This window comes from Rutidosis leptorrhynchoides, chromosome 8, assembly GCF_046630445.1.
Source record: "Rutidosis leptorrhynchoides isolate AG116_Rl617_1_P2 chromosome 8, CSIRO_AGI_Rlap_v1, whole genome shotgun sequence".
NCBI lineage: Eukaryota > Viridiplantae > Streptophyta > Magnoliopsida > Asterales > Asteraceae > Rutidosis > Rutidosis leptorrhynchoides.
The window spans coordinates 282,114,936-282,187,024 of record NC_092340.1 but is presented as its reverse complement, the minus strand read 5'-3'; the positions used below and the strand labels follow the sequence as shown (position 1 = coordinate 282,187,024).

At 33.9% G+C, this 72,089-nt stretch overlaps 2 long non-coding RNA genes across 2 annotated transcripts; both read right to left on the bottom strand.

The window, feature by feature from the left end:
• Window positions 1-27,172: 27,172 nt before the first annotated feature.
• Window positions 27,173-29,453, bottom strand: LOC139861075 (uncharacterized). The gene is made up of 3 exons (XR_011763648.1): window positions 29,207-29,453; window positions 27,851-27,908; window positions 27,173-27,364 (listed from the first exon to the last, which is right to left on the bottom strand). It is a non-coding gene; the product is annotated as an uncharacterized lncRNA (long non-coding RNA).
• Window positions 29,454-32,999: 3,546 nt separating this feature from the next.
• Window positions 33,000-35,240, bottom strand: LOC139862290 (uncharacterized). Its single transcript, XR_011764123.1, has 3 exons — window positions 35,146-35,240; window positions 33,610-33,667; window positions 33,000-33,117 (listed from the first exon to the last, which is right to left on the bottom strand). It is a non-coding gene; the product is annotated as an uncharacterized lncRNA (long non-coding RNA).
• Between the last annotated feature and the right edge of the window lie 36,849 nt (window positions 35,241-72,089).

Here is a 72,089-nt window from a genome sequence, read left to right as displayed (position 1 = left end):
ATATATAATTATATATAGTATTATTATTATAAAAGGGGGTTTTTACCGTTTAATGACCGGGTTGTCAATTTTAAATAAAGCGTAAAGATAAATGACGATAATATAAATGACCGAATTTAAATTGCGATAAAGTTAATTGCAGTAATTAAAATGACAGTAAATAAAGGTACGATGAAATATAAAATAAAAGTATTATGCTTATTTAAACTTCCATAATCATGATGTTTGACGTTTTGATTAATTGTTACCCTGGGTTAATTGTCCTTTGCCCTGGTTTATTTGATACCTATTTGGTTTTTGTCCATAATAGTCCAATGGTCATAATTATAAAATGCTCGTCAAATTAACCTTATTCCCGAAGTCAAATATTCCAACTAATTAGGGATTCGAACTGTAACAAGGTTTTAATACTTTGTTTAATGATTACACCAGGTTATCGACTGCGTGTAATTCAAGGTTTTAATACTTTGTTAACAATTACACCAATTATCCTTGTATGTAATCCACCCCTGTTTTAATGAGATATGAATATTAATTTACCCACTTGATCAGAATGAATAATCAATTACCCTACCCAAATAATTAATTAAATAATCATAAAAGATGTCGTATAAATGTCACTAAATATGACATACATAATCATTTTAATAATTATTAGATTAACTAATTTGAAGATAGGTTCGACAGGTTCCAATGAGTTGTCATTCAATTAGACAATACCCCCTATCTATTAATAGTCAATAGTCCAATGTCCACAAGTGTTAGTATTTTGTCCAAACCTTAATTATGGTACAAAATCTAATAACCTCATCTTAATATTTAGTCTAACATCACGGTTACTTCGGCTCAAATAAGCATAATAATAACTTAGTTACAAGACATTAATTTAAAAAGGAAGAACATAACTTACAGTGATTATTTATAGCGTAGCGTTACCCGGTCAGAGTTTTGACTTACAAACTTACAACATTCGCTACCATAACCTTATTATTATTAATTTAAATTATAATTATAATTAAAATATAAATATAAATATAAATTGAGAGATAAGAGAAAGAAAATAGAAAAAGATGTATAAGAACTCGCAGAAAACTGGCGAATTTATAGGATGTGGCCTGCTACAGTAACTCATGCGGTCGCATGAGATTTGTGCCTTCTGGCCATGCGATCGCATGGCCGTCATTTCCTGGTCACATAATTTTTGGCTCCTAGCTTGTCGACATATTTATTTAATATATATAATATATATATAATTTTATATAATTATATATATATTATATTATATTATATTCATGTGCATTGTTGATTTGTAATTTTAGCTCCGTTGCGTCGTGCGTTGATAGTTGGCTCAGGTCCCGGTTCCGGATTTTCGAACGTCCTTTCGTACGATTTAATATCTTGTACTTTGCGTTTTGCGTCTTGTACTCTTGTAACTTTTGAGACGTTTCTTATCAATAATTTGAACCACTTAGATTGTACTTTGTACTTTTGAGCTTTTTGGTCATTTGCGTCTTCAAATCGTCGTTTTCTTCTTTTGTCTTCGCACTTATTTATTTAAACGATTATTACATAAAAATAGAACAATAGTAACTAAAAGCTTTACATATTAGAAGGATATTGTGCCTAAATATATGTTCATTTGGAGCACTATCAAATATCCCCACACTTGAACGTTGCTTGTCCTCAAGCGTTACAGAACTTGAAATAAAATCACACTTCACTCGAGTCACTTTTTTTTATTCTCACACTTTATACATCAGTGATTTTGATAGGGCGGTATAAATAATGATAGTAACGATGTAGTTTACAGTCCCACATGACTATTAAGAATTTAGATCCTTTAAGGAAATTGGATCTTTATGAAAACATTTGTTCTTTTGAAAATTCAATCTATCTTTTACCCTAGATAAGTTTTCCGGAATAACCCTTCACCGGTGTTTGCAAAATATTTTTGTGGGTTTTGTGGGTTTCAGATTTCAAAATTTTAGCTCAAAACTTATGGTTTTGTGTCACCCACTTGCTAACCTTCTATTAGGAAAGCACACATCCAGTATACTTGCTCTGTATATTACCTTACGGTAAACTACCGTCCGGTTGTAAAGGAAAGCGTTGAACAAGCAACTGTTAAGGCAATGTCCCGTGACATTCTTTTGATTATGGTCTATATCGTGTCGGATGCAGTTACTATCCTTTGTAGGAGCAATAGTAAAGATCACCCTATGATTTTTCAGTCTGGCACAAGGTCCTGTCTCCGACCATGCTATGCAACCACCGTTCTTACGGTTGACACCCGATTTGATACAAGTGACCTAATGAATTCCAGGTGAGTTCCTAGGATTTTACGTTCAATGGTAATGAACGCATTGAAAATAGATTTTCAGAAAACAAATCGGTTTTAATTTGATCAAAATATTTTCTCGTTCAAGCTCGAGTTTAGATATCATCGAATTCCATGAGTTTGAATTCTCAATCTTTAAGGTCAATCTCAAGGATTGATTAATATCAGTTGTGATGCCCCGTACAAAACCATCGTGTACGAATCATCAACAACAGGATCATTACAAGGTTAAGTACTATATGCGTTTTCGAAAAGAGTTTGCATTCATTAATAAAGTGATGTCTAAACCAACATCGAATGTTTTACAATCCAAAAGCATGCTTCACTAAGTAGAAGCAAATAATAAGTGTATGTGACCACAACGGTCGTTACAAGTCATAGTTCAAAAGTACAATGTTTGAATGCAAAATAAAGTAGTTCATGCGATAACAACTCTAAGTAGCGGGTGTCTACAGCACGACTAGTACACAGCGGAAGCTAACCTCCAGCACCTGAGAAAAACATGCTTTAAAATATCAACACAAAGGTTGGTGAGCTATAGTTTAAGTATAACAGTAAGTAAGGTAGGCCACGAGATTTCAGTGCTACAAAGAGCGTTTCAAAACAGTATGATAAAGTATATGTTAACCGTGGGCACTTGGTAACTAACTTAACGTTTATACCCCCTGAAAGTACACTTGGCAAGTGCGTATGTTTACGAAGTATTAAACACTCGTTAAATGCTAGCGCTACTAGCCGGAGTGGGGATGTCAAAACCTATGGATCCATATCTAAGATTCGCGTTCACGGTTCAAAAACCAATGATTAAACGTTACTGAGCTAAAGGGAATGTTTATGCCGTTGTATAACCCACACATATATAAGTTTAAGTACTCATGCCTAATATGTAAAACGTATAAAATCAGCATGTATTCTCAGTTCCCAAAATAAGTTAAAGTAAAAAGGGAATGCTATAACTCACAATGATAAAGTAGTCGTAAAGTCGAGTCGGGAAAAGTGTGCAAGTAATCGGTCCGAAAGTCCTCAACCTAAGTCAAATAGTACTAAGTCAGTAAATATTCCGAAAAGGTTTAAAAGTACGTAAATAAGGTCTTAAAGGTCATCATCAAACAAAAGGCGCAAAGTAAGTTTCGTTCATGAAAGTAGTTTAAAACAAAGACTGACTTCAGTCAGTCACCACGGCCTCTACCCTTACTGAAATAAGGTGAGACCAGTGGCCATGGCTCCGTATATGAGTCCTTTAAGTGTGTTAAAATTTATAGAAGCAAACTCCTCTTCGTTTGACCGTGGCGATGGTCTAAGTGCGAGTAGGTCAGAAATTTCTGCATAACGTTAAAGGACATAGTGACGATCGGAGGGCCATAAATCCTAAACCGTAACTCGGATTAAGACGAGTCCTATATGAAAAGTTATATAATCGAAAAGATCTATTTGAAAATCAAGGTCACAGCAGCCCAGGTTTATTGGTATGTTACAGAAACAGCAGAACAGTAGGTAGAAGACAGAAAGCAGTAAAATAATGAGTTCCGGTGAGTTTGGTGCTTGATGTTCATCATGGTTCTCATCCTTGATGCCTATAGCTTCAAGTGTATAACTCATTGATGTGTTTACATCATCTTTACCATGGTGTGACCATCATAACCCAAGTTTAAGTCTAAGACATGAAGCACAACTCACTTAAGAGTTGTATGAAGTTTGATGAACCAAAGTTACATCAAAGTCTTAGATCTAACACATACATGAACTTTAAAACTAATAATAAGTTACAAACTTGAAAATGAACTTATGAAATCAAGATCTTAAGTTGTAGAACATCGTTCTTAGTTTGATCTTAAAGATCCAAGACTCAAAAGTCTAGATCTAACATAAGTGTACAAAGTTATAATTAAAAAGTTTCATTTACATGTTCTTGAACTTTTAAAGTTACTTTTAGTTCAAGATTAATGAGATCAAAGTTAACTAGTAACATTTGACCAATCACAGCCAACAAACAAGAAATTAAAGTGTATACTATGAAGAAATAAACTAAGTAAACAAGTAACTTGTTCATGGTTGTTCATACTTTAAAGATTCAAACCTAAGTTTGATCTTTAAGAAAGTAAACTTGAAGTTTAGTTCATGAATCACAAGTATGATTCCAACACATGAACTTACAATCTTTGAAACAATAAAAGTAGAATCATAAACTAGTAAGTTTATGTTCTTGTGTTCTTGATAAATACAAGATATTATGAAGAATCAAACTAGTAAGTTTGATTCTTGAAATTTATAAGTAAATAATAAATAACAACAAGTAACAAAGTAACAACAACAACTAACAAATCTCAAGTAATTAAACAACATCAAAGATCAAAAGATGATGATGATACATGTGTGTATGTATTCGGTTTTGTAAGAAGAAAAGAAGAAAGAGTTGTCTCAAGTTACTTACAATCTTGAGAGAAAAAGAAAGGAAAGTTTGAGAGAAAATGGAAGCTAGTAAGAGTGTGTGTGAATGAATGAAGAATACTAGTTGATATGGTAACAAAATTTGAAACAAAAAGCACACTCCCAAGGCCTCTAGGCCGTCGGTCTTGGAGGGGATCAAGAGGGAGGACAAGATCCACTAGTTACTAGTATGTAAGGCTTCAAAAGTGTGGTTAATGGGTGTGTTTACATGGGAAAGGCAAGTAACTAGATTCCAATCTTCCTTAAACAAACTAGTTCATTCTTAAAATGATACTTTCATGTATGTAACAATGGGCTAGTTAATCCATTAAGGTGTAGGGTGGGTTTATAAGCCCATATTCAAGAGTCCATTACACTAATCAAAGCCCAAGTTCAATAATTCACAAGTTAAACCAATTAAAAGCCCAAGTAACTAATTAGCAACTTTAGTTAATAAAAATGATTAATAAACTTAATCATGAATGCAAATAATATCTAAAAATATTATTCGTGAAAGTTTCAAGTGTCCCAAAGACGTTTCGGGCAATTAAAGTCAAGTTCGGGCAATCATAGCAACATGTAAATGTAATAACATACATTCGTTTAATCGTACGTTTTAATAATAATAATTATTAATAAATAAACGTTGGAAAATCCAGGGTCGTTACATTACCCACCTGTTAAAGAAAATTTCATCCCGAAATTTAAGCTGAGGTAGATGGAGGAGTCGGGAAAAGGTGAGGATACTTCCGCATCATTTGATCCTCTCGCTCCCAAGTAAACTCAGGTCCTCGTTTGGCATTCCATCGTACTCGGACGATCGGAATCTTGTTGTGTTTCAAAGTTTTGATCTCACGATCCATAATTTCAACAGGTTCCTCCACAAAGTGGAGTTTGTCGTCAATAGTAAGTTCTTCCAGTGGTATGATGAGTTCGGGTGCAGCAAGACACTTCTTCAAGTTTGACACATGGAAGATAGGATGAACTGAGCTCAATTGTGCTGGTAGATTCAAACGGTAAGCAACGGTTCCAACAAGTTTCAAGATTTCAAAAGGACCAATGTATCGTGGGTTCGACTTTCCACGTTTTCCAAAGCGAATCACACCTTTCCAAGGTGCAACCTTCAACATTACACGATCACCAATGTTGAATTCAAAGTCTTTACGTTTAAGATCAACATAACTCTTTTGACGATCGCGGGCAGTCTTAAGTCTAGCTTGAATCTGAGCAATCTTCTCCGTCGTTTCGTAGACTACCTCGGGTCCGGTGATTTGCTTTTCGCCTACTTCGGCCCAACAAATAGGGGATCGGCACTTACGGCCATACAATGCTTCAAAAGGTGCAGCGTTAATGCTCGAGTGATAACTGTTGTTGTACGAGAATTCGGCTAATGGCAAATTCCTTTCCCAGGCCTTTCCGAAATCAATGACACATGCACGAAACATATCCTCCAAGGTCTGAATCGTTCGTTCACTTTGCCCGTCAGTCTGAGGGTGATACGCAGTACTCATGTCGAGACGGGTTCCCATATCTTCTTGCAAAGAACGCCAAAATCTAGAAGCAAAACGGGGATCGCGATCTGAGATGATCGATAAAGGTACACCATGACGATATACAACCTCTTTGATGTATAATTGGGCAAGTCTCTCCATTGTATCCATCTCCTTCATCGCTAAGAAGTGTGCAGATTTGGTAAGACGGTCAACAATAACCCAAATAGTATCGTATCCGCCCACCGTCTTTGGTAGCTTGGTGATGAAATCCATTGTTATCCGTTCCAACTTCCATTGTGGGATTTCTGGTTGTTGAAGCAAACCAGAAGGTCTCTGATGCTCGGCTTTAACCTTCGAGCAAGTCAAACACTTACCAACATAAGTCGCAACGTCCTTCTTAGGATTCGGCCACCAATACTGTTCTTTAAGGTCGTGGTACATTTTGTCCGCTCCAGGGTGAATCGAATATCTCGATTTGTGTGCTTCATCAAGTATCAGGTTTCGTAGATCTCCATAAAGAGGTACCCAAATTCTTACGGCATAACATCGGAGTCCAGACTCCCTAACCTCGAATCAAGAGACAAGTATGTTCAAATGTTCGTGAGATATGTTCTCCTCCTTGAGAGCCTCATCTTGGGCTACTCGGATCTGGCTGTTGAGGTTCGAATGGATGGTGATGTTCAGAGCCCTAACACGAAGAGGTGTCGTCCTCTCCTTTCGGCTTAAAGCGTCAGCTACAACATTGGCCTTGCCAGGGTGATAACGGAGTTCACAATCGTAGTCGTTGAGCGTCTAGATCCATCGACGCTGTCTCATATTCAGTTGCTTCTGATCAAAGATGTGCTGGAGACTCTTGTGATCGGTGAAGATAGTGCTCTTAGCTCCATACAAATAGTGTCTCCACAATTTGAGCGCAAAGACAACAGCTCCAAGTTCAAGATCGTGAGTAGTGTAGTTCCGCTCGTGAATCTTCAATTGGCGGGAGGCATAGGCAATAACCTTTGATCGCTGCATCAGTACACAACCAAAACCACTTTTCGACGCATCGCAATAAACAACAAAGTCGTCACTGCCCTCAGGAAGTGATAGGATAGGTGCGGTGGTTAACTTCTTCTTCAAAGTTTGGAATGCTGATTCGTGTGCGGGTTCCCAAATGAACTTCTTGCCCTTGTGAGTCAGTGCGGTCAAAGGACGCGCAATCAGAGAAAATCCTTCAATGAACCTTCGGTAGTAACCGGCGAGACCTAGGAATTGGCGAATATGCGTCGGAGTAGTGGGGGTTTCCCACTTGCTGATAGCTTCAATCTTGGTGGGATCAACTTTGATACCCTGGTCGCTCACAACATGACCCAGAAATTGAACTTTCCTCAACCAAAATTCACACTTGGAGAATTTGGCGTAAAGTTGCTCTTGTCTCAGGAGTTCAAGCACTAGTCGGAGGTGTTGCTCATGCTCTTCTTCGCTCTTAGAGTAGATGAGGATATCATCTATGAAGACGATAACAAACTTATCTAAGTACGGCTTGCAGACATGATTCATAAGGTCCATGAACACGGAAGGTGCATTTGTTAAACCGAATGGCATCACGAGAAACTTATAATGACCATAACGGGTCCTGAATGCAGTTTTCATCACGTCACTTTCCTTCACTCTCAGCTGGTGATATCCAGATCGCAAATCGAGCTTTGAGTAAACGCTCGATCCTTGTAGTTGGTCAAAAAGATCGTCAATTCGTGGAAGAGGATACCGATTCTTGATAGTCAATTTGTTGAGTTCACGGTAGTCGATACACATACGGAAGGATCCATCCTTCTTCTTCACAAACAGAACAGGTGCGCCCCAAGGCGAGAAGCTTGGTTGGATAAATCCTCGATCAAGCAGTTCTTGTAGTTGGCTTTGTAATTCTTGCATCTCGGAAGGTGCGAGTCTATAAGGTGCGCGAGCTACAGGTGCAGCTCCTGGCACTAAATTAATCTGAAACTCTACTGCTCTCTGCGGCGGCAATCCAGGCAATTCCTCTGGGAAGACATCAGAAAATTCGTTCGCAATTCGAACGTCGTTCACGCTCTTCACCTCAGTTTCTACCGCTTTCACATGTGCTAGGACACCAAAACGTCCCTTCTTCATAATCTTTTGCGCCTTCACGCAACTAATGAGGTTCAACTTCGAGGTACATCTCTCTCCGTAGATGATCAGTGGCTCACCATTTCCTTGTGGTATGCGAAGTGCTTTATCTCCACAGATAATATCGGCCCTTATCTTACTCAACCAATCCATACCAACGATCACGTCAAAACTTCCCAGTTTGATAGGTATCAAATCAATTTCGAAATCTGCACCAGCTATGTTGATAATAGTTCCACGACTAATATGGTCAACCTTTTCAAGTTTTCCATTGGAGACCTCAACAAGCAAACTCTCTTTTAACGGGACTAATGACCAATTAATCTTATCGCAAAAATGTCCGCATACATAACTTCTATCCACACCAGTATCAAACAAGACAGAAGCTAAAAAATTGTTGATTGTGAATATACCTGTCACCAAGTCGGGGTTTTCGCGTGCTTTCCTTGTATTAACATTGAAAGCTCTAACGCGGGGTGGTCCGCCGTTTTTTCGCTTGTTTGGGCACGCATTTCTGAAATGGCCCATCTGCCCGCATTCGTAACACTTCTTCGGCCCTGTGGGGTTCGGCTTCCCATTCAAAGTGGTGACCTTGCAGTCTTTTCCAACATGCCCAGACCGTTGGCACTTCTCGCAGACAACATTGCAATACCCAGTGTGGTGTTTGTAACACCTCTTGCATTGAGGTAGGGTTCCCTTGTAGTTCGGGTTAGAGTTGGTGTTGTTGTTGGGATTGGGGTTTCCACCGTTGTTGTTTCCTCTGAAACCCTCATGTCGTTTCGCCGGGTTCTGTTCATAGTTTCTTCCCCTGTTTTTGTTGTTGTTGTGGTTATCCCATTTGCGCTTCTCACTAGTACCTGCTTCAGATATATTTCTCCGGTTCATCAATGGTTATCTGATTCATCAAAGTATGCGCCATGCGCATTGCTTCGGGAACATTTGGGGGTTTGGATGAGGTGACGTTTCCCTTAATGCTCTTAGGGAGTCCCCAGAAGTACCTTTCCATTCGTTTGAATTCTGGAGTGACCATTGTCGGACACATCAGGGCTAGTTCCAAAAATCTCCTGTTGTAACCATCAAGGTCGTTCCCAACGGCCTTTAACTGCATGAATTCCATTTCCATCTTTTGGATTTCGGTTCTTGGAAAATACTCCTCAATCATAGCACATTTAAATGCTTCCCATGGCGTAGCATACGCCTCATCAATGCCTTGTGCCTGTGCCATTGTGTTCCACCACGTGAGTGCGCCGTCAGATAGCGTACAAGAAGCAAATTTGGTTTTGCTGTCCTCCGAACAGTTGCTAACTCGGAATACTGATTCAAGTTTCTCGAACCATCTGGTGAGACCAACCGGTCCCTCGGTTCCACTGAAGTTATATGGTTTGCAGCTCTGGAATTCCTTGTAAGTACACCCATTTCGAACAGGTGGGATAACCGGTGGTGGTGGCGGTGGAGCTTGGAGGTTTCTTTCTGCTAGGGCTGCGGCTACACGTTCTTGGATCATCTCTTCAATTTGAGCAGCAGTAGGTGTGGATCGACCGTTAGCCATGGTGTTCTATACAAACATTTTGACTCAAGTCAAAATCCAGCATTCAATATATAATAATATAGTATATAACAACCAACATGTAAACAGCACAACACATGTTAATTAAGTAACGCAAGTTGATACAAGTACCGCAAAACACCATACAGTAACGTAAGTAGAACACTTGTGCAAAAAGTAACATCACAAAGTTTCCATTCATTAATAATAATAAGTTTAATACATCTGAATAAGTTCGTACAATACATAAGTGAAATATGAAACTACAACTAGATTACATCATGAAATCTAATACAAAAGGTCCTACGGTGAAGGTGGGTGTAGGATGTCTAAAACCTGAGCCAACTGCTCCTCGAGCTCAGTAACCCGAGCTCGGAGGATTCCCACCTTCCTTGTCAATGCCTCGACAGTGGGAGCTGGTGGGGCGGGCAGTGATGGTGGTGCAGGTGGGGCCAGTAGGGCGGATGGTGCTGGTGGAGCGGGTGGTGCAGACCGCACGAAACGGGGTGCAGATGTCCCGGCTCCAGAAATAGTCAGCACGTAACGAGGTGCCTTACGTATGAGTGGGTCGGCAGGGTACGGCACAAGCCGCTTACGGGCAGTAACCCTCCGACGCCGACCAAAAGCGTCAGTGAAAGCACGACCTCCATTCACCCCTGGAATGATGGTGCCATCAGGACGGTACCGCTTCTTCGGTGGGGTGGAGGGTGCCTGTATAGGTACGTCACCAAGGTTCTCTTAGTCGGAGTCACTGGAGTCATCTGTAGAGGAGTCATCGGATGAAGGATCATCAGAATCATGTGGTGGTGACACGGGTGGCTGAACTGGTCGTCCATAAGCGGCCATCATCTGTCTGTATCTGAATGGCGGAATCGACACTAAACGTCCATCTGGAGCGCGTCGGCACGGCATGCGCATATGGTTACGGAATGGCCCTTCCCCGAACTCCGCGGGGATCACAACACCACCGATGCGGGGCTGTGACTCCGAGGATCCGGGAGCAGACGGATCTGGAATCTCCGTAGGGTCCGCGTGTCCGTCAATAGTAGCCAATGGTGCAGGCGGCTGGCTGCTAGTCCCGGAAGATGAAGCGCCGGGGTCACTCGTGCGTATCAGGATCGGTGGATCGGCAACGGTGGTAGGTGGAGTAGATGAAGAGTCTAAACTACCCAAAACGATAGCAGGTGGTACATCCGATATCTGAACAAGGAAAATAAATTTTCCATGTCAGTAAGTCATAAAGCAAGCACGTATTAGGCCAACAGTTTAAATCATGTATAACAATAAGTAGCATGGCAATAACAGCAAATCGTACGAAGGTAGCATGCAATCGAAAGCAAGTAATAGCATGCAGTAGTGAAATCATGTAGTAGCATACGGCATATAGCAATAACAGTAAGCAGCAGCATACAGTAAGTTCAGCGGAAACAAGTAAACTAGCAAGTTGTAGATTAGTCCTATTAGTGAATCCTACTCGGGTCGGTCTTAGACTCATAATGCAACCTAATTCCCTACAACCAATGCTCTGATACCAAATGTGATGCCCCGTACAAAACCATCGTGTACGAATCATCAACAACAGGATCATTACAAGGTTAAGTACTATATGCGTTTTCGAAAAGAGTTTGCATTCATTAATAAAGTGATGTCTAAACCAACATCGAATGTTTTACAATCCAAAAGCATGCTTCACTAAGTAGAAGCAAATAATAAGTGTATGTGACCACAATGGTCGTTACAAGTCATAGTTCAAAAGTAGTAAAGTATGAATGCAAGATAAAGTAGTTCATGCGACAACAACTCTAAGCAGCGGGTGTCTACAGCACGACTAGTACACAGCGGAAGCTAACCTCAAGCACCTGAGAAAAACATGCTTAAAAACGTCAACACAAAGGTTGGTGAGCTATAGTTTAAGTATAACAGTAATGTAAGGTAGGCCACGAGATTTCAGTGCTACAAAGAGCGTTTCAAAATAGTATGATAAAGTATATGTTAACCGTGGGCACTTGGTAACTAACTTAACGTTTATACCCCCTGAAAGTACACTTGGCAAGTGCGTATGTTTACGAAGTATTAAACACTCGTTAAATGCTAGCGCTACTAGCCTGAGTGGGGATGTCAAACCTTATGGATCCATATCTAAGATTCGCGTTCACGGTTCAAAAACCAATGATTAAACGTTACCGAGCTAAAGGGAATGTTTATGCCGTTGTATAACCCACACATATATAAGTTTAAGTACTCGTGCCTAGTATGTAAAACGTATAAAATCCGCATGTATTCTCAGTTCCCAAAATAAGTTAAAGTAAAAAGGGAATGCTATAACTCACAATGATAAAGTAGTCGTAAAGTCGAGTAGGGAAAAGTGTGCAAGTAATCGGTCCGAAAGTCCTCAACCTAAGTCAAATAGTACTAAGTCAGTAAATATTCCGAAAAGGTTTAAAAGTACGTAAATAGGGTCTTAAAGGTCATCATCAATCATCATCAAACAAAAGGCGCAAAGTAAGTTTCGTTCATGAAAGTAGTTTAAAACAAAGACTGACTTCAGTCAATCACCACGGCCTCTACCCTTACTGAAATAAGGTGAGACCAGTGGCCATGGCTCCATATATGAGTCCTTTAAGTGTGGTAAAATTTACAGAAGCAAACTCGTCTTCGTTTGACCGTGGAGACGGTCTAAGTGCGAGTAGGTCAGAAATTTCTGCATAACGTTAAAGGACATAGTGACGATCGGAGGGCCATAAATCCTAAACCGTAACTCGGATTAAGACGAGTCCTATATGAAAAGTTATCTACTCGAAAAGATCTATTTGAAAATCAAGGTCACAGAAGCCCAGGTTTACTGGTATATTACAGAAACAGCAGAACAGTAGGTAGAAGACAGAAAGCAGTAAAATAATGAGTTCCGGTGAGTTTGGTGCTTGATGTTCATCATGGTTCTCATCCTTGATACCTATAGCTTCAAGTGTACAACTCATTGATGTGTTTACATCATCTTTACCATGGTGTGACCATCATAACCCAAGTGTAAGTCTAAGACATGAAGCACAACTCACTTAAGAGTTGTATGAAGTTTGATGAACCAAAGTTACATCAAAGTCTTAGATCTAACACATACATGAACTTTAAAACTAATAATAAGTTACAAACTTGAAAATGAACTTATGAAATCAAGATCTTAAGTTGTAGAACATCGTTCTTAGTTTGATCTTGAAGATCCAAGACTCAAAAGTCTAGATCTAACATAAGTGTACAAAGTTATAATTAAAAAGTTTCATTTACATGTTCTTGAACTTTTAAAGTTACTTTTAGTTCAAGATTAATGAGATCAAAGTTAACTAGTAACATTTGACCAATCACAGCCAACAAACAAGAAATTAAAGTGTATACTATGAAGAAATAAACTAAGTAAACAAGTAACTTGTTCATGGTTGTTCATACTTTAAAGATTCAAACCTAAGTTTGATCTTTAAGAAAGTAAACTTGAAGTTTAGTTCATGAATCACAAGTATGATTCCAACACATGAACTTACAATCTTTGAAACAATAAAAGTAGAATCATAAACTAGTAAGTTTATGTTCTTATGTTCTTGATAAATACAAGATATTATGAAGAATCAAACTAGTAAGTTTGATTCTTGAAATTTATAAGTAAATAATAAATAACAACAAGTAACAAAGTAACAACAACAACTAACAAATCTCAAGTAATTAAACAACATCAAAGATCAAAAGATGATGATGATACATGTGTGTATGTATTCGGTTTTGTAAGAAGAAAAGAAGAAAGAGTTGTCTCAAGTTACTTACAATCTTGAGAGAAAAAGAAAGGAAAGTTTGAGAGAAAATGGAAGCTAGTAAGAGTGTGTGTGAATGAATGAAGAATACTAGTTGATATGGTAACAAAATTTGAAACAAAAAGCACACTCCCAAGGCCTCTAGGCCGTCGGTCTTGGAGGGGATCAAGAGGGAGGACAAGATCCACTAGTTACTAGTATGTAAGGCTTCAAAAGTGTGGTTAATGGGTGTGTTTACATGGGAAAGGCAAGTAACTAGATTCCAATCTTCCTTAAACAAACTAGTTCATTCTTAAAATGATACTTTCATGTATGTAACAATGGGCTAGTTAATCCATTAAGGTGTAGGGTGGGTTTATAAGCCCATATTCAAGAGTCCATTACACTAATCAAAGCCCAAGTTCAATAATTCACAAGTTAAACCAATTAAAAGCCCAAGTAACTAATTAGCAACTTTAGTTAATAAAAATGATTAATAAACTTAATCATGAATGCAAATAATATCTAAAAATATTATTCGTGAAAGTTTCGGGTGTCCCAAAGACGTTTCGGGCAATTAAAGTCAAGTTCGGGCAATCATAGCAACATGTAAATGTAATAACATACATTCGTTTAATCGTACGTTTTAATAATAATTATTATTAATAAATAAACGTTGGAAAATCCAGGGTCATTACAGAAGATCATAATTCTAAGAGGTAAATATTATATGGATACATATAACTGTTGATGTGAAAACATTGCGAGGCTCACAATACAGATTATTGATTCCCGATAATTGGTATGACAATTCTTGTTACAAGATGCGGATGAGTACATGATGAGACTTCAATAGATAATTATAGTGATTTGTCGGAGAGATTTAAACCATGGAGCAACGAGGTTACTGGTATGTCTGCTGGTAATATGGTAGAATATAAAAGGTTCCCCGGTAATAATAAAAGAGCACGCATATATATCAAGGTTATAATAAGGTTGTTTTGATTGAAAAGTCGAAGTTGATTTGTTGGAGCTGTGACAAAATTAGCTATCTCGAACTGGAGTTGCAAGGTTATTTTCGGTAATAATAACACTAAAGGAATTAGCACAACTACGTGTTAAACGTTTACTCAGTTTTCGAGAGTTTTTCAGATGCATAACTAAATGCATCAATCTTTTCTCCCGTAGATGAAGTCGGTTCATCTTCTCGATTGAGGTGTTTTCAAGGATCATGAAAGGTTTGAACACGGATTATAATTGTCAAGATACAATGAGATTTGAGATGAAATCAAGTGGCAAACTTGAAGAATTGTTTAGTTTTATATGTTATAATCAATATTTTAATTCATTTTAATTGTCCAATCATATTAGTCCACAGTCGATAGTTCACAGTTGACAGTCCAATAATTCATATACAGTTTAATATATATAATATACGAATTAATTAATTCGTATCGTGACCCGTGTACCTATCTCAGACTCGATCACAACTCAAATTATATATATTATTATAGAATCAACCTCAACCCTGTATAGAGAACTCGATCATTACTGCATATAGAGTGTCTATGGTTATTCCAAATAATATATATAGATGCGTCGATATGATATGTCAAAACCTTGTATACGTGTCCTGATATTTAAAGCGCGTAAAATAAATAACAGAAATTAAATGACGATACATAAAATTGCGAGAATTAAAATTACGATTATTAAATTGCGATAAATAAATTGCGATAATTAAAATGTAATATGGAATTAACAGTTAGCTAGGATTTTGTTAGCGTGAATTCTTAACAATAATCCTTATAGTTAGTTTTTCTGTTTCTAACAAATTTTATTTTGTCAAATGTTTTCTTCATTATGCCACTTGTTGGATTCTGATAGATAAAAATCCACATATTAAATTTGAATGAAAATGGTTATTCTGGGGTGAACGAATACGTATGTCTGTGGATGTAAGTAGGATAGTAAATGATCGTCGAATCAGATTCAAAGAATGTACAGTGTAACTTATTAATGTGGAATCTAAATATTCCTCGGGTATTACCTACCCGTTAAAATATTTTCATCATTAACAGTTTGTACGAAAGAATTTTTAATTACAATCTTTATGAAATTATATATACATATATATTTTCTTCAGATGTAATCATGGATTTAATGAGTCAATATGATATTAAACTCATTTGATTTACCGTTAGAACAAGAATATATAATCTCTAAAATATTAGAGATTACATAATCGCCATGTCAAACGGAGATAAATGATGTATAACGATTCATAGAACGATGATTATACTCGAGGTACAGAATGAGATGTTGAGGCATGGATTTTTGAAACTTGGGTTGTTGGTGGTACTGGTGCCATTGGTGCTGAGGTTGGTGATGTTACCGGTGTTGGTGATACTGCTGGTGCTTGCAAATTGTATACCGTGCTCTCTAAAGTTAATACTCGAGCTCGAAGTTCTCTAACTTCTTCTACTAACCCTGGTTGATTATCAGTGTGAGGTAGAGGTCGGATATCTTCTCTAGTTCCGTTAATGGTAGCTTCAAGATGAAAAATTCTTGCAAATAGGGTATAAACGGTGTTGCGAACGGGTTCGCCGGTGAGCGGGTCAAGTACTCCGAGGTTAGGTGGTAGATTCGATTCATGATATGGAGTACCTTCTTCCTTTCTCCATAGGGTGAGTATGTCACGAACCCACCCCCATTTTCTCCAGTAATCACGGTAGTTGATTGGTTGGTGTGCTCCTGTCATGCTGTCTTCGGAGTCAGAGGAACTTGGTCGATTCGTAGAGGCCATCTTACACGATCTCAGGAAAGATTTTTTTTTTTTTTTTTTTTTTTTGGTATGAAGAGTTTAGTGACAGCAATTGATAGTTGGATGATATTCTCAATGCATAATTTGCATAGATATATATAGTACCAGGATCCCTTAAATTAAGGAGAAATTTACGAGAGATATCAGGAAAGGTCTACAGTGACAGATACGCTAAGATATGAATTGTCAGATACGCTAAGATATGAATTTTGTCTATACACTATTCATGCAGTCAATGCAGTAAAACGTGTCTAGACTATGAATAATGAGTAGGTAATTTCCTAAGGATGATAAGCAGATGATTTCCAACAAAAATGATAAGCAAAACTTTTGACATGCAAACACGGTCGAAGTCCAGACTCACTAATGCATCCTAATGACTATCAGTTAGATACACTAATGCAAGACCTGGCTCGCTAAGACCACCGCTCTGATACCAACTAAAGCAACCCGTCCTAATTCATCCGGACGAAGTCCATATCGATTATAAACGATTCACAATAGTTGATTACATCGCGAGGTACTTGACCTCTATATGATACATTTTACAAACATTGCATTCGTTTTTAAAAGACAAACTTTCATTTCATCTAAAGTTGACAGGCATGCATCCCATTTCATAATACATCTAACTATAATTGACTTAATAATAATCTTGATGAACTCAACGACTCGAATGCAACGTCTTTTGAAATATGCCATGAATGACTCCAAGTAATGTCTCTAATATGAGCTAATCCACAGTGGAAGATTTCTTTCATACCTGAGAATAAACATGCTTTAAAGTGTCAATAAAAAGGTTGGTGAGTTCATTAGTTTAACATAAATAATCATTTCCATCATTTTAATAGACCACAAGATTTTCATATTTCAATTCTCATAAATATACGTCCCATGCATAGAGACAAAAATCATTCATATGGTGAACACCTGGTAACCGACCTTAACAAGATGCATATAGAATATCCCCATCATTCCGGGATTCTCCTTCGGACATGATATAAATTTCGAAGTACTAAAGTATCCGGTACTTTGGATGGGGCTTGTTGGGCCCGATAGATCTATCTTTAGGATTAGCGTCAATTAGGGTGTCTGTTCCCTAATTCTTAGATTACCAGACTAAAAAGGGGCATATTCGGTTTAATAATCCAGCCATAGAATGTAGTTTCATTTACTTGTGTCTATTTCGTAAAACAGTTATAAAAATTGCACATGTATTCTCAGCCCAAAAATATAAAGGGTAAAAAGGCAAATGAAACTCACCTAATGTATTTTGTAGTAAAAATACATATGACAATATTGAACAATGCAGGGTTGGTCTCGGATTCACGAACCTATATCATTTGTTTATTCATTAATACATGTAATCGTAATCAAACAATTTCATATATTATAACTTTATATATTATTTATTTATTTTGTATATATATTTGAAAATGATTATTATTTATATAGTTATACAAATCTATATTTATGAAGAATACTTAATTTGTTTTATATGAATATTTATATAAAAATTGTTAATATAATTAATATATACTTATGATATTAATAATATCCTTAACTTTTATTTTCAGTAAAATCTTAATATTAGTTATAATAAATGATGATTTTATTAATCATTTTGATGCTAATAATAATAATAATGGTAATACTAATAATAATAATAGTGATAGTAATAATAATAATAATAATAATAATGATAATATTTATAATAACACTTAGGTTACTAATGATAATAATAATGCTTATACTAGTAGTAAAATGATACTTTGATAATTTTTAAATATAATGATACTTTATTTTAATTATGTAAGGATAATAATAATAACAGTGTTAGTAATAATAAATTTTAGCATAAACTTCGTGATAAATTTGTAACCTATATCTATAGTTCCTATCACTTAAAATTATAACTATTTTTATAATTATAATAACAATAATAGTAACATTAATAATAATACTTTATACTTGATAATATTAATTATAACAATTTTATTATTAATGGTAATCTTAATAATAATACTTTTATTAATAATAATTCCTAATTGTTTCTAATACTACTATTAATGATAATAATAGTAATTCTAAGAGTAACACCTTTATTACTAAAGCGAATAATGATAATAATTATAATACTAGTAAAAATGATGATAATAATAATACTAAAAATAATAATATTAGTAATGATAATACTAATAAGTTTTGAATTCTAATTATAATACTTTTAGTAATTTTGATAATAACATTCACATTATTGATATTAGTGATAACAAATTAATATGATAATAATAACATAACTCATAATAATAATAATAATAATAATAATAATAATAATAATAATAATAATAATAATAATAATAATAATAATAATAATAATAATAATAATAATGATAATGATAATAATAATAATATATAAACATAATACTAACAATAATAATAATTATAGAGATAAAATAAAGTGTATACCCCTTCATAAGTCTTTTGTAAAAAAAAATTGCCCACCACGTGTGACGACCCGGGAATTTTCGACCAAATTTAAACTTAATCTTTATATGATTGCGACACGATAAGCAAAGTTTATTAAACCGAGTCTCAAAATGTTTGAACTATTATTCATGAATGCATTTAACCTTTGACCGATTCCGACGATTCACGAACAATTGTTACAAATAAATATATATATATATATATATATATAAATATAATGTAAGTAGTGGAAATAATAAAATATAATTGAATCATTAAGAAGCTAATATGTAAAATAATAGTTAGAATAAACAAGTTACTAATAAAATCACTATATATATATAATTACATATATATTATTATGAATCTATATATATAATTCCTATTGATAGTTATTAACATATTGTGATATAAATATTAAATATTCGATAAGTGTTATTATATAATATAGTTTAAAATTAATATATTACATGTAACTATAAGTTAAAATAAATATTATATCTTTATCATTATTTTCATTATTATTATTAATATTAATATTAATATATGTATTATTAATATTGTTATATTCTAAAAGATACATATATGAAATTTGATATAATTTGTATTGTCTTAACTACTAAGTGTATTATCATTAAATATTATTATCACCTCTATAATTAATATTATAATTAATGACATTATTATTATTATTAGTATAATTATAATTATAACTATTGACATTATCATTATATTTGATATTAACCTTATTATTATTATTATTTTCAGTATTATTAATAAAATTATTATTATTATATAACTGTAAATAATGGAATTATGTTTAATCACGATCGAATATTTTCCTGTCTGTGATCTTACTTAAAGATAATCATATACAACCAAAATCTGTTGTACGTCCCATTCACAATCTACTTTTTACATTTTATTTTGTTTTTCTCTTTTGATTTTGATTCCATATGTCTGACACTATGTTACAAGTGGATTTCAAATTGCCAATACAAACAATTGTGATCCAATATAGTACTATATCACTCCTTAATTCACATAGCGTAAACCTTCGACTGCAATTCAATAAGGAAAAAAAAACCAAACCCATTTAAAATAACACCATCCATCACTCTTCTTGTTCTTCCTTCCTCGCGAACTCATCACTCTAACACCACAACAAACCCTCTCGTCTGCATACTAAAGTTTCTACTTCAGATTGTTCGATAACCATTAAACCACCTTCTTCCTGTTTCATTCTTCGTTTACCAATCCAACTCAAAACACTTTTGATTACTACTACAACTAGTCGACAACCTCACACCCACTTCAAAAAGTCACCACTATAACCCACCATAAACCGTCATACACCTCAAAACACCATGAAACTCATCACCAAATCAAACCCATTTGAAACTACTGTTGTTGCTCTTCCTTTCCTGTTTGAACGACCCCAAACCCATCTCCTTGTTTCTTTTTCGTAACAAGCAAACCCCCACCATGAAAACCTACTGCTACCACTGCAAATTGAAACAGTTGCAGCTGCAACTATGATATTCGAACCATCATCATCCTTGTTAATTACTCCTGTTCTTTTGCTGCAAGCTATCATCGAACCAAACACCTCCAACAGCCACCTCGTCACTTCCTTCTTCTCCTTCATGAACGACCAAAACCACCACATAAAATCATAATCAATTACAACTATCACCGTTGCTATTTAGTTATTTTTTTTTCTCTTCTTCTTTTGGATTGGTATCCTAGAACAATTGTGGTATTTATGTGTGACTTTTGCGTTTTCTTTCTGTGAGACCGACAAGAACCAAATAACCCTACAAACCACTTGATGATTAAAGAAACCGAACCCCACTTGGAATAATTAAAGAGATAGTGGAGCAAGTTGAATGGATGGCCGACACTTACCAAAACGCAGACAACCCCACTTCAAATCATCGCAACTTGTACAACTTGGGATTTAATATTCGATGACTAAAGTTAAGTTTCAATCAAATCTTCTAATGTTGCTGCTGGACTCCTAATTCGGTTCGTGATCAAGATAACAGGCCACATTTTATTACTTGGGCTTTGTTAACTACTTTGGGCTTCATGATCCTAATTAAGATATTGGGTTACAACATAAAATATAAAAAAAACTGAAACAATAATTCGATTAACATGAACGCTACACGTTCTATTTGTTCTGTGTCATTCGGGTTCTGTCTTGATAATCATAATAATATAAGATTTATGATTTATGATGATTCAACTGATGATTAATGAGGTAATGATACATGATAATAGAAAAATAAAGCTCGGTGATGATTAGGGTTACGGTTGTGATGATGACTGTGATGATAATTACAATGATGAGTTAAGATTACGTGATGATAGTCACTGTGATTCAAATGGTGATGATAAAGATCGAAGTAGGAAGATGAAGTTGTAACTAGGTTTTAGAAGAAGAAAGAAGCGTAATATATACGGGTTATATTTATTTGTGGGTATTATAAATCAGAAAATGCACAATAGCCCAACGGTTTAGGAGTGTTGATGGGTATCAATAGGCCTAGGGTTCGAGTCTTGCTACAGCCTTTTTTTTTTAAGAAAAGACTTTATGAGGTAGTTACTCTCATTTATTATTATTATTATTATTATTATTATTATTATTATTATTATTATTATTATTATTATTATTATTATTATTATTATTATTATTATTATTATTATTATTATTATTATTATTATTATTATTGTTATTATTATTGTATTGCATGTATTAATGAGTATTGTTATAATGGTTATCATTACTAATATTATTAACATTACTTAGTATTATTAATATTATTATCACTATTATTAATATATGTATTATTATTATTAATATTTTAATTGTAATCATTATTATCATTATTATTCTTATTAATAATATTATTTTTTTATTATCATATTTATTTATAGTATCATTTTTATTAAAATTCTAATAATTATTAAAATTACCATCTTTATTAAAATTATCATTTTCATTATTATTATATTATAACAAATAAAGATTTTATACATAAAATATATTTATATTACCTATAACTATATATTAAACATATTAACATATTTTTATATACAAAATAAACATATATATAATATATAATTTAAGGTATTATATATAGACAAAAATGTGATACAAATTCTATATAAACTACAACACTAAATACATAAATATTATATAATTAATAGATGTAATAATTTGATTACCAATATATGTGTTAATATGTATAAATGATATAGGTTTGTGAATCCGAGGCCAACCTTGCATTGTTCAATATAGTCATATGTATTTTTACTACAAAATACATTAGGTGAGTTTCATTTGCTCCCTTTTTAAATGCTTTTGCAATATATATTTTTGGGACTGAGAATACATGCGCTGCTTTTATAAATGCTTTACGAAATAGACACAAGTGATCGAAACTACATTCTATGGTTGGATTATTAAACTGAATATGCCCCTTTTTTAGTCTGGTAATCTAAGAATTAGGGAACATACACCCTAATTGACGCGAACTCTAAAGATAGATCTATCGGGCCCAACAAGCCCCATCCAAAGTACCGGATGCTTTAGTACTTCGAAATTTATATCATGTCCGAAGGAGGATCCCGGAATGATGGGGATATTCTTATATGTATATTGTGAATGTCGATTACCAGGTGTTCAATCCATATGAATGATATTTTTGTCTCTATGCATGGGACGTATGTTTATGAGAAATGGAAGTATGAAATCTTGTGGTCTATTAAAAATTATGAAATGATTATTTATGTTAAACTAATGAACTCACCAACCTTTTGGTTGACACTTGAAAGCATGTTTATTCTCAGGTAAGAAAGAAATCTTCCGCTGTGCATTTGCTCATTTTAAAGATATTACTTGGAGTCATTCATGACATATTTCAAAAGATATTGCATTCGAGTCGTTGAGTTCATCAAGATTATTATTAAGTCAATTATAGTTAGATATATTATGAAATGGTATGCATGTCGTCAACTTTCGATGTAATGAAAGATTTTCTTTTCAAAAACGAATGCAATGTTTGTAAAATGTATCATATAGAGGTCAAGTACCTCGCGATGAAATCAACTGTTGTGAATCGTTTATAATCGATATGGACTTTGTCCGGATGGATTAGGATCGGTCCTTTCACCACGGGACTCGAACCCGAGACCTCTCGCTACCCCGTCACCTCCCTTAACTATTTGGCTATGTCAGTCTTTCTGAATTAAACCCAAAACCTTTTCTTATAAACCGATTATATTTCTGTTATATTCTCCTTCTTCATCATCAAGCATAACTCAACCCAGGAACATAACCAATTAACAACAATTAATCCTTTTGATTCTAGAAATCTCAACTAAACAGAAATACTTATATATGATTAATTGATTTAAAAAAAAAACAGTAAGGAGCTGCTGCTACTGCTCGTCGCTTGTTTAAAGGAGAAGAAAAATTGATTTTGCTATTTAGGTTGTTATAGGCAAAGGTTATAAGACAAAACGTGTTTCAAATCATCCTTAGAAGCTATAAAAATTATCAATTTAACTTAACTCATAGAAGAAATTCCGAATTCGTTCATGAACACCAGTTTGACTTTTAAATCCAAAAACTTTAACTCCAAAATTAATCCTTGATTCTGAAAATTAATACTTGAAACTTTGCAGATAGTTTACATAGATGAATCCTAACAAAACCGCATTAATGGATTTTTGAAAATCATTATTAAATCGGGCTTTTAAATAAAATGTGAAGAACATGGTAGTTTCTTCTTCTCTTCCCCTTTTCTGATTGAATTCGATAATTGGGAGGCTGTAATGAACAATTGGAGTTTGTAATTGGTAATGTATGTCTATTGGTAACAATTAACAACGAAATTGGCCAAGTTTTATATCAACTAGGATTTGACAGAAAGTTTGAGCAGGTACCGAAAAGAAATAAAAAAAATTAAAAGATGATTAAGACTCCAAACAGATTTTGGTTGCTTCTGTTGGAGTTGGAATCGATTGTAATAATCTTAGAGACAGAAACAAGAATCAGCTACAGCATGAAAGTGATATGCAACTGAATTTGATTCCAAATTTGTATATATATATATATATATATATATATATATATATATATATATATATATATATATATATATATATATATATATATATATATATATATATATGATTTTATATAAATAATATTCATAATTTAATAATTATAATTGTATTAATATTAATCAAATACTAATAATAATAACAATAAAATTTATAATAATAATAATAGTAATAATTATAATATTAATACTAATCATAAAAATGATATTAATAATATTCTTAATTAAATTGTGTTATTTTCTATTAACTATAATATGAGTAATATTTTATAATAATAATCATAATACTTCTTAAAGATAATGGTAACAATAATATCTAATTAATAATACAAACAAGATAAAAGATATAACAAGTTACATGTATCAAATTTCATAAAAGTAATAATATTATAATACCAATAATAATATTAATTTTAATATAAATAATAAAATGAGAGAAATAATAATAATGATATTGATATATCACTATATCTAAACTGTAATTATATTCAATATATTAATATTACATATGTCATTTACTATTTATGTATATAATCATATATTCTGAGCATTTAATATTTATAAAGTTTATATATGTTATAACATACATACATCATTAATTATGTACAGATTCATATACATATAGATTTGTAATAATAGTAACATATTTACTCTATTTATAAATTTACATTTTTTAATTCCAAATGATTAAGTAAATTTCAAAATATTATTTACAATTATATTTATACTTATATTTATATTTATATATGTGTTTAAATATTCATTTACTCATAATTGTTCGTGAATCGTCGGGAATGGTTAAAGGTTTAAATGTATCCATGTAAACAGTTCAAAGATTTTGAGACTCAACCTTACAGACTTTTGCTTATCGTGTCGGAAACATATAAAGATTAAAGCTTAAATTTAGTCGAAAATTCCCGGGTCGTCACATCACCCACAAACGCCCTTACAAAAGCACCCCATTACAACTCCCTCATTTCCTTGTCATGTATGTCAGCGTTGCCCCAAAAAGTACACCATATCCACTCCACCTCACAATCACCATTATCCGTGGTCTTATTGGCCGGAGGTCCACTCGAAAGCAATCTCTCTATCTGTCACATAGAGAGAGAGATGTATGACTTTCTCTACTTTTGAGAGTGTTTTCACTCTGGGTGAAAAAATGACTTGTTTTATTCTCGGATAGGGGAATGATTGTCTACATCTCACATCCCTCATACACTACTTATGTGGTAATTGGTTTTGTTGTTGTTTGTTGTTTTTGTTTTGAACTAAAAAACTCATACATGTGGGCCTAATTTTTTATTTTTTTGCCACATTATTTTAAAATAGGTTTTAATTAACAAATATTTAAATTTATAAGTTCATTAGAGCACTGGGAGTGGTGACTGAGGTCACTCGACATGTCAGGCGTGACTTGATGAGTCAGAAAAAATGGGGAGTGGTGACCTATGTCAGTTAGTGTGTTAGTTAGTGTGCTAAAATAATATTTTATTATATTAATAAATTATCCCTTTGGAAAAAAAAAAGCAAAAAAAAAAAAAAAAAAAATGGGAAGAGTCCGTCGCCTACGCGACTGACTGAGGGGGGACGCATGAAGGTGACGGGGTGGGGTGACTGGCGACGGGAGCTACGACGTGGGGAGACTGACCTCCCACTCCTGGTGCTTTTATCTAACTTTTATTTAATTAACGTTTTAATTTTATTATTTCTAATTAATATATTAACATTTAATACAAACCATGTGGGCCATATAAACATATGACACTGAAATCTAACTTTTGGAGTTAAAAAAGATCATGTAGAGACATTGTCACGTCACCAACGGAGTTAAAAATGATCTTAGACATTCCGAGTTGAATCAGTAAAGACAATAAATATACGTACGTCTCTAATATGTGCATTTGGTTTATTAAAAACTTTAGCGAAACTTTTTAACTTATATAGGGTGAGAAGTAATAGCTAGCCATACCATATTTAATTTTATATATGTTCGAACTTAAAAGATAAAAGTTTTTTTTTTTTTTTTTTTTTTGTAAATAGTAAAACAATGATTAAATGTAAAATATATACTTAAAACGTAAACGTTAACGTAAAGATGTGATGTAAAACATAAATCGTTAATGTAAAATGTAAAATTAAAGCGTAAAGGTTAAACATTAAACGTTATCATACATGTAAACGTAACATAAATAGAAAATATATTATATAAACACATGCGTATGCATTTTACGTAGATGTAAAGCGTAAAATGTAGAATGCAAAAGTAGACGTAAAACCTTGACGTATAATGTTAAACTTGTATAGTAAGTATATAAACATAAGAACTTAAACCGTAAACATAAAATATATTTATCATTTTGTTTTCTAAAATTATTTTTCTTTCTGTTATTAAGTTTAAAAAGGTGTATGTTTGGTAGGGACACCGACTCTATGTTTTTTTTGAAAATTCGCTAGATACACTCCGAAAGAACCAAATGTTTAAAAATTACCTCTACCAGATCCCCACACACGTGACAGGAGCAACTATCATCTCACTGCCACAAGAGTTGTAAATTCTTGCCGCGAATGAGGTTCAAACTTGAACCGTTCAAATTTGCACCTATTTTAAGTTCGAGCTTCCATATGAAGGGCTCCAGTTTCAATGCTACTGAGTATTATTGAACTATTGCTACATTAGTGGCTTTTCTGTTATTGGCTTATGTGTTCTATGGTAGGCTATACCCAATTCAGCGTCAATCATCCCACTTGGCAACTTTTTTGACGCCCTTGACACCCCTAATGCGGCGTCAAAATTTGACGCTCCGGGCGTTAGTCGAAAATTCGACGGAGGAGTAAAGGTGTGTCAAATTTATTTCAGCAAATCAGATTTCACGACATATTTCTATATATTATAAACTGATATATTTTATACCCAACTACTAATAATATTTTACCACATCACCACCACAATATTTAACACTCCCCTTTAAAAAACTTCATCTTTTGCCTTTGCCACATCACCAAAAAATACTGTAACACCATATTTTTTTTTCTTCAATCACAGCGGAAACTTAATTATTATATTTACAGACAAATTTAAGTACTAAAGTTACAACATAGTTATTACAGTTATCCAGGTGTTACGTGATTACAAAACCAAATGTATTAAAATACGAACATCAGAGTAAGCGTATCAAATATATCCAACATATCTATTCTTCTCCCAAAACCCAACCAAACAAAGCATAACCTGCAAGGGAGGAAATTGTGGGGGATTAGCACAAAGCTAAGTGAATGGAAACATCCTAACGGATATATGTATCTAGCATCAAGCTAAGTACAATTGTATAACACCAAATAACCAAATCTAAACGGTAACACTAGGCTCGGCGGCTTGTACGGGCCATTAACTACTAGCTGACCGGGCTAGAGTTTACCGAAAGTTCCTGTTACTGTCTCCCTCGCATAGTAATCCGGACGCAGGGGATGCGTCATTCAAACTATACTACACGAATACTAACTCTTGAACCCAACCTGACAACAAGGTTGACCTTATGCTCAACTTTATACCCAAAGCTGATTACCGACTAGACATCATAGCCGATAATACCCAAGTGCACATAATCATCACATAAGCATAAACATCATATGCTAACTCATCATGTATAACATGGCAGGACAACAGTAGCATAACCCGCTACTACATGCATATAACAGTTAAGATAGTCCCACTCACCGATACCCGCAAAACTCGGTAGTCTAATGTCACTGAGTCTTCTCCTCATCTGTATCACCTGAGAACAAATACTTAACGAGTCAGTAAATCTTATCCCATTTACTAACAATACAATATTATCAAACCACTTATCATTATACAGAACGATATACATGTTTCATAATCATATACATATATATACACATACCTATTAACATAATCATAACGATACAATATCACCCAAATGGGTCACGGTCCAAACGGGCAGTCATGTATATAAATATGTACACATATGTGTATCCATCCGTGTATATATATATATATATATATATATATACACACACACACACACATACATACATATATATTCAATACGCATATATAAAACACTACCATCTTAAAACGATATGCATATATATATATATATATATATATATATATATATATATATATATATATATATATATACAACGACCGCTATACATACATATATACATACAACACATATATACCTACATACATACTCGAAATGCCCCAAAAGTCTTTCAAACGGGTCGCAAGCAAAACGGGCAAATAACACATAAATCGTAAAATACAAGTACGGGTAACGAGTTTCGGTTCACGAGAAAACCGAGCATTCCGCACAAAAGTCTACTTTTACCTATTAAAACTCAAGTCAAAACCAACAAATGGGTCACGAGCTAAATGGGTAAAAATACATTTTATGCACACTTAAACATATACATACACTTATATAATCATATAAGTTAATCAAACGGGTCAAAGGTAAAATGGGCGAAACCCCATTACTACTTAATTAGCACGAACGTGTCTGGGTCCGAACGAGCAAACCAAACCCTCGTGTGTACTAAAAACAACAAACACCACAACCGGCCGCCAACCGCCATCGCTGGCCGCCAGCTGCAGTAGCGGCGGCAACCGCCCGAAATAGCAACAGCAACAGCCGTAGCTGCTTCCCTCAACAGAAACGGAAACATAATAGCAGCAGCGGCAGCAAAAAGATAGCCACCACCGCCAACCGTCAGCCACCGGCCACCGGCTGCCGCCGGCAGCCATGGTGGCAGCAGTCAGCTGCCTAAAAACAGCAGCGGCAGCAGGAAAAGCAGTAGCAGCAACCGTGGGCTGCTCACCAATGGTTCATCCCCAATTTTTTTTGTTATCGTTATTGTTTGTTTCTTGCAATAATTAATCATTACATGTTAACAATCATACATAACCCGATTATCAAATAATAATCCAACACAAACAAGTCACAATTAGCACAAGAAAGCAAGATTTAGACCCAAAATTACATTTATATCATTTTCTAGCATAAACCCTAATTTAACATGAATAACATAAAATAGGAAGACAAACCTTGATAGATGCTAGATATGAACACAATTAGATTTTAGGAGCTTGCAATTCTTCCAATTTCACCATTAATCAAAAGCTAGGGTTCATGGTTGTGGTGTTGGTTCGTGATATACCCAACGAGAGAGAGGGAGAGGAGAAAACCACCATTTCAAGCTTGCAATGGTGTTTACTTCATTATCTTTATCAATTTAGGAATTAGGGTTCTTGTATATGTGTGTGTATATGTCAATTCGACCAAGAAGGGAGAAAGAGAACTGAGTACAGTAACAAATAAATTAAGGGGGCGGTTTTTGTCTATTAAATGGGTACTAAACCCACACCCAATAATACACGGGTATTTAACTGATAGCTGAAATCTTACGTACCTCGAAAAACGGTCGTCACGAAGTTCAAATTTAACAAACAAACATGTTCTGTGACTCTTGCCACGAACTGGTCTTAACCAAATAATAAAATAATTATATTCCTATAATTAAAATAAAAACATATAAAACGCACATAATAATTCCCAAGGGCAAAAAGGTAAATTTCACCTAGGCCCGACACTAGTATGTTACAAATCTACCCCCCTTAAAGAGATTCCTTCCTCGAAATCTGGTCAGTCAGTGTCAACAAGGTCGTGGTTACCACAAACCACTATAACGAATCAACGACACCTATGTTACAAAATGTCTTATGGTCACAAACGTTCCAAAGTTCTGTCCAACTCCCAACAGAAAGGTTAACACACCATCTGACATTGTCAATTACAAACCATTAATCCAAGATCACAAAATAACTCACGTCACCCATCTTGTTCTATCATCAATTTTATGGATTTCCACGAAAATGTTTTATATCAAGTCAAGGTTCACTTACTGAGGTCACGAATTATCGTCAACAATTCATCACATCATTACCCAATACAGTCTAGATAACCGGTCAAACACTATCACTTACCTCCAAATACACAAAATTAACTAATTTTACTCGCATGCTATAGCTAAGTCGATCTAGATAACACTAAAATTATCCAATTCGCTCAGACATATCAATTCTGACCTAATAATTCTTTGAATAATTCGTGTTTCTGGTCAATTCAATCACAGAAGAAACGATTACCAACCCAAATTTCAAGTCAATTTAATCATTACATTACGAATCCTGTTAAAGAATAACCATCATCACTTGGTCATAATAGTCAACTCCTTCAAAAATCACAAATAAACAGTCAATTGAGTCTAACTCATCTACATCTCCTCTAACCCTCGGAACTTCTGTATGGTTTATCACAATGTATTTTCGTTGGCCAGACGCAATACATCGTCCCAAATCATACTTCCATTCCGAGCATTTCGAAGCAAGATCCTAGTTGAATCTGTCAATCCATCAAAGTTATATTATTTTTTTTTCCGGTCACTGATAGTTATAATCTAATAATAAGAAATACTTCCAAACACAAAGTTTCTAAATTAGTCATCCAATTACAACTATCACGATATACGATGCATTTGTCACAATCACATGGTCCAAATTTACCCAGCTGATCTACTTTGGCAATTACACTAGTAATTCCGACATTAGTATTATCCAAGTCTTCTATAGTCACACTGTCAACTAACAATGTCCCACTACATAAGTAAAGGGCGGTCATATTCAAACCAAACCTATCTATCCTAAGGAGATACTAGCCACAATATCCTCAAACATGGTCTGACACTCGCCCTGGTCATAAGGTCAGCGCACACCCGACTCTCAGTTCTTGGTAAGGACAAAAATTCTACGTAGCATACCCTATAAGCAACTTAAGTAAAGTAGATCACACCTACTTTCTAAGAACCACACAAAAGGTCACGTTAGGCCGTAGAAGGCAGACAGTTCCTTATGACCACTCTACGTGTCCTACACAACATGCCCAGTCTACATATCTTACCAAGGCTCAACATGATCCAAATTGACACGAATCCCTAACCAAGTCAAAGTTTCTTCTAACTTATAAGGAAATCAAATAAAGAGCGTCTCCCACCCTTATATTTAAGGGTCACATCGGTCCACGGAAGACAATAGTTTCTAATAACAACACTACAGAGCATACACAGCTAGCCAAATCATGTAACGGTACAGTAGAGCTTGTATTACACATTACATGACAACACGACAGAGTTTTCCTATCTATTAGTTAAGACAACACGAGAGCCTCCAATCAACTTACTTCCTTAAGGTCACCACCAACTCATATGAGCCTATGGAAGGAGAAATAATTCCTTAAGGTCCTACTACAATCTCACTCCACGTTTAGTCGTACCGTAAGGTCAACATCATACATGACATGCAAACCATACATAGGGCATCAACATACAGGGTTCGAATCCTTTAATAGAATACAAGGAAAATACCACTCAATTCCAATCTTTATGGGCCACTAAGTGTGTCCCGTGGGTCCATGGAAGGAACTGCAAATCACATAGGTCCAACACAACAGTTTCAGTAATATATTACTACCACTGGGTTAGTCACCCTACTGATTCAGCCACTATCTAAAAGCACACCTACAACATATCACATATTGACGAAATAAGATTCGGACTTTTCATCAATAAATAAGGGCCATTACCCTAACCAGTCTCTCTAGGTCATTACGTTTCCCATCAGTCAGCGGTAATGAAAAGACTCCGTACAAGTCTTGTGTAATACTATCCAATCTTGCGCATTGGTATGTCCAACCTTAACTACAACAAACTCGCATTCGATATAACATACCAATTACAAGAAGCATATCACTATAAACAATCTAGCATAACAGTCATGTCACATGCATCATTATTCACGAGTCTCAATGAGCAGGACAAACAACCAGGAACATGGCCACCAGGCACAGGGGGTAGCATTCCAATAATTTCAGACACTTAAACTATCAAACCGCCAACTACCTCTATCTTAAACGGAGAAGCAATCATATCTCTAATAATCTAAACTATTCAGAACACATATAACCATGTGTGTATAATATAACATTACACTAAAAGCATGACAAATGGGTCGCATGCATATAGCACACTAATCACATGTATCATAGCAGACTAATCACTAGCTTCATATCAGATAATTTACCAAAAGTAAGTTCCCAACAATCATTGAAATTTCTAGACATAGTCTCGGTGACCGGAACCATCATACCATCAGAAACCTCAAGGAAGAAGTAAAAATAACATCGGGAACTTCAATTACTTATAATCAAATTACAAGCACAATCTAGCATATATCCACAAGCAAGTAGTACACAAATTACAATAATGTAACAAAACGTACATTCTTGTGAAAGAAGACATCTTCTTTTTCCGATCAACACATCGATCTTAACTGTACCCTTGACCCTCCTCATCTCTACAAATGAATCTCCATCTCTTGAAACAACTATAGCCGGTACCTGCTCGATCTTTCATCAGTCCCAATACTGAAATCATCCAGCAGAATTCTAACAATGATGAGGGCCATCCAGCCACCAACAGGGTTCGATCGATCTTCATACCTGTCTTATCACAACATCTCACACCAAAACTTAGTAGATAATCCGTTAGTACCTACCGACTATCAAGCAACCCATACATCCACTTAGCCTATCCCCCAAGGATATGTTTGACACAGTACCGAAGGTCTGGGAATATGACATCCATGTGTACATGTTGCCAGAGCTACGCTCTGATACCACATTTGTAACACCATATTTTTTTTTTCTTCAATCACAATTGAAACTTAATTATTATATTTACAGACAAATTTAAGTAATAAAGTTACAACATAGTTATTACAGTTATCCAGGTGTTACGTTATTACAAAACCAAATGTATTAAAATACGAACATCAGAGTAAGCGTATCAAACATATCCAACATATCTATTCTTCTCCCAAAACCCAACCAAACAAAGCATAACCTGCAAGGGAGGAAATTGTGGGGGGTTAGCACAAAGCTAAGTGAATGGAAACATCCTAACGGATATATATATATATATCTAGCATCAAGCTAAGTACAATTGTATAATAGCAACTAACCAAATCCAAACGGTAACACTAGGCTTGACGACTTGTACGGGCCATTAACTACTAGCTGATCGGGCTAGAGTTTACCGAAAGTTCCTATTACTATCTCCCTCGCATAGTAATCCGGACGCAGGGGATGCGTCATTCAAACTATACTACACGAATAGTAACTCTTGAACCGAACCTGATAGCAAGGTTGACCTTGTGCTCAGATTTATACACAAAGCTGATTACCGACTAGACATCATAGCCGATAATACCCAAGTGCACATAATCATCACATAAGCATAAACATCGTATGCTAACTCATCATGTATAACATGGCAGGACAACAGTAGCATAACCCGCTACTACATGCATATAACAGTTAAGATAGTCCCACTCACCGATACCCGCAAAACTCGGTAGTCTAATGTCACTGAGTCTTCTCCTCATCTGTATCACCTGAGAACAAATACTTAACGAATCAGTAAATCTTATCCCATTTACTAACAATACAATATTATCAAACCACTTATCATGATACAGAACGATATACATGTTTCATAATCATATACATATATATACACATACCTATTAACATAATCATAACGATACAATATCACCCAAATGGTTCACGGTCCAAACGGGCGGTCATGTATATAAATATGTATGCATATGTGTATCCATTCGTATATATATATATATATATATATATATATATATATATATATATATATATATATATATATATATACATATATATATATTCAATACACATATATATGCATATATAAAACACTACCATCTTAAAACGATATGCATATACAAAAATATATATATATATATATATATATATATATATGTATATATATATATATGTATATATATATATATATGTATATATATATAAGCCCCACACACACACACACACACACACATATATATATATATATGTATATATATATATATATATATATATAACATTTATATATATATATATATATATATATATATATATATACCTATAACGACCGCTATACATACATATATACATACAACACATATATACCTACATACATACCCGAAATGCCCCAAAAGTCATTCAAACGGGTCGCAAGCAAAACGGGCAAATAACACATAAACCGTAAAATACAAGTACGGGCAACGAGTTTCGGTTCATGAGAAAACCGAGCATTCCGCACAAAAGTTTACTTTTACCTATTAAAACTCAAGTCAAAACCAACAAATGGGTCATGAGCTAAATGGGTAAAAATACATTTTATGCACAATTAAACATATACATACACTTATATAATCATATAAGTTAATCAAACGGGTCAAAGGTAAAATGGGCGAAACCCCATTACTACTTAATTAGCACGAACGGGTCTGGGTCCGAACGAGCAAACCAAACCCTCGTGTGTACTAAAAACAACCAACACCACAACTGGCCGCCAACCGCCACTGCTGGCCACCAGCTGCAGCGGCAGTAGCGGCGGAAACCGTCCGAAATAGCAACAGCAGCAGCCGTAGCTGCTGCCCTCAACAGAAACGGAAACATAATAGCAGCAGCGGCAGCAAAAAGATAGCCACCACCGCCAACCGTCAGTCACCGGCCACCGGCTGCCACCGACAGCCATGGTGGCAGCGGTCAGCTACCTAAAAACAGCAGCGGCAGCAGGAAAAGTAGTAGCATCAACCGTGGGCTGCTCGCCAATGGTTCATCCCCAATTTTTTTTGTTATCGTTATTGTTTGTTTATTGCAATAATTAATCATTACATGTTAACAATCATACATAACCAAATTGTCAAATAATAATCTAACACAAACACGTCACAATTAGCACAAGAAAGCAAGATTTAGACCCAAAATTACATTTATATCATTTTCTAGCATAAACCCTAATTTAACATGAATAACATAAAATAGGAAGACAAACCTTGATAGATTCTAGATATGAACACAATTAGATTTTAGGAGCTTGCAATTCTTCCAATTTCACCATTAATCAAAAGCTAGGGTTCATGGTTGTGGTGGTGGCTAGTATCCCGTTTTTTCCGTAGGCAACTTTTGGCGATTGTGTTTTTCATCCTTCTCATCGATTAAAATTTTCATTTGGTAGTGTTTAACGTGTATCATGACTGGCAAGAAAAAGAAAAAGAATCAGGATACAGCGGCAAATACTACTAGGGTTTTAAGGAATCATTCAGTTAGTGTTGAAACTTCGGAATCAAAAGACATAGATAACGAGGGTTCATCTAATGAATCAGATGTTGATCGATCGTTTTATGGTGATGGCGATGTGGCTATAGATCTAAATGAAAAGGATGTTAACCTGAATGATTACGCTAGGGGTAATGTTGATGGTGGTGTAGTAAGCGAGCAAAACATAAAGGAAGTCGATATGGACGATCACGTTAGCGATCACAATGAATCATCCGATGATGATTCTTTAACTGGAGAGACACATGGTAAGAATTCTCACCCTAATTTAGGGGATAAGAACGTGACACTCAATAATGAAAATACTGTGGAAGCTAAAACTTATCTAAATGCTGCATCTAGTTCTACAGTTTGTAAAAAGGTTAATTTTAGACAGATGGACCAGCTGGAAACGTTGGAGGAGGGCATTGATGTTGAAATTCCTATTGAGTCCGTTAAGGAAGCATCGAATAGGTATCGCAATACGTTGTATGGTTATTTTATTGGTAATAGAATGGCGTTTTCGGTTGTAAAGAATTATGCAATCAATGTATGGAAGAAGTTTGGTATTGAGAAAATAATGATGAATGCTAAAGGCTTTTTCTTCTTCAAATTTACTACCGAAAGGTATGATGGAGGTTTTGGAATCAGGACCGTGGATGATTCGAACTGTACCTATTATTCTTAATAAATGGTCTCTAAGTGTTTCACTAACTAAGGAGGATCATACGAAGGTACCGGTTTGGGTTAAGATGCGTGACATTCCGTTGGTTGGGTACACTGAAATAGGCTTGAGTGTTATTGCTTCAAAGTTAGGTAAGCCGATGATGCTGGATTCATTTACAAGCACAATGTGTGTAGAGTCTTGGGGAAGACCTAGTTTTGCTAGGGCACTTATTGAAGTATCGGCTGAGAATGATTTGAAGGATACCTTGAAAGTATCGACTCCAAGCATAGACGGGGGTAAGAAAACTGTAGATGAAGTTCGAATCGAATACGAATGGAGCCCGCCAAGATGTTCGGGGGTGTAAAGTCTTTGGTCATAAATACTCGCAATGCCCTAAGAATGTGACTGTTGAGACAAAAGACAAAGCCACCGATGAGGGTTTTACTCTAGTAAGTCGCAAAAGAGTAAATGGTATTACAATTGGGAACCAGAGACACGCTACCAAGGAAGGTGGTCAAGGTGGGAAAGCAAAATCACAATGGGTTTACATGCCAAAGAAAAAGCAAACTACTAATACCAATACAGAGCCAATAAAGGAGAGGGATGGTGATACTGTTAAAATTAGTAATCACTATGATGCCTTGAAAAATGTTAATAATGAGGATACATTTCATCTTATTGATGAAGAAAGTGACGTAGAAGAAAACACAGATGAGATGGCTAAGTTCATTGCATCAAAGAATAAAACGAAGGGGGCAAGCACTCCCGGAAAATAGGTTTCCAATGATTAATTTAGCTGCTTGGAATATAAGGGGTATGAACCTTATCTCTAAACAAACATAGGTTTGTGAAGTGATGAATAGTTGTAAGCTTAATATTTGCGTTGTCCTTGAGTCTCATGTTTCGATTGCTCGTTTGAATAGTGTATGTAATGCTGTATTTCCAACGTGGGATTGGACGTCAAATAGCAGCGTGTGCGCTCGAGGAACTAGAATTATCGTGGGATGGGATCCAAATGTAATTAAATTGATGGTGATAGCTGATAATGCTAAAAACGAACATATATTTCATAGCATTATTCATCAAGAAAGACAAGCTTTTAGTTGCAATTGTTCTATTTACAAGTAATATTCGTTTAAATAATAAAAGGTGAAGACAAAAGACAGATTCGACGAATTGAAGACGCAAACGACCAAAAAGCTCAAAAGTACAAAAGACAATCAAAGAGGTTCCAATTATTGATAAGAAACGTCTCGAAATTACAAGAGTACAAGATTCAAAACGCAAAATACAAAATATAAAATTGTACGCAAGGACGTTCGAAAATCCGGAACCGGGACCAGAGTCAACTCTCAACGCTCGACGCAACGGACTAAAAATTACAAGTCTACTATGCACAAGAATATAATATAATATATAAATAATTATATTAATTATTTATATTTTATATTTATATATAAAATCCGTCGGCAAGAAAGACTCCAAAAGATGTGAGCTGTAATTTCAATCTCCGCGACTCGCGGAGTTTGAAGGCCAAAAGGGCCGCGAGTCGCGGAGCCCCAAAAATCGAAATTCTCTATAAAGCCAACCGAATTCTGATCATAATCTATGTCTTTTTCTTCTCTTATCATACGTAAAATTTATATATATATATATATATATAATTTATATTTTAATTTTAATTTTAATTCTAATAATAAGGGTATGTTAGCGAATGTTGTAAGGGTGTAAGTCGAAATTCTGTCCGTGTAACGCTACGCTATTTTTAAATCATTGTAAGTTATGTTCAACCTTTTTACATTAATGTCTCGTAGCTAAGTTATTATTATGCTTATTTAAAACGAAGTAATCATGATGTTGGGCTAATTACTAAAATTGGGTAATTGGGCTTTGTACCATAATTGGGGTTTGGACAAAAGAACGACACTTGTGGAAATTAGACTATGGGCTATTAATGGGCTTTATATTTGTTTAACTAAATGAAAGTTTGTTAATGTTAATATAAAGATTTACAATTGGGCGTCCCTATAAATTACCATATACACTAGATCGGACACGATGGGCGGGGTATTTATATGTACGAATAATCGTTCATTTAACCGGACACGGGAATGGATTAATAGCCACTAGAATAATTAAAACAGGGGTGAAATTACATTCAAGGGTAATTGGTGTAATTGTTAACAAAGTAGTAAAACCTTGGTTTACACGCAGTTGATAACCTGGTGTATTCATTAAACAAAGTATTAAAACCTTGTTACAATTCGAATCCCCAATTAGTTGGAATATTTAACTTCGGGTATAATAATAATTTGACGAGGACACTCGCACTTTATATTTATGACTGATGGACTGTTATGGACAAAAACCAGACGGACATATTAAATAATCCAGGACAAAGGACAATTAACCCATGGGCATAAAACTAAAATCAACACGTCAAACATCATGATTACTGAAGTTTAAATAAGCATAATTCTTTTATTTCATATTTAATTTCCTTTATTTTATATTTAATTGCACTTCTAATTATCGCACTTTTATTTATTGTTATTTAATCGCACTTTTAATTATCGTACTTTTTAATTATCGCAATTTTATTTTATCGCACTTTTATTGCAATTTCATTATCGTTATTTACTTTACGCTTTAATTTAAAGTCTTGTATTTATTTTATATTTTACATTAGGTTTTAACTGCGACTAAAGTTTTAAAATCGACAAACCGGTCATTAAACGGTAAAAACCCCCCTTTATAATAATAATATTACTTATATATATATTTGTATTTTTATAAAAGTAAACTAATATAGCGTTGAGCTTTGTTTAAAGATTTCCCTGTGGAACGAACCGGACTTACTAAAAACTACACTACTGTACGATTAGGTACACTGCCTATAAGTGTTGTAGCAAGGTTTAAGTATATCCATTCTATAAATAAATAAATATCTTGTGTAAAATTGTATCGTATTTAATAGTTTTTCCTAGTAAAATATAAACTATTTTATATACACCTCGCATGACATCAAGTATTTTTGGCGCCGCTGCCGGGGATTTCTCTTAAAAGCCGGAAGCGGAACGCTAATATAAAAAAAAAAAAGATTTTTTGTTTACTTTTATTAAAATTCGCTTTTGTAAAAATACGTTTTAAATATTCAAAAATATAAAAAGAAAAACAAAAATATAAGTATTTTTAAGATTTTTTTTAAATATTTAAGTTTTATAAGTTTCTTTATTCTTATTTTAATTTATAAAAATATAAGTTTTATTAAATATCTTTTATATATAGAAAAAACAGAAAACAGAAAATAAAATAAATAAATAAATAAAGAAAAACGCGTTGAAGAAATAAGCTGTCATCTGAATTTTGGAACCCCGCGAGTCGCGGGGTTTGAAGTTTTAATTACCGCAAGTCGCGGAGTGACTCTGACACCACTGACAGAACCCTAAATCTGTATTAATTACGGAGTATTTATTAATTATTATTAATATAAACCCTAATTATATATTATTATTATTATTAGTTTTATTTTTACTTTTACTTTTTATTTAATTTATGTATTTAGTATTAATTAGTTTTAATTAAATTGTAAAATTAGTAGTTTTATTAAATAAATAATATAAAAATAATATTTTTATAAAAATTGTACTTTTTACAACTTTTTGTATATTTTTATATTTTGTCCCTTTTTAATCGTTGTAGCATAATATTTTTATTTTTAGCTCATTTTTAATTTTAAACTTAGTTTTTGCTATAGTTATTTTTACTCCTAGATTTTTAGGCTTTGCCGTAGAATTCCTTAAGTGCTTTTTCTTTAGACTAAGATTTAGGTGCTTTAGAATTTTGCGACGCCTTTTTAAGTTTGAGTTTCTTTTTAAATTATTTCCATTTGGGATTCAGTTTTTCCTGTAAGCTTTAATATTTTTAGACCTTTTACTATGTATCAATTATCATTCCAATTAGTAATTTCAATTTGCGATTATAATTTTAAGTTAGTTGTAGTAATAAGGTTAGGTTAGTCAAGTATTTTTAAGTTTTTATAAGTTTCTTTTATTTTTCCGTCACCTTTTATTTTTCAACCATTTTTTCTTTTTCGACCTTTTGCGACGAACTCTTTTTCTCTCTTATTTCTCGCTATTCTAGTTTTTAGGACTTAGAATTTTTTTTCTACTTCTTATCTAAATTTCTTAAAATTACGAAAATTTATTTTAAGTGATTAAATTAATAGACATCAAAATTTTCTGGTTCGTAGTAATAGTTGGATTTGTACGTGGACCGGGTTATTGGAGCCAAACAGTCCTCAATTATATTGAGACCAAACGAATCCTGCCCCTCTGCTGCATCTTTTGGCTATTCGAAACGTGGGCAAAATCAGAAAAGTCTATTGGTTGGATAACTTATTATAATTTTTCTTTCCTTTTTAAAAACTAATAGGATATTCAGTGAATGCACCGAGCAAGACGTTCATCACCTTTTGTACGTTCACCACCTGTAACTAGATCAAGACATTTAGCAAATATAACCGCCGTTGATTTTTCTTTAGAATCGTCATCCAGTCGACCAAGTACTTCAGTTCAAATTTCCGATAATCCATTTTTTGAACCCGACCTCACAATTGAGAATCCGGAAAATATTCAGGAACGGTTCATAGATCCTGAACCATTAAACTTTCCTCCGGAGCCACCAATCATTCAAACAGAGATTGTTGAGGAACGAACCATTAAATCATAATCATCTAGTGATACCGATTCAACAAATTCAATTATGGAGAATCTGGAACCTTTAAGTATGGAAGACCGAATGAGAGCTAAACGCACTGGCCAAGGTCACGCAATTACTCATCCAGACATTAATGCGCCAGATTATGAAATCAAAGGACAAATTCTACACATGGTGACTAATCAATGCCAATTTAGTGGTGCGCCGAAGGAAGATCCAAATGAACATCTACGTACCTTTAATAGGATCTGCACACTATTTAAAATCCGAGAAGTGGAGGATGAACAGATATATCTCATGTTATTTCCCTGGACTTTAAAGGGAGAAGCCAAAGATTGGTTGGAATCGTTACCTGAAGGGGCGATTGATACATGGGATGTTTTAGTTGACAAATTTCTTAAACAATTCTTTCCTGCATCTAAAGCCGTAAGACTTCAAGCAGAAATTGTTACGTTTACACAGAAACCAAATGAAACTCTATATGAGGCATGGATAAGATATGGAAAGTTGTTAAGAGGATGTCCGCAACATGGTTTAGACACCTGTCAAATAGTACAAATATTCTACCAAGGATGCGACATCACTACAAGAAAAGACATAGATATAGCAGCTGGTGGTTCTATTATGAAGAAAACCGAAACTGATGCTTACAAAATTATTGATAATACTGCTTCCCACTCACATGAGTGGCACCAAGAAAAAGATATCATTAGATCATCTAAAGCAGCTAGAGCCGATTCTAGTCATGACTTAGATTCCATTTCCGCAAAGATAGATGCTGTGGAGAGACGAATGGAAAAGATGACTAAGGATATTCACTCAATACGAATTAGTTGTGAGCAGTGTGGAGGACCACATTTGACAAAAGATTGTCTCAGTATTGAATTAACAATGGAACAAAGAGAGAATATTTCATACATAAACCAAAGGCCTGGAAATAATTATCAGAATAATTATCAACCGCCAAGACCGATTTACAATCAAAACCAGAATTATAACCGAAATATTCCATACAACAACCAACAAGGTCCTAGCAATCAACAAGTATCCAATAATACTTATAATCAGCAAAGACCTAATTTTCAAAACAAACCACCACAACAAACCGATGATAAAAAGCCGAATTTAGAAGATATGATGACGAAGCTAGTTGAAACTCAAACGCAGCTTTTCACATCTCAAAAACAAACAAATGAACAAAATGCTCAAGCATTTAGAAATCAACAAGCTTCTATTCAAAATCTGGAACAAGAAGTAAGTAACCTAGCAAGGTTAATAGGTGAAAGAAAACCGGGAAGTCTACCTAGTGATACAAATGCTAACCCCCAGAATGAAACAGCTAAAGCTATTACCACAAGAAGTGGTACAACACTTAAACCACCTGAAATACCTGTAACTTCTGATGAAACCATTCCTACTCGACAAGAACCACAACCTGATCAAGATAAGGAAAAAGAACCGGTAGTTGAAAAAGTTAATGAAAATAACACAGTTAAGGATAAACCTTATGTTAAACCATACCAACCACCACTTTCTTACCCGAGTAAAATGAAGAAAGAAAAACTTGAAGCCGAGCAATCCAAATTTTTGGATATGTTTAAACAGATAAATGTAAATCTTCCTTTCATTGATGTGATTTCAGGAATGCCAAGATATGCTAAATTCTTGAAAGATCTAATCCCAAATAGAAAGAAAATGGAAGAACTCTCGGCTGTTACTATGAATGCTAATTGTTCAGCAGTGCTGTTGAATAAGATACCAGAAAAACTATCTGATCTAGGAAGTTTCACAATTCCATGTTTTCTGGGTAGTCTTAGTTCAATAGAAGCATTGGCAGACTTAGGTGCTAGTATAAATCTAATGCCGTATTCACTATACGCTAAACAAGACCTTGGAGAATTGAAACCAACCAGAATAAGCATACAACTAGCCGATAGATCAATAAAATATCCTAGAGGGATAATGGAGAACATGCTAGTTAAAGTTGGTAATTTAGTATTTCCAGTAGATTTTGTTGTTTTGGACATGGAAGAAGATTCTCAAGTTCCTCTCATATTAGGAAGACCATTCTTAAACACGGCTAAAGCAATGATAGACGTGTTCGGTAAGAAATTGACCCTAAGTATAGAGGATGAGAGTGTTACCTTTTCAGTTGATAGAGCAATGCAACAACCACAATCTGCAGATGATACATGTTATTATATTCAAACTATAGATGCACATGCAGAATTATTAGAAGAATTTCCAGAATTACAAGGAATAGGAGAATGTTCTTTAGGAGAAGGTAATGAACCAATTGATGAAGCTGAAATGTTAGCTACACTTATAGCTAATGGATATGAACCAACAACAGAAGAAATTCAAATGCTAAAAGAAGAAGACAGATATCGATATAAATCATCGATAGAAGAACCTCCGAAATTAGAGTTAAAGCCACTTCCAAACCATTTGGAATACGCTTATTTACATGGTGAATCTGAATTACCTGTAATAATATCGTCTTCTCTTACTGAAAATGAGAAATCACAACTCATTTCTGTATTGAAAGCTCATAAACCAGCCATTGCATGGAAGATTCATGATATTAAAGGAATAAGTCCTTCGTATTGCACACATAAAATCCTTATGGAAGAAGGTCATAAAACGTATGTGCAACGCCAACGAAGACTAAATCCTAATATGCAAGATGTAGTTAAGAAAGAGATTATTAAACTGCTAGATGCAGGTTTGATATATCCAATTTCTGATAGTCCATGGGTAAGCCCAGTTCAATGCGTACCTAAGAAGGGTGGCATGACTGTCATTACAAATGAGAAAAATGAGCTTATTCCTACTAGGACTGTAACAGGATGGCGTGTATGTATTGATTATAGAAAATTAAATGACGCCACCAGAAAAGATCACTTTTCCTTACCTTTCATAGATCAAATGTTGGAAAGATTAGCCGGAAATAGTTACTATTGTTTTCTAGATGGATTTTCCGGATATTTTCAAATTCCAATAGCACCCAAGGATCAAGAGAAAACCACATTCACGTGCCCTTATGGTACTTTTGCTTACAAACGCATGCCATTTGGACTTTGTAACGCCCCTGCAACCTTTCAAAGGTGTATGATGGCGATTTTTCACGACATGATAGAAGAATGCATGGAAGTATTCATGGATGACTTTTCAGTCTTCGGTGATACATTTAAATCATGTCTAGTTAATCTGGAACGAATGCTAATTAGATGCGAAAAATCAAATCTAGTACTTAATTGGGAGAAATGCCATTTCATGGTTAAAGAAGGCATCGTTCTTGGACATAAAATTTCAAAAGAAGGAATTGAAGTGGATAGAGCTAAAGTAGATGTAATTGCTAAACTTCCACATCCCACAAATATTAGAGGAGTTAGGAGTTTTCTAGGGCATGCCGGTTTTTACCGACGTTTCATAAAAGATTTTTCTAAAATTGCCACTCCTATGAATAAACTCCTAGAAAAGGATGCTCCATTCATATTTTCAGATGAATGTATCAAATCTTTTAATATTCTTAAAGAAAAACTCACTAATGCACCGATCATGATAACACCAAATTGGAATCTACCATTTGAACTAATGTGCGATGCAAGTGATTTTGCAATGGGAGCCGTTTTAGGACAAAGGATTGAAAAACGATTTCAACCTATATATTATGCTAGTAAGACGTTACAAGGAGCACAAACAAACTATACAACTACTGAAAAAGAACTCCTTGCTATTGTCTTTGCTTTTGACAAATTTCGATCATATCTCGTTCTAGCAAAAACGGTGGTCTATACCGACCCTTCTGCTCTTAGATACCTATTTTCAAAACAAGATGCTAAACCAAGATTAATCCATTGGATCTTACTCTTGCAAGAGTTTGATATTGAAATCCGAGATAAAAGAGGAGCAGAAAATCTCGCCGCTGATCATCTTTCTCGCCTTGAAAATCCCGAATTAGAAGTTCTAAATGAATCGGCCATACAAGACAACTTTCCTGATGAATATCTATTGAAGATAGATTATAAAGAAATCCCATGGTTTGCAGACTATGTAAACTACTTAGTTTGTGGATTCCTTGAAAAAGGATTATCGTACCAAAGACGAAAGAAATTCTTCAGTGATATAAAACACTATTTCTGGGAAGATCCACATCTGTTTAAAAGTTGTCCCGATGGAATAATACACCGATGTGTATTTGGAGATGAAGCTAGTAAAATATTAAACCATTGTCACACAGGACCAACAGGAGGGCATTATGGACCTCAACTAACAGCTAGAAAAGTTTATGAAGCTGGATTCTATTGGCCTACAATTTACAAAGACGCACACCTTCTTTGCAAATCCTGTGATGCATGTCAAAGGGCCGGAAAAATAAGTCAAAGTGATGAAATGCCACAAAATGTCATCCAAGTATGTGAAGTATTTGACATTTGGGGTATTGACTTTATGGGTCCATTTCCAAAATCTCATAATAATCTATATATACTCGTAGCCATTGATTATGTATCTAAATGGGCGGAAGCACAAGCTCTTCCAACTAACGATGCACGAGTTGTAGTCAACTTTTTAAAACGTCTTTTTGCAAGGTTTGGAACACCGAAAGCTTTAATAAGTGATCGGGGTACTCATTTCTGTAATAATCAACTTGAGAAAGTTCTTAAAAGATATGGAGTAACTCATAAAATCTCCACCGCATATCATCCACAAACAAGTGGACAAGTTGAAAATAACAACCGAGCTTTAAAACGTATTTTAGAGAAAACCGTAGGATCAAATCCGAAGGAATGGTCCATTAAATTGGAGGATGCACTCTGGGCTTTTAGAACAGCCTACAAAACTCCAATTGGAACCACACCTTTTAGACTTGTTTATGGAAAAGCATGTCATCTTCCAGTAGAAATTGAACACAAAGCATTTTGGGCTTTGAAGACATGTAATCTTGATTTACATGAAGCTGGACGTCTACGATTAAGTCAACTAAACGAATTAGAAGAATTAAGACATGAAGCATACGAAAATTCGTTAATCTATAAAGAAAGAACGAAGAAATGACATGATAAAAGAATCAGAAGTTCAAAAGAATTTAAAGAAGGAGACAGAGTTCTTCTTTTCAATTCACGATTCAAGCTATTTCCTGGAAAATTGAAATCAAGATGGTCTGGACCATTCATAGTCAAAAGAGTTTTCCCATACGGAACGATAGAATTAATAAATTCAAATGGGATTGAATTTAAAGTTAATGGTCACAGAGTTAAACATTACATACATGGTTCGATGGAAGTCGACAACGAAGTTAATCACAATTTCGACACCACAGCTAACTAAGTGTGGGGAGAATCAAGTCTTTAAAGGATAATATGTATTTCTGTTAGAGTTAGATTGTCTGTTTTCGTGTAGTTCTCGAAAATGGAACCCGAATGGTCTTTCCCTAGCATACCCTAAAGAACTAGTCTTCTCCCCCCATTCTGAATTTTTATTTTTTTTAGGTTTTTACAAAATGAAGACTGCCTGTGAACTAAACCATGGACTAATGCTACACGCTTTGATCACTAAACATAATAATGACATACTCCCGAGTGAAATAGTATCAGTAATCAGAGAAAGAATGGACGGAGTTAGAAAAGAATCCAGATGCGAAGATAATAAGTTACAATTTGGTAAAGGAAAATCAAAATCCGCAGCGAAAAGAAGAGCACGACACCTAGAAAGATGTCACAAATGCGGAAAATGGTCACATGGAGGTAAATGTTCAAATAATCAAACCTATTCAAATACCGAATTTGTTACTTTATGCAGAGACGGACCGTTCATATGTTTAGAAGAAAAGACACTGAATGCTCGAGGTTACGCCTATGTAGCCATGGAAAACCAATTAAACCGACTATCTTATGAATGGGATAGATCATATAACTAAGAAATCTATTTCACAGGTATGTCTGTACAGTTTTTATTTTTATTTTTATTTTTAACCTTTTGATAATAAACGCTAATTTGTTCGCTAAAAAGTATTAAATTGGTATTGAATAAAATTAGGTTTGGCGACCGAAATTATTGATATCATTCAAAAAAATTTATTACATCACTGCGAAATTTAACGTTTATTCTTAAGGTATAAATATCTTTAATCAATCAACACAAAATATTTCAAAAATTCGTCATGAGTTAAATTAGGTCTTGGAACCGAAATTACTTTACCGAAAAGAGGGGCGCATATTTTTGATAATATTTGATTGATTAAAGTGGGATAAAAAGACAAAAAGATTTTTAATTTTATTTAAATCTTAAATTAATATTGTAAACTTTGTAAAAACAATATATTTAAAATTGTAAATATTTGAAAAATTAATATAAGTTTGATATGAATTTATAAATTTTTAAATTAAGTTTGGTGTGAATTTTTAATTTTTAAAATATAAATTTTTAATTTTATGCATTTCAAATTTTAAGTTTGGTGTGAATTTTTAATATTAATTTTGAATTTCATATTTAAGTTGTGTGAATTTAAAAACAAAAACTTACTTTATCTCATTAAGTTAAGAATATGATTTTTAAAATTCGTCGTAAGTTGAAGACTAGGTCTTTGAACCGAAATTGCTTTACCCGAGGGAGGGACGAGAACTTTTAATATCATTATTTTTAATCTTATTGAATTAAAGTATGCCAAAAACATTGAAAAAACCCAAAAATCTTAGCTTTTAAAACAATCGCTACAAAAAGACAAATTTTAAAATTTTGTCGAAGGACGGACTAGGACATCGATCCGAAACGACCTCGTCCTAAATAACAAGGGAAACAAAATTTTAAAATTAATTACTTAATTGTTTTAATAAGTTAATGATTAAAAAAAAAAAAAATACCAAACTCCGCGAGTCGCGGAGTTTGGAGGGTTAATCCCCGCGACTCGCGGAGGGGCCGGATTACAGAAAAAAAATAAAGAGCTGCAACAGCTCAGTTTCACTCCCCCACCCAAAAACACTGCGAAGAACAGCGAACAAAAACCCCAAAAACCCGAAAAATACACCCCAAAAATCCCAATTTTTAACCGTTAATCACCAAATTTTTTGCTAAAATCATGTTGAGAAGGATGCTATCTAAGAATTACTCAAGAAAAACGGTAAATTTCTACACCTAAACACCATTTAATTCGAAATTTGATGTTCTTGAGCAATTTTTTTCCCCAATTTGATTGTGATGCTTTTTAGTGTAATTAGGCTTAAATTGTTTATGTATTATGCTTGTATAACCTAGATTGATGCTGTTTAACATGATTAGAAGCGTTAAACTTCAAATTTTGAGTAATCTAGGGTTTGTGTTCTTGAGCAAATTTGGGGCTTTTTGATATAAACAGGTTATGGCCGATTTTTGTCATGAATTGTTGCTAAATTGAGTAGTGTAACATGTCTAGGTAGTTAAATGATCCAAACTTTGAGCCTAAACATGATTTTGAGAATTAAAGTGGACTTTTTCAAGTCTAAAATTCATGAACTTGATTTTTGAAAGATAATGCCATTTGAGACTTGTTTAATTGCTAGTAATGATTATTTTGACATGTTATTTGAGTTGAATGTTTATGAACTTGGCGAACATTTTCGTATATGCTTATTTGAAAAAGTGTAGATTTGATAAAAATGTGAAAATGAGCTTAAGTTTGATATAAATTGATAATGTCATTGTAATTATTTTGATTGATGATTTTGCTGACACTAATGCATATTTGGATGCACAAAAATTGTGTTTGATGTGTTTTGCAGAATGAAAGGGGTGAATCTTCATCCCAAGCCCGCAATGCTCCTGCTGAGAATTTGGAACAACAGGAGGTGGATAACTACTACAAGCAGGATATACCTCATCCAGTCATGACCTTTTCCGATATGCACTTGGAAGAGTTGCACCCGAACCTGAGATTTGACAGACTTTGGATAGATTATCCAAAATATCAAAGGGGTTTGCATACTCTTCATTCTAAGGTTGTTGAGGTACCAAGGGTCATAGAATGGGGACCCTTAGAAGCTGTAGAATTGGCCGAGCCAATTAGGGAATTACTTGTACAGAGGTATGGTAATTCTTCTTTTAATGACTGGGTACATTTATTCACCATACGTACACCTGTATATAAAGTATGGTGTGAAGAATTGTTATGTAGTATAGAGTTGAATGATCGGGTAGCTAGTTTAACCGATCGTTCTTTTATTAGATTTTTGTTAGGCGGTTCGATGCGCCACATGTCTCTACTGGACATGGCTCAGGCTTTACGTATATATACGCCTGAGGAGTTAGCGTCTGCCGATTGTAGAGGATTGATACTAAACGGTCGAAAGATAGATGAGAATTTTGATACACACGGTGTGTGGAGTCAAATGACAAGCCATCACCGTTTCAAAGGGGGAAATTACTCTTATTTGGATATAGATAGAGCCGAATTAAGAGTGATACATAGGTTTTTAGCTAATTCGATTACACAAAGGGGTAAGAACAAAGAAAAAGTAAATGAACAGGATTTGTTTTACCATATGTGTATTCGAGACCCACAAAGCGCTGTAAGTATACCATATTGTGTGGGTTATTATTTATCAGCTATGGTTCGGGGGATGCGACCACATAGCATAATAGGAGGTGGTATTTTTATTACTTTGATTGGTGAATATCTCGGTGTGGATATAAGTCGGGGGGGATTATTAGTAGAAGAACCAGAACCCCGCGATACTATAGGTTTAAATGTATACCATGGTGCGAAAGTTTTGAAGAGGCGAAATAACGCCGCAGTACGATACCATGGTAGACATCCACAGGTGGAGAGAAACCAGCAGCAAGGTAATGTAGGAGGGGGGAATGAGATGCAAGAAATGCATAGGTTTATAGCTTCTCAGGAATACGAAAATGCTAGACAGAGAGCATTTGAAGATTGGCAAGTTCATCAGAACCAGATCATAGCTCATTGCCAACATATAGGTAGAAACTATATTCCTACACCGAAACCCATCTTCCCTCCTTGGTCTATAGAGATGCAGCCACCATATCCTACGTATGACCCTGCCGAAGCATTCTATAGCACTTATGGTTATGCCTGGAACCCCTATTGGTACCAATATCATCCTTAGTTTACTTATTATTTTTTTTTTATTTTGTAATTTGTAATTATTGATACGTTTAATACTTTTGTTAATATTGTAATCATTTTTATAATTATCTAACTTTTATTCTTAGATTTTAATAATTTTTGAATGTGGGGTAATAAACCAAACTTCAAAAATATGTATATATGTTTGCAGTTTATCTTATGTACACAACAGGGTAAAACAACGCATTTTCAAAGACTGGCATTAAGTTCAGCAAAAGCAACTAATTTTGACGACAAGATGCAAAATATATGTGAAATAACAACAAGACGGAATGAACAAATGATGTGCACCATTTATCATTCAGCAAACAAACGCCAATATATTTGGAAACTTTGGTAAAATTTAATCATTTTCACACTAATCACCCTCAATAATTTAAATTGTTACTGATTTCTTGCAAATGAGGGCATTGCAAGATCTTAAGTGTGGGAAGGGGTTAAATTCTTTCGAATTTTAAAATTTTTATCTTAAACACTTGGTTACCATTAAAAATACTAGTAAAGAAGTAGTTGTATTAGAATCTAGTGCTCTCTGATAAAAAAGAACAGCCCTAGTCTTATATACTGACTACCCAATTCTAGTAAAATTTTTCAAAATTTTCAATTAAATGAACTCAAATCATGTTTATACATATTTATGAACGATAAAACTAGGTTTTAACACCGAAATTATTGTTACCTCGGAAAGGACATAAATTAAGAAACAAACTAAAATGTTAAAATTCATTTAAAATGGAATAGAGGACGATAAAAAGGAAAATAAAAGCCAAGTGTGGGAAAATTTACCAAGTTATTTTAAACATATGTCACATATATCTGTAACAAATAACTGAAAATACTTTTGCTTTGGACTAAACTAAACTGTTTTACCCGATAAAAGAAAAGAAGAGATGGATCTACACGATGAATTAATTCCATCATTAAAAGGAAGTAAAGTCTTCCGAAAAAGACACGCGCTTCTTGATTTAGGTCATGAAGTTGTCGTCCAGACCAGCTGTAGGTTGACGAAAAATCTAGAAAAGTCATCACTAAAATCAGCAGGAAATCCACGGACCTCAGCATTAAACAGGGTCGCCAAGTGGTCAGATTTATCCTAACCATGAGAAGGATTTATCTCGTACAATGGGGGGGCACCGTGCAAATTAGCTTGATAAGACTAATGAATCAGATCCCCAGAAAGGATAATCTCCTTAAAGATTAAAAATCAGCTTTTAAGACTGATATTACTCAATCCTAGAGATTGACCTTAAAGATTGAGAATTACAAATGATGTCGAACGAGGTGTATATAAAATAGTTTATATTTTACTAGGAAAATACTATTAAATACGATACAATTTTACACAAGATATTTATTTATTTATAGAATGGATATACTTAAACCTTGCTACAACACTTATAGGCAGTGTACCTAATCGTACAGTAGTGTAGTTTTTAGTAAGTCCGGTTCGTTCCACAGGGAAATCTTTAAACAAAGCTCAACGCTATATTAATTTACTTTTATAAAAATACAAATATATATATAAGTAATATTATTATTATAAAGGGGGGTTTTTACCGTTTAATGACCGGTTTGTCGATTTTAAAACTTTAGTCGTAGTTAAAACCTAATGTAAAATATAAAATAAATACAAGACTTTAAATTAAAGCGTAAAGTAAATAACGATAATGAAATTGCGAATAATAAAAATGCGATAAAATTAAATTGCGATAATTAAAAGTACGATAATTAAAAGTGCGATTAAATAACAATAAATAAAAGTGCGATAATTAGAAGTGCAATTAAATATAAAATAAAGGAAATTAAATATGAAATAAAAGAATTATGCTTATTTAAACTTCCGTAATCATGATGTTTGACGTGTTGATTTTAGTTTTATGCCCATGGGTTAATTGTCCTTTGTCCTGGATTATTCAATATGTCCGTCTGGTTTTTGTCCATAACAGTCCATCAGTCATAAATATAAATTGCAAGTGTCCTTGTCAAATTATTATTATACCCGAAGATAAATATTCCAACTAATTGGGGATTCGAATTGTAACAAGGTTTTAATACTTTGTTTAATGAGTACACCAGGTTATCGACTGCGTGTAAACCAAGGTTTTACTACTTTGTTAACAATTACACCAATTACCCTTGAATGTAATTTCACCCCTGTTTTAATTATTCTAGTGGCTATTAATCCATTCCCGTGTCCGGTTAAATGAACGATTATTCGTACAAATAAATACCCCGCCCATCGTGTCCGATCGAGTGTATATGGTAATTTATAGGGACGCCCAATTGTAAATCTTTATATTAACATTAACAAACTTTCATTTAGTTAAACAAATATAAAGCCCTTTAATAGCCCATAGTCTAGTTTCCACAAGTGTCGTTCTTTTGTCCAAACCCCAATTATGGTACAAAGCCCAATTACCCGATTTTAGTAATTAGCCCAACATCATGATTACTTCGTTTTAAATAAGCATAATAATAACTTAGCTACGAGACATTAATATAAAAAGGTTGAACATAACTTACAATGATTAAAAATAGCGTAGCGTTACACGGACAGAATTTCGACTTACACCCTTACAACATTCGCTAACATACCCTTATTATTAGAATTATAATTAAAATTAAAATATAAATTATAAATATAAATATATTTACGTATATATTGAGAGAGAGATTGAGAAATAAGATGTAAAATTTGATCAGAATTCGGTTTGCTTTATAGCCAGAAGTGAATTTTGGGGCTCCGCGACTCGCGGCAAAATGCCCTTAAAACTCCGCGAGTCGCGGAGAGGTATTTACAGCTCACACCCTTGGAGTTTCCTGCTGCCGACGGTTTTTAATATATATATATATAATATATATATAATTAATATAATTAATTATATATTATATTATATTTATATACATAGTTAACTTGTAATTTTTAGTCCGTTGCGTCGAGCGTTAAGAGTTGACTCTAGTCCCGGTTCCGGATTTTCGAACGTCCTCGCGTACAATTTAATATCTTGTACTTTGCGTTTTGAATCTTGTACTCTTGTGATTTCGAGACGTTTCTTATCAATAATTGGAACCTTTTTGATTGTCTTTTGTACTTTTGAGCTTTTTGGTCGTTTGCGTCTTCAATTCGTCGAATCTGTCTTTTGTCTTCACCTTTTATTATTTAAACGAATATCACTTGTAAATAGAACAATTGCAACTAAAAGCTTGTCTTTCTTGAGGAATAATGCTATGAAATATATGTTCGTTTTTAGCATTATCAAATATTCCCATACTTGAGCGTTGCTTGTCCTCAAGCAATATTGTCTTGAAATACTAGAATCACTTCTTTATTCTTCACACTTTGTACATCAGTGATTTCTATATGGCGGTATAAACAATGGTAGTAACGATATGGTTTACAGTCCCACATGACTATAAAAATTTAGATCCATTAAGGAAATTGGATCTTTATTAAAAACATTTGATCTTTTGAAAATTAAATCTAGTTTTTACCCTAGATAAGTTTTCCGGGATAACCCTTTACCGGTGTTTGCAAAATATTTTTGTGGGTTTGGTGGGTTACAGATTTGAAAATTTTAGCTCAAAACTTGCGGTTTTGTGTCACCCACTTGCTAACCTTGTATTTGGAAAGCAACACGTCCAGTTTACTTGTCCCGTATATTACCTTTCGGTAAACTACCGTCCGGTTGTAAAGGAAAGCGTTGAACAAGCAACTGTTTAAGGCAATGTCCCGTGACATGCTTTTGATTATGGTCTATAACGTGTCGGACGCAATTACTATCCTTGGTAGGAGCAATAGTAAAGCTCACCCTTATAATTTGTCGGTTTGGCACAAAGTCCTGTTTTTGACCACTATGCAACCACCGTTCTTACGGTTGACACCCGATTTAGTTCAGGTGACCTAATGAATTCCAGGTGAATTCCTAGGATTTTACGTTCAATGGTAATGAACGCATTGAAAATAGGGTTTTCAGAAAACAAATTGGTTTGTAATTTTGATCAAAATATTTTCTCGTTTAAGCTCGAGTTTAGATATCATTGAATTCCATGAGTTTGTAATTCTCAATCTTTAAGGTCAATCTCTAGGATTGAGTAATATCAGTCTTAAAAGCTGATTTTTAATCTTTAAGGAGATTATCCTTTCTGGGGATCTGATTCATTAGTCTTATCCAGCTAATTTGCATGGTGCCCCCCCATTGTACGAGATAAATCCTTCTCATGGTTAGGATAAATCTGACCACTTGGCGACCCTGTTTAATGCTGAGGTCCGTGGATTTCCTGCTGATTTTAGTGATGACTTTTCTAGATTTTTCGTCAACCTACAGCTGGTCTGGACGACAACTTCATGACCTAAATCAAGAAGCGCGTTTCTTTTTCGGAAGACTTTACTTCCTTTTAATGATGGAATTGATTCATCGTGTAGATCCATCTCTTCTTTTCTTTCATTGGGTAAAACAGTTTAGTTTAGTTCAAAGCAAAAGTATTTTCAGTTATTGGTTACAGATATATGTGGCATATGTTTAAAATAACTTGGTAAATTTTCCCACACTTGGCTTTTTATTTTTCTTTTTATCGTCCTCTATTCCATTTTAAATGAATTTTAACATTTTAGTTTGTTTCTCAATTTATGTCCTTTCTGAGGTAACAATAATTTCGGTGTTAAAACCTAGTTTTATCGTTCATAAATATGTATAAACATGATTTTAATTCATTTAATTGAAAATTTTGAAAACTTTTACTAGAATTGGGTAGTCAGTATATAAGACTAGGGCTGTTCTTTTTTTATCAGAGAGCACTAGATTCTAATACAACTACTGCTTTACTAGTATTTTTAATGGTAACCAAGTGTATAAAGTAAAAATTTTTAAAATCCGAAAGAATTTAACCCCTTCCCACACTTAAGATCTTGCAATGCCCTCATTTGCAAGAAATCAGTAACAATTTAAATTATTGAGGGTGATTTGTGTGAAAATGATTAAATTTTTACCAAAGTTTCCAAATATATTGGCGTTTGTTTGCTGAATGATAAATGGTGCACATCATTTGTTCATTCCGTCTTGTTGTAATTTCACATATATTTTGCATCTTGTCGTCAAAATTAGTTGCTTTTGCTGAACTTAATGCCAGTCTTTGAAAATGCGTTGTTTTACCCTGTTTTGCACATAAGATAAACTGCAAACATATATACATATTTTTGATGTTTGGTTTATTACCCCACATTCAAAAATTATTAAAATCTAAGAATAAAAGTTAGATAATTATAAAAATGATTACAATATTAACAAAAATATTAAATGTATCAATAATTACAAATTACAAAATAATAAAAAAAATAATAAGTAAACTAAGGATGATATTGGTACCAATAGGGGTTCCACGCATAACCATAAGTGCTATAGAATGCTTCGGCAGGGTCATACGTAGGATATGGTGGCTGCATCTCTATCGACCAAGGAGGGAAGACGGGTTTCGGTGTAGGAATATAGTTTCTACCTATATGTTGGCAATGCGCTATGATCTGGTTCTGATGAACTTGCCAATCTTCAAATGCTCTCTGTCTAGCATTTTCGTATTCCTGAGAAGCTATAAACCTATGCATTTCTTGCATCTCATTCCCCCCTCCTACATTACCTTGTTCCTGGTTTCTCTCTACCTGTGGATGTCTACCATTGTATCGTACTGCGGCGTTATTTCGCCGCTTCAAAACTTTTGCACCATGGTATACATTTAAACCTATAGTGTCGCGGGGTTCCGGCTCTTCTACTAATAATCCCCCCCGACTTATATCCACACCGAGATATTCACCAATCAAAGTAATAAAAATACCACCTCCTATTATGCTATGTGGACGCATCCCTCGAACCATAGCTGATAAATAATAACCCACACAATATGGTATACTTACAGCGCTGTGTGGGTCTCGAATACACATATGGTAAAACAAATCTTGTTCATTTACCTTTTCTTTGTTTTTACCCCTTTGTGTAATCGAATTAGCTAAAAACCTATGTATTACTCTTAATTCGGCTCTATCTATATCCAAATAAGAGTAGTTTCCCCCTTTGAAACGGTGATGGCTTGTCATTTGACTCCACACACCGTGTGTATCAAAATTTTCATCTATTTTCCTACCGTTTAGTATCAATCCTCTACAATCGGCAGACGCTAATTCCTCAGGCGTATATATACGTAAAGCCTGAGCCATGTCCAGTAAAGACATGTGGCGCATCGAACCGCCTAACAAAAATCTAATAAAAGAACGATCGGTTAAACTAGCTACCCGATCATTCAACTCTATACTACATAACAACTCTTCACACCATACTTTATATACAGGTCTGCGTATGGTGAATAAACATATCCAGTCATTAAAAGAAGAATTACCATACCTCTGTACCAGTAATTCCCTAATTGGCCCGGCCAATTGTACAGCTTCCAAGGGTCCCCATTCTATGACCCTCGGTACCTCAACAACCTTGGAATGAAGAGTATGCAAACCCCGTTGATATTTTGGATAATCTATCCAAAGTCTGTCAAATCTCAGGTTCGGGTGCAACTGTTCCAAGTGCATATCTGAAAAGGTCATGACTGGATGAGGTACATCCTGCTTGTAGTAGTTATCTACCTCCTGTTGTTCCAAGTTCTCAGCAGGAGCATGGCGGGCTTGGGATGAAGATTCACCCCTTTCATTCTGCAAAACACATCAAACACAAATTTTGTGCATCCAAATATGCATTAGTGTCAGCAAAATCATCAATCAAAATAATTACAATGACATTATCAATTTATATCAAACTTAAGCTTATTTTCACATTTTTATCAAATCTACACTTTTTCAAATAAGCATATACGAAAATTTTCGCCAAGTTCATAAGCATTCAACTCAAATAACATGTCAAAATAATCATTACTAGCAAATAAACAAGTCTCAAATGGCATTATCTTTCAAAAATCAAGTTCATGAATTTTGGACTTGAAAAAGTCCACTTTAATTCTCAAAATCATGTTTAGGCTCAAAGTTTGGATCATTTAACTACCTAGACATGTTACACTACTCAATTTAGCAACAATTCATGACAAAAATCGGCCATAACCTGTTTATATCAAAAAGCCCCAAATTGCTCAAGAACACAAACCCTAGATTATTCAAAATTTGAAGTTTAAGGCTTCTAATCATGTTAAACAGCATCAATCTAGGTTATACAAGCATAATACATAAACAATTTAAGTCTAATTACACTAAAAAGCATTAAAATCAAATTGGGGAAAAATTAGCTCAAGAACACTAAAATTCGAATTAAATGGTGTTTAGGTGTAGAAATTTACCGTTTTTCTTGAGTAGTTCTTAGATATCATCCTTCTCAACATGATTTTAGCAAAAAATTTGGTGATTAACGGTTAAAAATTGAGATTTTTGGGGGTGATTTTCGGGTTTTTCGCAGTTATTTTCGAGTGTTTATGCAGTATGTTTGTGTGTGTGGGAGTGACTGATCGTGCAGCTTGTTATATTTTTTTTCTGTAATTTTGTCCCTCCGCGAGTCGCGGAGGTTTTGCCCTGCAAACTCCGCGAGTCGCGGAGTTTACCCTTTTTTTTTTTTTTTTTTTTTTTTTTTTTATAAACTTTAACTTATAAAACAATTTAGAAATTAATTTTAAAATTTTGTTTCCCTTGTTATTTAGGACGAGGTCGTTTCGGATCGATGTCCTAGTCCGTCCCTTGACAAAATTTTTAAAATTTGTCTTTTTGTAGCGATTGTTTTAAAAGCTAAGATTTTTGGGTTTTTTAATGTTTTTGGCATACTTTAAATCAATAAGATTAAAAATAATGATAATAAAAGTTCTCGTCCCTCCCTCGGGTAAAGCAATTTCGGTTCAAAGACCTAGTCTTCAACTTACGACGAATTTTAAAAATCATATTCTTAACTTAATGAGATAAAGTAAATTTTTGTTTTTAAATTCACACAACATAAATATAAAATTCAAAATTAATATTAAAAATTCACACCAAACTCAAAATTTAAAATGCATAAAATTAAAAATTTCATATTTTAAAAATTAAAAATTCACACCAAACTTAATTTAAAAATTCATAAATTCATACCACACTTATATTAATTTTTCAAATATTTACAATATATTGTTTTTACAAAGTTTACAATATTAATTTAAGATTTAAATATTAATTTTAAAAACATGGTAAAAATAAAAATTAAAAATCTTTTTGTCTTTTTATCCCACTTTAATCAATCAAATATTATCAAAAATATGCGCCCCTCTTTTCGGTAAAGTAATTTCGGTTCCAAGACCTAATTTAACTCATGACGAATTTTTGAAATATTTTGGGTTGATTGATTAAAGATATTTATACCTTAAGAATAAACGTTAAATTTCGCAGTGATGTAATAAATTTTTGAAGGATATCAATAATTTCGGTCGCCAAACCTAATTTTATTTAATACCAATTTAATACTTTTTAGCGAGCAAATTAGCGTTTATTATCAAAAGGTTAAAAATAAAAATAAAAATAAAAACTGTACAGACATACCTGTGAAATAGATTTCTTAGTTATATGATCTATTATATTCATAAGATAGTCGGTTTAATTGGTCTTCCATGGCTGCATAGGCGTAACCTCGAGCATTCATTGTCTTTTCTTCTAAACATATGAACGGTCCGTCTCTGCATAAAGTAACAAATTCGGTATTTGAATAGGTTTGATTATTTGAACATTTACCTCCATGTGACCATTTTCCGCATTTGTGACATCGTTCTAGGTGTCGTGCTCTTCTTTTCGCTGCGGATTTTGATTTTCCTTTACCAAATTGTAACTTATTATCTTCGCATCTGGATCCTTTTCTAACTCCGTCCATTCTTTCTCTGATTACTGATACTATTTCACTCGGGAGTATGTCATTATTACGTTTAGTGATCAAAGCGTGTAGCATTAGACCATGGTTTAGTTCACAGGCAGTCTTCATTTTGTAAAAACCTAAAAAAATAAAAATTCAGAATGGGGGGAGAAGACTAGTTCTTTAGGGTCTGCTAGGGAAAGACCATACGTGTTCCATTTTCGAGAACTACACGAAAACAGACAATCTAACTCTAATAGAAATACATATTATCCTTTAAAGACTTGATTCTCCCCACACTTAGTTAGCTGTGGTGTCGAAATTGTGATTAACTTCGTTGTCGACTTCCATCGGACCATGTATGTAATGTTTAACTCTGTGACCATTAACTTTAAATTCAATCCCATTTGAATTTATTAATTCTATCGTTCCGTATGGGAAAACTCTTTTGACTATGAATGGTCCAGACCATCTTGATTTCAATTTTCCAGGAAATAGCTTGAATCGTGAATTGAAAAGAAGAACTCTGTCTCCTTCTTTGAATTCTTTTGAACTTCTGATTCTTTTATCATGCCATTTCTTCGTTCTTTCTTTATAGATTAACGAATTTTCGTATGCTTCATGTCTTAATTCTTCTAATTCGTTTAGTTGACTTAATCGTAGACGTCCGGCTTCATGTAAATCAAGATTACATGTCTTCAAAGCCCAAAATGCTTTGTGTTCAATTTCTACTGGAAGATGACATGCTTTTCCATAAACAAGTCTAAAAGGTGTGGTTCCAATTGGAGTTTTGTAGGCTGTTCTAAAAGCCCAGAGTGCATCCTCCAATTTAATGGACCATTCCTTCGGATTTGATCCTACGGTTTTCTCTAGAATACGTTTTAAAGCTCGGTTGGTATTTTCAACTTGTCCACTTGTTTGTGGATGATATGAGGTGGAGATTTTATGAGTTACCCCATATCTTTTAAGAACTTTCTCAAGTTGATTATTACATAAATGAGTACCCCGATCACTTATTAAAGCTTTCGGTGTTCCAAACCTTGCAAAAAGACGTTTTAAAAAATTGACTACAACTCGTGCATCGTTAGTTGGGAGAGCTTGTGCTTCCGCCCATTTAGATACATAATCAATGGCTACGAGTATATATAGATTATTATGAGATTTTGGAAATGGACCCATAAAGTCAATACCCCAAATGTCAAATACTTCACATACTTGGATGACATTTTGTGGCATTTCATCACGTTGACTTATTTTTCCGGCCCTTTGACATGCATCACAGGATTTGCAAAGAAGGTGTGCGTCTTTGTAAATTGTAGGCCAATAGAATCCAGCTTCATAAACTTTTCTTGCTGTTAGTTGAGGCCCATAATGCCCTCCTGTTGGTCCTGTGTGACAATGGTTTAAAATTTTACTAGCTTCATCTCCAAATATACATCGGCGTATTATTCCATCGGGACAACTTTTAAACAGATGTGGATCTTCCCAGAAATAGTGTTTTATATCACTGAAGAATTTCTTTCGTCTTTGGTACGATAATCCTTTTTCAAGGAATCCACAAACTAAGTAGTTTGCATAGTCTGCAAACCATGGGATTTCTTTATAATCTATCTTCAATAGATATTCATCAGGAAAGTTGTCTTGTATGGCCGATTCATTCAGAACTTCTAATTCGGGATTTTCAAGACGAGAAAGATGATCAGCGGCGAGATTTTCTGCTCCTCTTTTATCTCGGATTTCAATATCAAACTCTTGTAAGAGTAAGATCCAACGGATTAATCTTGGTTTAGCATCTTGTTTTGAAAATAGGTATCTAAGAGCAGAATGGTCGGTATAGACCACCGTTTTTGCTAGAACTAGATATGATCGAAATTTGTCAAAAGCAAAGACAATAGCAAGGAGTTCTTTTTCAGTAGTTGTATAGTTCGTTTGTGCTCCTTGTAATGTCTTACTAGCATAATATATAGGTTGAAATCGTTTTTCAATCCTTTGTCCTAAAACGGCTCCCATTGCAAAATCACTTGCATCGCACATTAGTTCAAATGGTAGATTCCAATTTGGTGTTATCATGATCGGTGCATTAGTGAGTTTTTCTTTAAGAATATTAAAAGATTTGATACATTCATCTGAAAAGATGAATGGCGCATCCTTTTCTAGGAGTTTATTCATAGGAGTGGCAATTTTAGAAAAATCTTTTATGAAACATCGGTAAAAACCGGCATGCCCTAGAAAACTCCTAACTCCTCTAACATTTGTGGGATGTGGAAGTTTAGCAATTACATCTACTTTAGCTCTATCCACTTCAATTCCTTCTTTTGAAATTTTATGTCCAAGAACGATGCCTTCTTTAACCATGAAATGGCATTTCTCCCAATTAAGTACTAGATTTGATTTTTCGCATCTAATTAGCATTCGTTCCAGATTAACTAGACATGATTTAAATGTATCACCGAAGACTGAAAAGTCATCCATGAATACTTCCATGCATTCTTCTATCATGTCATGAAAAATCGCCATCATACACCTTTGAAAGGTTGCAGGGGCGTTACAAAGTCCAAATGGCATGCGTTTGTAAGCAAAAGTACCATAAGGGCACGTGAATGTGGTTTTCTCTTGATCTTCGGGTGCTATTGGAATTTGAAAATATCCGGAAAATCCATCTAGAAAACAATAGTAACTATTTCCGGCTAATCTTTCCAACATTTGATCTATGAAAGGTAAGGGAAAGTGATCTTTTCTGGTGGCGTCATTTAATTTTCTATAGTCAATACATACACGCCATCCTGTTACAGTCCTAGTAGGAATAAGCTCATTTTTCTCATTTGTAATGACAGTCATGCCACCCTTCTTAGGCACGCATTGAACTGGGCTTACCCATGGACTATCAGAGATTGGATATATCAAACCTGCATCTAGCAGTTTAATAATCTCTTTCTTAACTACATCTTGCATATTAGGATTTAGTCTTCGTTGGCGTTGCACATACGTTTTATGACCTTCTTCCATAAGGATTTTATGTGTGCAATACGAAGGACTTATTCCTTTAATATCATGAATCTTCCATGCAATGGCTGGTTTATGAGCTTTCAACACAGAAATGAGTTGTGATTTCTCATTTTCAGTAAGAGAAGACGATATTATTACAGGTAATTCAGATTCACCATGTAAATAAGCGTATTCCAAATGGTTTGGAAGTGGCTTTAACTCTAATTTCGGAGGTTCTTCTATCGATGATTTATATCGATATCTGTCTTCTTCTTTTAGCATTTGAATTTCTTCTGTTGTTGGTTCATATCCATTAGCTATAAGTGTAGCTAACATTTCAGCTTCATCAATTGGTTCATTACCTTCTCCTAAAGAACATTCTCCTGTTCCTTGTAATTCTGGAAATTCTTCTAATAATTCTGCATGTGCATCTATAGTTTGAATATAATAACATGTATCATCTGCAGATTGTGGTTGTTGCATTGCTCTATCAACTGAAAAGGTAACACTCTCATCCTCTATACTTAGGGTCAGTTTCTTACCGAACACGTCTATCATTGCTTTAGCCGTGTTTAAGAATGGTCTTCCTAATATGAGAGGAACTTGAGAATCTTCTTCCATGTCCAAAACAACAAAATCTACTGGAAATACTAAAGTACCAACTTTAACTAGCATGTTCTCCATTATCCCTCTAGGATATTTTATTGATCTATCGGCTAGTTGTATGCTTATTCTGGTTGGTTTCAATTCTCCAAGGTCTAGTTTAGCGTATAGTGAATACGGCATTAGATTTATACTAGCACCTAAGTCTGCCAATGCTTCTATTGAACTAAGACTACCCAGAAAACATGGAATTGTGAAACTTCCTGGATCAGATAGTTTTTCTGGTATCTTATTCAACAGCACTGCTGAACAGTTAGCATTCATAGTAACAGCCGAGAGTTCTTCCATTTTCTTTCTATTCGTGATTAGATCTTTCAAGAATTTAGCATACCTTGGCATTCCTGAAATCACATCAATGAAAGGAAGATTTACATTTATCTGTTTAAACATATCCAAGAATTTGGATTGCTCGGCTTCAAGTTTTTCTTTCTTCATTTTACTTGGATAAGGAAGTGGTGGTTGGTATGGTTTAACATAAGGTTTATCCTTAACTGTGTTATCTTCATTAACCTTCTCAACTACCGGTTCTTTTTCCTTTTCTTGCTCGGATTGTGGTTCTTGTGGAATAGGAATGGTTTCATCAGAAGTTACAGGTATTTCAGGTGGTTTAAGTGTTGTACCACTTCTTGTGGTAATAGCTTTAGCTGTTTCATTCCGGGGGTTAGCGTTTGTATCACTAGGTAGACTTCCCGGTTTTCTTTCACCTATTAACCTTGCTAGGTTACTCACTTCTTGTTCCAGATTTTGAATAGAAGCTTGTTGATTTCTAAATGCTTGAGCATTTTGTTCATTGGTTTGTTTTTGAGATGTGAAAAACTGCGTTTGAGTTTCAACTAGCTTCGTCATCATATCTTCTAAATTCGGCTTTTTATCATCGGTTTGTTGTGGTGGTTTGTTTTGAAAATTCGGTCTTTGCTGATTGTAAGTATTATTGGATACTTGTTGATTGCTAGGACCTTGTTGGTTATTGTATGGAATATTTCGGTTATAATTCTGGTTTTGATTGTAAATCGGTCTTGGCGGTTGATAATTATTCTGATAATTATTTCCAGGCCTTTGGTTTATGTATGAAATATTCTCTCTTTGTTCCATTGTTAATTCAATACTGAGACAATCTTTTGTCAAATGTGGTCCTCCACACTGCTCACAACTAATTCGTATAGCATGAATATCTTTAGTCATCTTTTCCATTCGTCTCTCGAAAGCATCTATCTTTGCGGAAATGGAATCTAAGTCATGGCTAGAATCGGCTCTAGCTGCTTTAGATGATCTAATGATATCTTTTTCTTGGTGCCACTCATGCGAGTGGGAAGCAGTATTATCAATAATTTTGTAAGCATCAGTTTCGGTTTTCTTCATAATAGAACCACCAGCTGCTATATCTATGTCTTTTCTTGTAGTGATGTCGCATCCTTGGTAAAATATTTGTACTATTTGACAGGTGTCTAAACCATGTTGCGGACATCCTCTTAGTAACTTTCCATATCTTGTCCACGCCTCATATAGAGTTTCATTTGGCTTCTGTGTGAACGTAACAATTTCTGCTTGAAGTCTTACGGCTTTAGATGCAGGAAAGAATTGTTTAAGAAATTTGTCAATTAAAACATCCCATGTATCGATCGCCCCTTCAGGTAACGATTCCAACCAATCTTTGGCTTCTCCCTTTAAAGTCCAGGGAAATAACATGAGATATATCTGTTCATCCTCCACTTCTCGTATTTTAAATAGTGTGCAGATTCTATTAAAGGTACGTAGATGTTCATTTGGATCTTCCTTCGGCGCACCACTAAATTGGCATTGATTAGTCACCATGTGTAGAATTTGTCCTTTGATTTCATAATCTGGCGCATTAATGTCTGGATGAGTAATTGCGTGACCTTGGCCAGTGCGTTTAGCTCTCATTCGGTCTTCCATACTTAAAGGTTCCAGATTCTCCATAATTGAATTTGTTGACTCGGTATCACTAGATGATTCTGATTTAATAGTTCGTTCCTCAACAATCTCTGTTTGAATGATTGGTGGTTCCGGAGGAAAGTTTAGTGGTTCAGGATCTACGAACCGTTCCTGAATATTTTCTGGATTCTCAATTGTGAGGTTTGTTTCAAAAACTGGATTATCGGAAATTTGAACTGAAGTACTTGGTCGACTGGATGACGATTCTAAAGAAAAATCAACGGCGGTTATATTTGTTAAACGATGTCTTGATCGAGTTACAGGTGGTGAACGTACAAAAGGTGATGAACGTCTTGCTCGGTGCATTCACTGAATATCCTATTAGTTTTTAAAAGGAAAGAAAAATTATAATAAGTTATCCAATCAATAGACTTTTCTGATTTTGCCCACGTTTCGAATAGCCAAAAGATGCAGCAGAGGGGCAGGATTCGTTTGGTCTCAATATAATTGAGGACTGTTTGGCTCCAATAACCCGGTCCACGTACAAATCCAACTATTACTACGAACCAGAAAATTTTGATGTCTATCAATTTAACCACTTAAAATAAATTTTCGTAATTTTAAGAAATTTAGATAAGAAGTAGAATAAAAATCTATGTCCTAAAAACTAGAATGGCGAGAAATAAGAAAGACAAAGAGTTCGTCGCAAAAGGTCGAAAAAGAAAAATGGTTGAAAAATAAAAGGTGACGGAAAAATAAAAGAAACTTATAAAAACTTAAAAATACTTAACTAATTTAACCTTATTACTACAACTAACTTAAAATTATAATCGCAAATTGAAATTACTAATTGAAATGATAATTGATACATAGTAAAAGGTGTCTAAAAATATTAAAGCTTACAGGGAAAAACTAAATCCCAAATGGAAATAACTTAAAAAGAAACTAAAACTTAAAAAGGCGTCGCAAAATTCTAAAGCACCTAAATCTTAGTCTAAAGAAAAAGCACTTAAGGAATTCTACGGCAAAGCCTAAAAATATAGGAGTAAAAATAACTATAGCAAAAACTAAGTTTAAAATTAAATATGAGCTAAAAATACAAATTTTACGCTACAACGATTAAAAAGGTACAAAATATAAAAATATACAAAAAGTTGTAAAAAGTACAATTTTTTATAAAAATATTATTTTTTTATTATTTATTTAATAAAACTATTAATTTTATAATTTAATAAAAACTAATTAAACAAAATACAACAAATTAAATAAAAAGTAAAATTAAAACTAAAACTAATAATAATAATAATAATAATTAAGTTTTAATAATAATAATAATAAATTAAAACCCGTAATCAATGCTTGATTAGGGTTTTGTCCGTGTGTCAGAAACCCTCCGCGAGTCGCGGCAAAGAGAGAAGAAAACCCCGCAAGTCGCGGGGTTCAGAATTTGAGCTGACAGGTTTCACTTTTTACGCGTTTTTCTTTATTTTTTTTTTTTTTATTTTGTTTTCTGTTTTTTAAATAATTAAAAGATATTAAAATTAAAACTTATATTTTTATAAACTAAAATAAAAATAAAGAAACTTATAAAACTTAAATATTTAACAAAATCCTAAAAATACTAATATTTTTGTTTTTCTTTTTATATTTTTCGAATTTTTAAAACGTAATTTTACAAAAAAACGACTTTTAATAAAAGTAGATAAAAATCTTTTTTTTTTTATATTAGCGTTGCGCTTCCGGCTTTTAAGATATTCCCCGGCAGCGGCGCCAAAAATACTTGATGTCGAACGAGGTGTATATAAAATAGTTTATATTTTACTAGGAAAATACTATTAAATACGATACAATTTTACACAAGATATTTATTTATTTATAGAATGGATATACTTAAACCTTGCTACAACACTTATAGGCAGTGTACCTAATCGTACAGTAGTGTAGTTTTTAGTAAGTCCGGTTCGTTCCACAGGGAAATCTTTAAACAAAGCTCAACGCTATATTAATTTACTTTTATAAAAATACAAATATATATATAAGTAATATTATTATTATAAAGGGGGGTTTTTACCGTTTAATGACCGGTTTGTCGATTTTAAAACTTTAGTCGTAGTTAAAACCTAATGTAAAATATAAAATAAATACAAGACTTTAAATTAAAGCGTAAAGTAAATAACGATAATGAAATTGCGAATAATAAAAATGCGATAAAATTAAATTGCGATAATTAAAAGTACGATAATTAAAAGTGCGATTAAATAACAATAAATAAAAGTGCGATAATTAGAAGTGCAATTAAATATAAAATAAAGGAAATTAAATATGAAATAAAAGAATTATGCTTATTTAAACTTCCGTAATCATGATGTTTGACGTGTTGATTTTAGTTTTATGCCCATGGGTTAATTGTCCTTTGTCCTGGATTATTCAATATGTCCGTCTGGTTTTTGTCCATAACAGTCCATCAGTCATAAATATAAATTGCAAGTGTCCTTGTCAAATTATTATTATACCCGAAGATAAATATTCCAACTAATTGGGGATTCGAATTGTAACAAGGTTTTAATACTTTGTTTAATGAGTACACCAGGTTATCGACTGCGTGTAAACCAAGGTTTTACTACTTTGTTAACAATTACACCAATTACCCTTGAATGTAATTTCACCCCTGTTTTAATTATTCTAGTGGCTATTAATCCATTCCCGTGTCCGGTTAAATGAACGATTATTCGTACAAATAAATACCCCGCCCATCGTGTCCGATCGAGTGTATATGGTAATTTATAGGGACGCCCAATTGTAAATCTTTATATTAACATTAACAAACTTTCATTTAGTTAAACAAATATAAAGCCCTTTAATAGCCCATAGTCTAGTTTCCACAAGTGTCGTTCTTTTGTCCAAACCCCAATTATGGTACAAAGCCCAATTACCCGATTTTAGTAATTAGCCCAACATCATGATTACTTCGTTTTAAATAAGCATAATAATAACTTAGCTACGAGACATTAATATAAAAAGGTTGAACATAACTTACAATGATTAAAAATAGCGTAGCGTTACACGGACAGAATTTCGACTTACACCCTTACAACATTCGCTAACATACCCTTATTATTAGAATTATAATTAAAATTAAAATATAAATTATAAATATAAATATATTTACGTATATATTGAGAGAGAGATTGAGAAATAAGATGTAAAATTTGATCAGAATTCGGTTTGCTTTATAGCCAGAAGTGAATTTTGGGGCTCCGCGACTCGCGGCAAAATGCCCTTAAAACTCCGCGAGTCGCGGAGAGGTATTTACAGCTCACACCCTTGGAGTTTCCTGCTGCCGACGGTTTTTAATATATATATATAATATATATATAATTAATATAATTAATTATATATTATATTATATTTATATACATAGTTAACTTGTAATTTTTAGTCCGTTGCGTCGAGCGTTAAGAGTTGACTCTAGTCCCGGTTCCGGATTTTCGAACGTCCTCGCGTACAATTTAATATCTTGTACTTTGCGTTTTGAATCTTGTACTCTTGTGATTTCGAGACGTTTCTTATCAATAATTGGAACCTTTTTGATTGTCTTTTGTACTTTTGAGCTTTTTGGTCGTTTGCGTCTTCAATTCGTCGAATCTGTCTTTTGTCTTCACCTTTTATTATTTAAACGAATATCACTTGTAAATAGAACAATTGCAACTAAAAGCTTGTCTTTCTTGAGGAATAATGCTATGAAATATATGTTCGTTTTTAGCATTATCAACAAACTCATGGAATTCGATGATATCTAAACTCGAGCTTAAACGAGAAAATATTTTGATCAAAATTACAAACCGATTTGTTTTCTGAAAACCCTATTTTCAATGCGTTCATTACCATTGAACGTAAAATCCTAGGAATTCACCTGGAATTCATTAGGTCACCTGAACTAAATCTGGTGTCAACCGTAAGAACGGTGGTTGCATAGTGGTCAAAGACAGGACCTTGTGCCAGACCGAAAAATTATAAGGGTGAGCTTTACTATTGCTCCTACCAAGGATAGTAATTGAGTCCGACACGTTATAGACCATAATCAAAAGCATGTCACGGGACATTGGCTTAACAGTTGCTTGTTCAACGCTTTCCTTTACAACCGGACGGTAGTTTGCTGAAAGGTAATGATGATGTAGCGTGAGGGTACGAAATAGTATTATTTTTAATACAAAATACTACAAAATATGACACAAGTTTTATTAATTTACGGATGGGATATACCTAAACCTTGCTACAACACTATAGGCAGTGTACCTAATCGTAGAGTAGTGTAGTTTTTAGTAAGTCCGGTTCGTTCCACAGGGAGCTGGTGATACTTACTATATTTTTAACTATATTTATACAAAATATATATAATTATATAAGTAGTAATATTATTATAAAAGGGGGGTTTTACCGTTTAATGACCGGTTTGTCGATTCTATATTTTAAGCGTAAAGATAAATGACGATAATTAAAGTGCGTAAAATAATGACAATAAATAAAATGACAGTAAATAAAATTGCGAGTAATAAAATGACAGTAAATAAAGATACGATGAGAAATATAATAAAAGAATTATGCTTATTTAAACTTCCGTAATCATGATGTTTGACGTGTTGATTTTAATTTATTACCATGGGTTAATTGTCCTTTGTCCTGGTTTATTTGATACGTCTATCTGGTTTTTGTCCATAATAGTCCATCGGTCATAAATATAAAGTGCGAGTATCCTCGTCAAATTACCCTTATACCCGAAGTCAAATATTCCAACTGATTAAGGATTTAAACTGTGACGCAGTTATCACTTCTGTCAACAATTACACCAGTTATCACTGTATGTAATCCACCCCTGTTTTAATTAGTTTATGAATATTAATTCATCCACTTGATCAGAATGAATAATCAATTACCCAACCCAATTGATTAATTAAATGATTATAACAGATTCCATATGAACATCACTAAATAGGACAACCATAATCATTATTAATTATTAGGTTAATTAATTTGAAGATATGTTCGACAGACTCCAATGAGTTGTCACTCAATTAGACAATACCCCCCATCTATTAATAGTCAATAGTTCAATTTCCACAAGTGTCGGTCTTTTGCCCAAACCTTAATTATGGTCCAAAGTTCAATAACCCCTTCTTAATATTTTAGCCCAACATCACGATTACTTCGGCTCAAATAAGCATAATAATAACTTAGTTACGATACATTAATTTAAAAAGGAAGAACATAGCTTACAGTGGTGATTAATCGCGTAGCGTTACACGGGCAGAGTTTCGACTTTAAAACCCGTAAAATATTTCTTACAATAACCCAATTATTATTAAACTTAATATTATAAATATAAATATATATATTCTTACAGAGGGAAAGAAAGAAAAATGAAGTGAAGGTGTTCTTTTTCATTACTACGTGAATTCCATTTTATAGGCAAATGTTGATTTGAAATTTTCACTTATGACCCCTTAACTATGCTCAATTAACAACTTTTTATTATTTATTATTATTCTTATTATGAATTATTTAAATATTATATTATATTCTTGTGCATAGTTGACTTGTACTTTCAGCTCCGTTGCGTCGAGCGTTGATAGTTGGCTCGGGTACCGGTTCCGGATTTTCGAACGTCCTTTCGTATAATTTAATATCTTGTACTTTGCGTTTTGTAACTTGTACTCTTGTCATTTTTAGACGTTTCTCATCAATAAATTGAACCTTTTGAATTGTATCTTGTACATTTGAGCTTTTTGGACGTTTTGGTCTTTCAAATCTTTGTTTTTGTCTTTAAATCTTCATTTTCGAGCGATTTGCGTCTTTCGTCTTCGCACTTATTTATTTAACTATTACAACTAAAAATAAGGAAATTACATTTAAAAACTTTACATATTGGAACGATATTGCTACTAAATATATGTTCATTTGGAGCACTATCAGGTAATATACGAGACAAGTAAACTGGACGTGTTGCTTTCCTAATACAAGGTTAGCAAGTGGGTGACACAAAACAGCAAGTTTTGAGCTAAAATTTTCAATTCTGAACCCCACCAAACCCACAAAAATATTTTGCAAACACCGGTAAAGGGTTATCCCGGAAAACTTATCTAGGGTAAAAACTAGATTTAATTTTCAAAAGATCAAATGTTTTCATAAAGATCCAATTTCCTTAATGGATCTAAATTTTTATAGTCATGTGGGACTGTAAACCATATCGTTACTACCATTGTTTATACCGCCGTATAGAAATCACTGATGTACAAAGTGTGAAGAATAAAGAAGTGATTCTAGTATTTCAAGACAATATTGCTTGAGGACAAGCAACGCTCAAGTGTGGGAATATTTGATAATGCTAAAAACGAACATATATTTCATAGCATTATTCCTCAAGAAAGACAAGCTTTTAGTTGCAATTGTTCTATTTACAAGTAATATTCGTTTAAATAATAAAAGGTGAAGACAAAAGACAGATTCGACGAATTGAAGACGCAAACGACCAAAAAGCTCAAAAGTACAAAAGACAATCAAAGAGGTTCCAATTATTGATAAGAAACGTCTCGAAATTACAAGAGTACAAGATTCAAAACGCAAAATACAAAATATAAAATTGTACGCAAGGACGTTCGAAAATCCGGAACCGGGACCAGAGTCAACTCTCAACGCTCGACGCAACGGACTAAAAATTACAAGTCTACTATGCACAAGAATATAATATAATATATAAATAATTATATTAATTATTTATATTTTATATTTATATATAAAATCCGTCGGCAAGAAAGACTCCAAAAGATGTGAGCTGTAATTTCAATCTCCGCGAATCGCGGAGTTTGAAGGCCAAAAGGGCCGCGAGTCGCGGAGCCCCAAAAATCGAAATTCCCTATAAAGCCAACCGAATTCTGATCATAATCTATATCTTTTTCTTCTCTTATCATACGTAAAATTTATATATATATATATATATATATATATATATATATATATATATATATATATATATATATATATATATATATATATATATATATATATATATATATATATATATATATATATATATATATATATATATATAATTTATATTTTAATTTTAATTTTAATTCTAATAATAAGGGTATGTTAGCGAATGTTGTAAGGGTGTAAGTCGAAATTCTGTCCGTGTAACGCTACGCTATTTTTAAATCATTGTAAGTTATGTTCAACCTTTTTACATTAATGTCTCGTAGCTAAGTTATTATTATGCTTATTTAAAACGAAGTAATCATGATGTTGGGCTAATTACTAAAATTGGGTAATTGGGCTTTGTACCATAATTGGGGTTTGGACAAAAGAACGACACTTGTGGAAATTAGACTATGGGCTATTAATGGGCTTTATATTTGTTTAACTAAATGAAAGTTTGTTAATGTTAATATAAAGATTTACAATTGGGCGTCCCTATAAATTACCATATACACTCGATCGGACACGATGGGCGGGGTATTTATATGTACGAATAATCGTTCATTTAACCGGACACGGGAATGGATTAATAGCCACTAGAATAATTAAAACAGGGGTGAAATTACATTCAAGGGTAATTGGTGTAATTGTTAACAAAGTAGTAAAACCTTGGTTTACACGCAGTCGATAACCTGGTGTATTCATTAAACAAAGTATTAAAACCTTGTTACAATTCGAATCCCCAATTAGTTGGAATATTTAACTTCGGGTATAATAATAATTTGACGAGGACACTCGCACTTTATATT